This window comes from Rhinolophus hipposideros (assembly GCF_964194185.1).
Source record: "Rhinolophus hipposideros genome assembly, chromosome: 12".
Lineage (NCBI taxonomy): Eukaryota > Metazoa > Chordata > Mammalia > Chiroptera > Rhinolophidae > Rhinolophus > Rhinolophus hipposideros.
This window is the reverse complement of record NC_138058.1, coordinates 3,298,163-3,369,498: the sequence shown is the minus strand read 5'-3', so window position 1 is coordinate 3,369,498 and position 71,336 is coordinate 3,298,163. Positions and strand designations below refer to the sequence as shown.

The following is a 71,336-nucleotide window of genomic DNA, read 5'->3' as shown; positions in this document are numbered from 1 at the left end:
CCTGGTTCTGTGCCTCCCCCAAACCCCATTAAAATACCACGGAGGGGGGCTTCAAGGGTACAGGCCAGGAGGATGGGTGACAGGAGACAGCAGTCACATGCGTAACAGAAATTCAAGTGCCCAGCCTCACACAGGAGTTTTTTAAGCAAAAATTGATGTGAAAGCTGTAAGCAGTTGGACAAGTGGCAGCTAGTCCTAAGTCAGCAGGGAAAGAGAGTGGGCGCGGAGGGTCAAATAAGGAAGATGTCTGGGAGAGGAGAAGGAAGTTATTAGAGACCAGAGAAAAGCACATGTTGATTCCATTTACATTAAACTCTAGGAAACGTAGACTCACTGTAGCGGCAAGAAATGATCAGGGCTGCATGGGATCTCAGGAAGGGGGAGGGGCTTGCAAAGCAGGGGAAGCCAACTTAGGAGGGGATGAGGACACTCACCATTTTGACTGTGGAAGTTCCACAGTCAAAACACAAACTGCACAGTTTACATGAGTGTTTCTTATAATGCCAGTTTCACCTCAATAAGCTGCTTTTTTAAAGTGCTGGCGGCGATGAGGAAATTCTCAGGTGCTGCTAACCCAACAACATGATGACAACTGAACATCTGAATAATGATAAAATGGTGTCATGCAGGGTGTCAGGCGGGGTCTCTGGTCCCGCTCCCCACACAAGAACGCAGGATATGGTGAGGCCAACAAGGAACACCCATAGAGCCATAGATAGGGAGTCATACCAGTATATTCTCGCTGGCGGCTGGGTTGGAGACACAGGAAGCAGGAGCCACACGATCCGCAACCCGCCGTCTACTTCTCTGCCAACCCACCTCACTTGCTAGCTGCAATCCTCCATGCTAACTGCAATCCGCAATCCACACTCCGCCACGCCACGCCATGCCAGAATGCCACACCACCACACCACCGTCTTCTTGCTAGCCCCCATTCCTGCCAGCGTAGCCACGGCAGTTATATTAGGGGCCAATGGCTCACTGGGTACAGCTGACGGCCAACTAGCCACAGCTGATGGCCATCCAATCACAATTGATGGCCATTTACTACCTGAGCCAGCACCTTTCCACGTGAGGCTGAGAGCCTGGAAACTGCTCTCTGGGGCTCTGTCCCCACAAATGGCATTACCAGGAAATCAATGGTTATGTCCACGGGCCACCGTTCCCACGTGGGAGACAGCAAGTTTACTCTGTAAAGTGTAGAATGAAGGTTTTTGGGCTGGGGACACCAGGACATGTGAGGGGAAGAAAGTGTTGAATGAGCTGCTGCATGGTGCCGAGAGTCCCAACCCCACCACCCAGAGGGTGGGAGCGGCCTCATCCTCAGGCAGAGACTGACAGAGCCCCGGGAAATAGCCAACACTGAGAGCAGGGTCCTCCAACCCAGTGCCCCAGCCAGGCCATCGAATACCCGCCACTCACAGCCAACAGGCCTCACCAGTGTTCTCAGACCTTCCAATCAGCTTTGGACTTGCCCACTCTTGCATAAGAAAAGCTGGGATCACTGAACATCTGCACAAAGTTTCTAACCATATGGAAATGGAAATGAAAAGAGCATGGGGAAGAAAGAGACTTTACAAAGAGAAGGAAGCTTAAAAAACAGAAAGACTATTAGGAATACCCTCAGATAATAAGATAGTAGGACTATGAAACAAGGACAAAATACTGTGGAGGAAAGGGGCTGAATATTGAAAGAACAAGCAAATATGATAAGAAATAAAAACTTAATGATTAGAGCCAGGAGATAAAGGTAAGCAAATCTTCCAAGAAGTAAAACAAAAGGATAAAGACTTAAAAAATAGGACAGAAGCAATAAAAACATTAGAGGACAGCTCCAGGAGGCTCAGAAGCTGAAAAGAGAGGATCCACAGAAAAAAACAAGAGGACATGTTGAACTGGAAAGGAAAAGGACCTCGTTTGCTAAACGACTCGGCTCTGGATACCTTTACACCTGCATAGAGTTTAAGACTCATCACTGATTTAAGTCACGTGTAGCTGTATCAGGAAGCCTGGAGGTGAGACGTTCGTGTGTGGGGTGGAGGCCGGGCCGGAAAACAGCCTAAGTCCTCATTTCCCAAAGGGCGAAGATGACTGTTAATGCCTAAAGCTTAAAGTAAGGAGAAATAAAACAAGCATGTCATTACGAAATGGGGATTACATACCACACGGGAGAGATGGGGAAAGACTGGGGTCTGATGTGTTTTTTATAATGAATCTAATAGAACTATTTGACTCTTTACATGCAGAACTTTGATTTCAAACACAAACACACACACACGCAAAATAATAAAACTGTACCATTTTTCAAAACTATATTTTAAAAGACAAAAAACAGTCTCACAGTCTCATTTCAGTAATTAAAACTCACTTCTAGGTTCGTCCATCCAGTCAAGATCAAAACTTCAAACATACATTCAAAATCAAAAGTGTCTCACATGTGACCATCACACCACCCTCACTCTGAAAAGCAGCAATTAAGGAGGAAAGAAACAGCCTGCACGTGTGCGTGTACAGTGTGTGCTGTCCCATGGAGGGCAATTTGGCAATAAAGTACCATAGACTTTGGTGGGGTTTTTTGTGTGTTTTTTAAATAGAAACCTTTATTTACAATGACACCCAAAATGATCAGCAAAACAGTCATAGCTTATCACACAACCATCTCATAAGTTACTCCACGTAGTTTGGATTCTTTGCAGTGTAAAGAATGATTTAGATTTTTTAAAGCAACATTGAATGTAAACTTGATTGAAATTGAATTCATCCTCAATACTGTATGTCAATTCCTGAGAATTTAAATATTGCTCTCAGAATGGACCCTGAACTTCACTTTCAGAAATTCATCCTAAGGAACTATATCCCCAGGATTATATAGATATTTGCCTTTCTTTTCTATTTTTTCTTGTTCTTTGTTTTTATTTAACTCAACATAGCTATTAACAAAAAAGTTTTAAAAATCTCCAACACTTGGCTATTCAGTTAACTTTGGTTGATGACATTTGATTATTTAGTTCTTACTTGTTTCCAACCTGTATTAACATAGCTAGTATAAATCTCTCTCTAAAAGTTTACAACAGGCTTTCAACTTGTATATTATGTCCTAATCAACTAACATGACTCAGTTATTAGTTTTGAATCTAAATATTCTCCACACGGAAGCTTATTAAAACCAATAACCGTTTTAACCATGTTAATTAGTTTTCAACCACAGCGATTTCCCTGCTTCCGCTTCCTCTGGCCATGGAGGATTTCTACCTGGGCTGCAGACAAGGGTAAAGGAGCCGGTGGAGAACTCCTTCAATACCCGACCGTGTTTGGAAAATCAGGCTGCAGGCAGGACGTATGGATCCAAGGGACAGCAGCACTGGCTGGTGGGACAGTCTGTGTGAATCTCAGGATTCTGTGTCATCAAAAGGCCCACAACTCTCTCTGAGTTCCTTTGAGAGGAACTCAAGAAGCATTCTGGGAAGTTCTTCATTTTCTAAGATGACAGACAGCCTGTCGTCATCATTGTTCCAGGACTTTTGGGACCCAGCTCCTCACACTTTAGATGTAATTTCTGGAGTTTTAATACATTTAAGCTTTTTGTGCAAGGTGTGAAATGTGCTGTACCTTTTCTCAACAAAATGTTTTCTTCCTTCCGTGAGCACTTCTACCTTAAACAGCGTGTGTCCCTGTCATGCAGGGTATCATGCGGGGTCTAAGCCCTGCTCCCCACATAAAAACACAGGATACGGCTAGGCCAAAAAAGAAGAGCCACCGAGCCACAGATAGGGGAGTCACACCACTGTAGTCTCACTGGTGGCTGGGCGAGACACACAAAACAAACATACCAGTCTCGCTTGCTAGCTCAGCCATCATCTTCTTGCTAGCCCCCATTTGCTGCTAGCGTAGCCACGGCAGTTATATTAATGGCCAATGGCTCACTGGTTACAGCTGACGGCCAACTAGCCAGCTGATGGCCACTTACTACCTGAGCCAGCACCTTTCCACATGAGGCCGAGAGCTTGAAAACTGCACTCCTGGCTCTGTCCCCACACTCCACCCCTACAGGGTCTCGCCTCACTACAAGTGTCTATGCAACAAGTGTCTTCCGCGAGGGGCCTGTGTGAGGAGCCTGGAGGTGAATGCAATATCCTGGACACAGCCAGGCTCTCTGGGCACAGCCAGGGTTTCTCAGGGCACCACCAGTCCTTCTGGGCACAGCCAGACTTCCTGGGTTTCTTAGGGTACCTGGATACAGCCAGGGCCTCTCAGGGCACTGCCACTCTCTGGGCCTCTCAGGGTACCGTCCTGGAACAACAGTGGCTCACAGTCAAGGTGCTTACATATTCTCGATGGTGGCTGGTTGGGACACAAAAGCAAACATCCACCAGTTCCACTACATGGTGATATATTTCCAAACAAACAGTCAAGTGGTCCATTAAATTGGGGATGGAAGGCAATTCCCCATAGTACATAGTCATTCGCCAGGGCTGTATATTGGCCCCACAAAGTGTGCCTTCTCCACAGGGCTAGGGCTCCAAGTCCTTCCCAATCTGGGGGTGAGGGACTCAGCAAGAACTTCCCAGCCCACAGGGCGGCAATGACCTTCGCTTTCTCTGGCCTCTGCTGGTTGGGGAACCGTCCACGTCTTCCCACCCCTCCACGGGGGTCCAGCTCTCCAGCAGCTCCTCCTGCTGGTCTTCCTAAGACTGAGTGTTCATATGCACAAACTGCTCCATTACCCCTTGGAGAGTTTTGGCCGGCACCGTACCCTGCTCGCTGCGCCATTTGTCACGCAGGTGTCATCCAGGGTCTGTGGTTCCACTCCCCATATAAGAACACAGGACATGGTGAGACCAAAAAGGAATACCCACAAAGCCATAGATAGGGGTGTCATATCACTATATTCTTGCTGGCAGCTGGGTTGGAGACATAGGAAGCAGGAGCCACACTATCCGCAACCTGCCGTCCACTTCTCTCTGCCAACCAAACTCACTTGCTAGCTGCAACCCGCCGTGCTAACTGCAATCTGCCCTTGCTAGCTCAGCCACCATCTTCTTGCTAGCCCCCATTTGCTGCTAGCGTAGCCACGGCAGTTATATTAGTGGCCAGTGGCTCACTGGTTACAGCTGACAACCAACTAGCCACAGTTGATGGACATTTACTACCTGAGCCAGCACCTTTCCACGTGATGCTGGGAGCCTGGAAACTGCTCTCTGGGGCTCTGTCCCCATGGTTCCTGCTTCAGGTAACTACTCCAAGCGAAAGGATGAAACGCAGACCTCTACGGCTGTGCTGGCTGGTAATTTTATGATACCACTCTTTTATGTGTAAGCTTTTAATTCATTGGAATTTAATTTGGTATGAAGAAGAGACTGTAACGTTTCCATTTTTTGTTTTTCCAAGTGGTTATTGGTTCCTATATGCCACTGATAATGAATCAACACTTTCCCCTCTGGTTTTAAACACTGAGAGTTTGTCTGAAGTGTAACCTAGGGCCTTGAAGGCTACATTTGAGGAAATCTTGCACTGAAAGTCAGAAAGTACTGTGCCCTCCCTGAAACCTATGAGATAACTCTGTCACTTCCTTTTTTTTCCCCTTGTTTCTATGAACTCCCTCTTCCCAAACTCTGCAAGGATACTGGTTCACCTCTGTAGAAATCCCCAGGGCCTGCAGACAACGCAGAATTAACTAATGTGGGGAAATCTGGGAAATGCTTATCTACTCAGTTAAGCTTACTTTATATGGTGACTCAAACTGTCTAGAACCTAAACCATCATTTTCTTCCCCAAACCATTTCCTCCTCCAGACTTCTCTATTCCTACTGTCCAGACTCAAGATCTTGATGTCATCCTAGACCCCGCGTTGTGTGTCCTGCATACCCAGGACGCAGCACATTGGGTCTCCCTTCCCCGTGGCCTCTTGGATGCCCCCACTGGGACTACCACTGCTGCCCCCGCCGGACTCTCCTCACCTTTCACCTGGAGGAACAGTGACCTCCCAGCTCCACTCAGTCCCTGTGCTAACCTACTGAGCCCACCACTGTCATACTCTGCACATCACACCACAGAGCTGCTCAAAGGCCTGGGCCTCATGGCTTACAAGTGGAAGTGCAGGCAGCGCCCGCTGCCATTTGTCCCCGCCCCACCCCCTTAGGCCCCACCCCACATGCCTGTCCAATCTTCCTCCTTACTCTGACACAGCTATTATTTCTCTCCTCTCCCACCCCTAGTCTTAACTGGGGTTAGGGATATTTATTCAAGTACCATGTTTCCCCGAAAATAGGACCTAGCCGGACCATCAGCTCTAATGCATCTTTTGAAGCAAAAATTAATATAAGACCCAGTATAATATAATATAATATAACATAACGTAACATAACATAACATAACATAATATAATATAAAATAATTAATATAATATAATATATAGTGTAATAAATATAATATAATTAATATAATATAACACCAGGCCTTATATTAATTTTTGCTACAAAAGACACATTAGAACTGATGGTCCAGCTAGGTCTTATTTTCGGGAAAACACAGTAGTGAGTAACGTATACGACACCTTACTGCCCATTTTTCACTTTTCTCAGTGGACCAGTAGCCCTCACAAAAGCAAAGCTCCCAGGCCCAAGGTCAGGCCTTGCTGTTTTCAAGCACTTCTTTTTTTGCACACCTGAAACTAATAAAAAAATTAAAAGATATAAATGCACTATATGGACCCTGGAAATATTGCACCAAAGATTTTTATCGGACCACTTTCCTCTAAGTCAGGAAAGAGCTGGGAGCAGAATGGGACACTGGTGACTGAACAAGGGAAGAGGTGTGTGGCCCACTGATGCGTCTCCATGTGGGTGGGCCAGGGCCTCAGCTCCCATCACTCCCAGGACAACGCACTCCACATCCCCCCTCCTCCTGGTTTCTGCTTCGCCCGTGCCCTAACCGGCCCCTCCTGGGTACACGCATGCACTCTGACTGGGGTGCCTCACCTCTCACATCTCCCTGGGCCCCTCACTCCGCACTTCCACATCTCTCACTCTGGCCACCGTCTCTCTGAGCTCTCAACTCACGCGTGCAAGTCCTACTGCATGTGTGTCACAGGCTCGCCACACACACATCATCTGCCCCACGGCTGTTCCATTTCTCTCAGAATGTGGCGCTTTGGTATTCCTCTGTCTACTTCCAGGGCGGGCGTGACCCAAACATATCGACCAAGTACGCAGGTACTGACGGTCCACACTCCCATATGACCAGTCACACATCATGCTGATCCTACCTTCTCACAGCTCAAGCACACCCTCTTCTCCCTCCCACTGCCACCACCAAGGCCTTGCCATCCTCAGCTCTCAGCTAACGACTCAACAGCCTTCTTCCCTCATTGGTTCTCTCCCCTTAGAATCCATGAAGCTCATTTAAAAATACAAATCTGATTTGGCCACTCTCCTGCTTCAAACTTCTCAAAACTGACTTCAGGATATACCCATTGACCTTAGCACCATTACACGGCTGCCTGAGACCCGGCCCTCCTACCGCCTCAGCCACATCTCACACCATTTTGCCCCTCACTTGGCCGCTGCCACACTGGCCTTCTCCCAGTTTCTCTGACCCGCCGTGGTCCTTCTAGCTTGCAGCTGAGGCACACGCTGTTCCCACGGCCTGAGGCATGACCTCTTTCCCCACGTCCACCTAGACCTTCATCTGGCTGCATCCTGCCCTTCCTGTCTATATGCCGCTCTCTCAGACTCTCTGTGACCTTCAGCCTAGATTAGGTCCCCCTCCTGGCACGTACCCCACAGCATACCACAACCGTGAGCACCCATGCAACATACAGCTCCCTCTAAGCAGAGGCACCCCGTGACATTCAGAAACCCTGTCCATCTTCATTACCACTCAGCCCTCGGCTCCAAGCATGTCCCTGGGTCAAAGCTGCCATCTCCTGTGAGTCAGTGAGTGGGTGAGTGGGTGAGTGAGTGAGTGAGTGAATGGGTTGATAAAGCTTAACAATTACCCCAGCTCCGGTGCCCACTATGGACAAGCTTGCATTATCCTCAGAAGCCCTTGGCTACATGCAACCTGACTTGTGGCTGCACCTGAATGCCGGCAGCAAGCCCGTGCTTTCCATTCCGGTCCAGGGGTCAGGGCTAGCAGAGGAAGGCCTCTGTCCTGTGCTTGGAGGAGGGGGACAGCTCGAGGAAAGGGCTGAGATGTCTAGGGAGAAGAGAAAATTAACTGAGGCTAAGTGACCACCCACACAGACAGTGTCTCTCACTGACTCCCCCAAAACCCTACGAAGTAAGAATTACTGGCCCAGTTTTACAGATGAGGCAACTAGAGCTCGAAGAGTGGCGTAACCTGCCCATGGTCCCACAGCAGGGCACACAGACACAGAATGTTATGCCTCATGCCTTCGCTCACCCTCTGCCCTCACCTGGAACAGCCGTCCCCACTATCTAAGTCTAACTCCTCAAGACACAGCTGACACGCAGCCCCTAGGAAGGCACCTGCTCCTCGGTGTCAGTGCAGTCACCCTGTCTTCGTCACAGCAGTTCTTCCACTTGCACAGGCCTGCCCCCTGTTTGGAGACCACTGAGGGCAAGTGCAGCTCTGACCACCCTTTCCCCAGGGCTTCAGATGCAATGAATGGCCTGCAGTGTGGCAGGTGTCCAGGGGCTGCTGGATTTAGAACAGCCTGCTCTCCCCAGGGAGCCACGTGCCTTTGAGCAGCGCTGGGGGGACAACACTAAGACACAAAAGAGAAAGTTAAGGTCCTCTGTTTTCCTTGGATGTTCATTTTTTTAATCAATATGCTCCAAAATTTGTCCAGCCTTTCAGACTCAGAGGCCTAAAGTTTCCTGAGGGTAATCAAAGGCCCAGATGGTCCTTCCTATAGACCAAACTTTCTATAAAACAAGCCTGAGTCATCAACACTTAGCAGAGGAGGTAAATTGCCATTTCCTTCTAATTTACAGCAATTGTTCTGTTTCTGTACTAGCAAAGAAATTTCTATTATATTCAACAGGACAAATCATTGAAGTAATGAAAAAGCACTCACCTATTTGTGACTCAGCTACGCATGTGACAGAGAAAGATTCTACAACAGGAGAGTAAGGAGTGACTCCCAGGTGTGCCCTCTGAAAGCAAACATAACATTTCAGGAGCACAGAGGTGTCATGAGGCAGACCAAGGCCACATTCAGGGTAGTCATGAGCTACAGAACGGGCAGGCAGGCTGGGAGAAGCCCAGCAGTCACCCAGGCTACCTCTTCCTTTCACAGATAAGGAAATCCCAGAGGGATGTGGAAACTGTTGTAGACCCCACCACTGCTCAGGGTCACAGTCAGATCCAAGACTCTTGCCTCTCCAACCACATCTGCCACACCTGCCACTCCTCACCCTGTGATAGGAATGCTCTTATCAGGAGCCCATCCTGCCCAGCAGCCAGGAATTCACACCTAAGGAAGAGGAGAGGGGTGCGCTGGGCACAAACCTCTGCTACTGTGCTCATCACCTGCATACATGATAAGTCAGCTTCACACCGCACTGGAAGCGTGGGTTCCATGGTTACGAAGAATGCTTGAAAACCTGTGACGCACCATAATTGCTATATTTCCAATGTAATTGTCATATGATTTTTATCTGGGAGGTTAACTCAACAGTACCAATTTTATCGCTGGCCTCTTTATTTTCATAGCTAATGGATCTTTCTACCTGGAATCAGAATTTGGCCAAAATGAAAGCATCTTATTAGGTTCTTGATTCTCCTTATTGGAAAATTCATTGAACCGATTATGTGAAAAGGGAATTTGAGGTGAAATGCCTGGCACCTTGGAGTCTGTGACAGAGAAGGGAAAGATAGGCACACACAGTAGTAGTCAGAATAGGTCACGTTATGCCACAGAAACAAATAAGCCCTGAAATCTCAGTGATGTAACAGTTAGAGTTAGAGGTGGGTTGTCACTGATGCAGGCTACCGTCCGTAGGTTGTCCTAGTGTCGACCACTGGCAGCCACGCCATCTGGAACATGTGACTTCCAAAGTTGCTGCATCAGAGGACAATGGGGGTGAGGGAGGCACATACTGGGCCTGGATTGCATCAGCCTGGAAGTGGAACACAGCGCCATCGCTTCCTGCCCACAGTGCACTGGCCGGACGGAGCCGCGTGTTGCTAATTAACTGCAAGGGACACCAGGAAGTGAAGACACACATTCATCCAGTAACCCCACCAGTGAGCAGACCTACCACATGCATGTCCTCTGGACCTCAGGACAGCAAGCACTGAAACGCTCCAAGTATGTATTTGCATAAAAACAGATCCATTGGTGCCTGGAAAAAAGAAAGACGGGAAGGAAGTGCCCTGCAGTGGTAACTGTGAATGCCCCTAGGCACTCAAGTGTTTGTGGGTTTTATTTTCTTCTTTATATTTTTATATTTCCCTAGCAATATTAAATAAATATGTTTGAGAATCCAAAAAATGTAATTTTTTGAATTGAGAAACAAGTTCAGACCAGAAATAATTACGACTCCAATGAGGAAAATGACTCAAAAGGAAAGGGAATTTCTTTAAAATGCACTTCTGATTAGATGAGCACAATTAGCCAGCAGAAACAAAAGTGAGAGATGGGCCCAGACATGCCGCTTACATACAGAAAGCTCTCTGGTGAGATCGGATTTTTACAGCATGTCTGTACAAGACGGAGAAGAGGGCACAGGACAGGACAAGGCTGAGTGGCGCAGCCCTATGAACCACTGCCTCAAGAGACGAAAGGGAATTTAACCAAAACACGCAAATTAGGAAACAAATGAGCTAAGGCAGACAGGGGATCCACTCCAGGCCACAGCCCCCGGATCTCTGCTCTCCGAGGCCCAGAGCACGTGCCCAAAGTGCCCCCAAAGTGAATGGGCAAAGGCCTTGGTGGGGTCTACAAGGCCCTGTCCACCTGGCTCTCGCCCTCCTCCAGGCCTCGCCTCCTACCCCTCAGGCCCTCCCTCTCTGGGCGACAGCCTCGTGCCCTATGTTCATTAATCTGACCCCAAGACCTGTGCTCAGCCTGGATCATTCCCTCTTCCTTCCCCAAGGAACCCCCCACTCCCAGTTTCAGAAGAGCTTCTCTGTCAGATGCGCTCCCCACTCTCACCTCGGTGTGTGCTTTGTTGTTTTTTAATTTTTTTAAATAATTTTTTTAGTTTCAATTATAGTTGACATTCAATATTATATTAGTCTCAGGTGTACAGTATAGTGGTGTACAACATTTGTATAACTTATGAAGTGATCGCCCTGAAAAGTCTAGCACCCATCTGACACCATACATACCGTGCTTCCCTGAAAATAAGACCTAACCGGAAAATAAGCCCTAGCATGATTTTTCAGGATGACATCCCCTGCACTTAAGGCCTAATGCATCTTTTGGAGCAAAACTTAATATAAGACTCGGTCTTATTTTGGGGGAAACACAGGAGCTATTACAATATTATTGACTGCATTCCTTGTGCTATACCCTACATCCCCATGACTACTGTGTAACTACCAATTTGTACTTTTTAATCCCTTCCCCTTCTTCACCCAGCCCCCCCAACTCCCCTCCCATCTGGTAAACATCAAATGCTCTTTGTATCTATGAGTTTGTTTCTGTTTTGTTTGTCTGTTTATTTTGTTCTTTATTTCACATATAAGTGAGATCCTATGGCATTTGTCTTTCTCTGTCTGACTTACTTTACTCAGTACAATACCCTCCAGGTCCATCCATGTTGTTGCAAATGGCAAGATGTCATTCTTTTGGGGGGTGAGTACTATTCCGTCGTATATATGTACCACTGTTTCTTTATCTCTCCATATATTGAGGGGCACTTAGGCTGCCTCCACATCTTGGCCGTTGTAAACACTGCTGCAATGAACATGTGGAGGCCCACATCCCTTCGAAGTAGCATTTGGGTTTCTTCAGATAAACACCCAGAAGTGGGATTACTGGGTCCTTCTTTGTCTCTTGTTATGTATAGCCTTTGTTTCAAAGTCTATTTTGTCTGGTGTAACTATTGCTACCCCAGCTTTTCTTTTTTCAAGTCCCTTTTCATGCGATATCTTTTTCCATCCCTTTACTTTCAGTCTGTGTGTGTCTTTCGATCTGAAGTGAGTCTCTTGTAGGCAGCATCTGTAAGGGTCTTGTTTTCTTATCCATTCAGCCACCCTATGTTTTTTGACTGGAGCATTTAATCTATTCACATTGAAAGTAACTGTTATAGATATGTCGTTTTTGCCATTTTTTAATTCATATTTCTTAACTTTTTTCTTCTTCTTAACGAAGTCCCTTTTATGCTTCTTGCAGTACTGGTTTGGTGGTGACGAATCCTTCAGTGCTTCCTTGTCTGGGACCAGCACGTGCTTACCTACTTCACTGTCAGCACCCAGGAGAGTGGGAACCATGGCCAGTTTGGCTCACTGAATGGGCTTTCATGCTCTTTATCTCCTTTTTTACTTATGGCTGAGAAGCCATGGGAGAGATTATTTCTTCACCTTTTTACTGAAGAGCCAATGTCTCTAGGTGGGAGGACATTTTGAACTAGAAATCAAGTACAGTGAGTTTTCATTTTTGCTCCCATTCTCATATGAGCTCTCCATGGGAACTTAGGACCTTTTTACTTCTCTCTGAGCCAGTCTGCTCTTTTATAAAGTAAGAGTTTGATCTAGATGGCATCTGAGCTGCCTCCTTCTCCAACACAGCATCCTCTAGAAGACTAGCAAGACAAAGACTCTGGCGTCTGAATCCCATTTTGGCCACTTGGTCACCTTGTGCCCTTAGGCAGATTGCTTAATCTCCCTCCATCCTGACTTCCTCTTCTGTGAAGTGTGGTAAGAATGCTAGCTCACAGATCTGATTAGAGGATTAAATGACATGACATATTACCCTGTTTCCCCGAAAATAAGACCTAACTAGACCAACAGCTCTAATGTGTCTTTTGGAGCAAAAATTAATATAAGACCCAGTATTATATTATATTATATTATATTATATTATATTATATTATATTATATTATATTATATTATATTATAGTAAAATAATACCGGGTCTTATGTTAACTTTTGCTCCAAAAGATACATTAGAGCTGATTGTCCAGCTAGGTCTTATTTTTGGGGAAACACGGTGTAACACCTGGAACATCCTTCCCACAACTGTCATGGAATTGGTAACTAAGTAGGGCTCAGCTGTCTGCGTGCTTGGGTTTGTACACACTCTATTCCTCTGAAGAGGCTTTCTGCCACCTAAGAAATGACCGCATCCCTGAAGACTCGCAGGTTTGTTTCTCTCCTCATTCCAGCCACCCTGTCAGGTCTGACTACATGCAATGGTCTTAAAGTTGGTTCCAAAAATGCTGACAGATGTTACCTGTCTTCATGATACAATGGCAAGAGTATGACTAAAGTCCTCATTCAGCCACCACTGACCCTGTACTCAATTATGCTGTTCACCTTCACATTTCCTGTATGTCGCAAAAAACATGAGGTTTCACTGGAGGAAGGAAGATGGGGAGGGGAGATATTTCAAACCATTTCTTTTTTTTAATCTCTTTTTTTAAACAAAGAACCCCAGAATCACTGAACGATAAGGTGTTTGAGAAAAAGACCTTCAAGGATGATCTATTCCAGCCCTGTCACTGGGCATTGGTGGTGACAGAGACTTGAGTATCTATCTGTGGAAAGAGAAGTCTGGACTTGGATCAGAACCCCAGGGGGCGAGTGCTGGCTCCGCCCATTTTGTGCCTGCAGGCTCCTCACATAACCACCATCCTCAGCGCTGGACGGGACAGTAAGCACTGTGTCTCATTGGCTAAGTGAAGTGTCAGCGACACAGTGCAGGGGACAGCTCTGAACTGTGAAGCCATTTCCGAGGAAAAGCATCCACAAGGGTCTTTGGACCCAAGACCTCCGTGGTAACAGATTCCACTCACCCACCAGCACACACCTCGTCTCGCACATCCACTCACCTGCCAGAACACACCTCATCTCTCACATCCAATGCTGTGAATCATGAAGAAAAATACTGACGCCTAGTAAAATGCCCACCGCTGAATAAGTGCACAATCATTTCTTCTGAATGATATAGGTAAAAATGACTCAAGAAGGGTTTTCGAGGACTCCTCAGAGTCAAGGGGTGTGTGCATGAAGCCACCCAAAGTCCCTGTCGCAGGACAGCCTCAAACCCCTAGGGGCTCCAGCGGAGAGCCACCTGGTCCATTCCTCTCTCCATTCCCTGGAGAATGGTGGCCTGGTGCTGAGGCTTCCTCACAAGCCCACATTGGTTCACACTCACAGAATAGTAGGCTCCCCCAAACCAAGCAAGGACCCCTCACGCGCATTGCTCTTCCTTTATAAACCATTTCCGGGCGGACGGGTGGCTCAGTTGGTTAGAGCGCGAGCTCTGGACAACAGGGCTGTCTGTTCGATTCCCACATGGGCCAGTGAGCTGCGCCCTCCGCAACTAGAATGAAGTCAATGAGCTGCCTCTCAGCTCCCAGGTGGCCAGATGGCTCAGTTGATTGGAGCGCAGGCTCTCAACCACAAGGTTGCGGGTTCAACAACTCAACTCCAGCAAGGGATGGTGGGCTGCGCCCCCTGCAACTAACAACAGGGACTGGACCTGGAGCTGAGCTGCGCCCTCCACAGCTAAGACTGAAAGGACAACTTGACTTGGAAAAGTCCTGGAAGTACACACTGCTTCCCAATAAAGTCCTGTTCCCCTTCCCTCCCACCCCCCAAGAAACAAAAAAAACAAACCAAAAAAAACACGATTTCCAAGAAGGTTACATGAAGGACAAAGTTAGTTAAGACCCCCAGACTCAGTTGTCTGTCTAGAAAAACATTTCAAACTCTCCTTGAGAAATTCCACCACCACACTGGGGAATTCTCTACAGCAGAGACGTGCCAATGGCCAAGATGGGTGTTGCCTCTGGTGGTGGAACCAACGGTATTTTCCCAGATTACCAAAGAGGTGCTACATCTCCTTTCCAGAAGCTAAACATCCTCACAGTTTCAACAGAGGCCTTCACCTGAAATGTCCTCCCTGTTGAAGTCTCAAACCAATAGTTTCATACGACCTATTTTTCCTTCAGTGAACCGAGGTGTTACACTGATGATAATACAGGTTCCCAAGTGCAGAAGCCATCATTAGCGCTGGTATTATTTTTGTTTACTTGCGTCTCCATCACACCCCTCGTTCACAACGAGCTCTGCAACTGCTCCTCAGTCAGTAATAGTCCTCACAAGAGCTCCGGGAGGCAGCGGGGTGACCAGCGCTAACACTTCTGTGTTGCCTGAAGGGGAAGCACAGACATGAAGAGCTGGCTGCCATCACCGTCCATACAGAGATCGCACTGACACCAAGCTCTGCCCCGATCTGGCCCCACGTCCACGATGCCAGCTCTCTCTGGCCCTTGTCTTTGATGACTGAAACAGCAGATCTGTAACCAGAGGACCTGGGCTGGGCACAGAATCAGAATTGGAGACTTTGTGCCTTGGATAGACTCAATGACCATCTACCCAAATCCACTGTTTTGCTGGACAGGACCAGAGAAAACACTTTACCCAACTCACACAGGCCATTTACTCCCAGTCCGGTGCGTTTGGGCTTTTCATACCATGTTGCCATGCTTCGCCTTTCTCTCCTCCACGCTCTTCCATCTGTTTCCTTTGGTTAAAATTTACATGGCTTCAACTCCAACCAAGAAAACTGAAACATTTACATGCTGAGTCTACCACCTGACCTGGGCTGGCCTCAGAATGCTGAAAAAATCTGATGCAGTGTCCTATTTTGAGTCCCTTTCTTTCCCCCAACATCTGTCCTTGAAGCTAGCCACTGGCTGCGGCGGGGCTCGGCCCACCCTCCCTGAGTCTGCAGCTACCCTCACACACCTGGGGTCTGTCCTGGGGTTCTGGTGGAGGGACACTTAGCTGTAACATGGCCAGAGCAGAGACCTCTCTCCTAAGCTGTCGCTTTGTAGGAAGTGGGTTGACGGGCTGCAGAGGAGCAAAAGGATGAGAACTTGGGTGGCTGACATCACTTTCTTATCCTCTAGCCTGCCCCGAGCAGGAGGTTGTCCCCACACTGATTGACCTATGCTTCTTCAAACAAACCCATCCCTTAGCTGCCAAGTTACCTATCAATTCATACTTAGCTGTGGGGGCAATAAACAAATTAAGCCAAAACTCAAACTACAGCTCCTAAGCTGCTCTCCAACCCTAGTACCCATAGTTCTGATTTTAGCAGTTCTCCTTCCTCTCTCACCATATATTTTTAGAAACTTGTTACATTTCCTGCTCCTCTTCCGTTTTTCTAAGACTGTGTTTATAACTGTTTAGAGCAAAGCAATAAATAAATGAACCAAGTCAGAAACTGCAGGAATGTCTGCAAACAACATTATCAAGTTTATAATCTGTCATTATTTGGCCAGTATAAGGTTGAATGAACGTAAAAGAAATGCAAATCAGGATCCTTCCCTGTAAATTCCCATGACGCACCCTGGCCACACCCACTGCACAGAAGACAAAAGGCCCAGGAGCTGAGGCAGCCACATCTTCCAGCAGAGCCGACTCACCTCCCAGAACCGGAGTCGGCAAAGGTACTGTCCTCATCACATTTTTGGCTTTTAAAATATTTTTTGTTTCTCTCCTTGACTGTTATCTCTCAAACTGCCTTCTCTAAAGCTAAAGCCTCTTCCTTCCTGGTTCGGTGTGTGAGTTAGAATCACAATCGGATTTCAGAAAATGATCCTTCCTCCTGGTGGGAACTGAGGGACGGGAACCGCTTCCACAGGAGGCCGATGGTGCAGCCCAGCCTTCCCTCGGAGGGAAATCCACTTCCAAAAACTGCTGAGAGAAAACTGGAACTTCCCAAGTCTGCCTCTCTCTTGCATCTGAGTGAGGCAAATGCCTCCTTCTTGTGGGGTTTTTGGATTTAGCCAAACTTGACCGAGTGCCTACTGTGTGGGCACTAAGGGATACCAAAATTCTAAAAGAAATGTACAGTCTGCTAGAGGAGGCAGACACCTATGCAAATGGTTCAAGGGAGTGAAAAGAATGGGGAACATGCTGAATGCGGTTCTGCCATACGTTAAGTTGCCCAAGAAGCACAAAGTAGAGGTGGTTCCCCTCATAGGTGTCCGGTTCAGAGGTCATCAAGGCTGACAGCCCCTGGTGTTCTCCTTTGCAGAAGTCAAGATGGCCAAGGTCCCCGACCTCTTTGAAGACCTAAAGAACTGTTACAGGTAGGAAATGGACTGTGATCTGATGAGGGGATCAAGGCACATTAGAACCCCGCTAGGAGTTGCAGTGACCAGCATGGAGCCAGACCGGCAGAGGCTGTAGAGATGGTCCCACCTCCAAAGTCAGAGCAGGCTCAGCAAAGACTTAGGGAAGCCAAGCATCCAGCATGTTTAAACGGATGTGCGCTGACAGGAAGACATCCATTACCAAAAAAGTGTTTTTTAAGGCCTGCTGAGTCCTAGCGAATTTCAGCATCTATTCAGACACAGCCTGGGCTGCGTCACATGCTCTGTCTGGTACAGTAAGGGGTTCTAAAGGCCTCTTAGAGAGAGACCACCTTCAGGAAACTTCTTGCTCTCAATCTGGAGAGGAAAATGTCTCCACAGCAATCTGAGCACTCGGAAGCTCATATACTCTCAAACCTAGTCAGACGTAGGAGGAACGTAAGTGAATAAAGGTGTAAATTATAGAACACTTTCAACAACATGTTCTCATTACCTGCTTTACCTGCTAATATGCGCTAGCACACACTAGGCCATCCAAGTGTTGCCTGGGTGTTTTGCCAGGTGTAAATTACTAAATCCATGTTAGTGAGTACATGAAAGCAATGAGTAATGTAGTCTATTTGGTCAGAATTTAAATAAGGTGCTTCGGCAGAACTTCTTTTCTCTTGAGGAGCAGAAATCCAATTACAACTCCTGTTTGTAAGCCAAACCCTGTTTCTGTTGATAAAGCACAGGTAAAGTTCCAGGCCTGTCCTGAAGGTGACTAATTCCAGGTCAGCGAGGTACAGATTACTCTATGTACATATGTATAGAAGTCCTTCATTTTCAAAGATTGGCAGGAGTATCCGTGTGTGCACACACGTATCCCAAAGCTAATGAGGTTGTTAAAATGCATGGCCTGGTGGCCGTTGTGATCTAACAGAATGACATTCTCATCATCTTGTTTGACAGTGAAAATGAAGAATACAGTTCCGAAATTGACCAGCTCTCTCTGAATCAGGTAAGCACATGGCTGCTTCTTAGGGTGGCTGTTCTGACAGTCATATTTTCTCCATGGGAGGACAGCAGCTATGGCTTCAGTCCCACAGGCCTCTGCTGTGCCGTCTCAAGAGGTCCGGAGACATGCATGTCTTCATTATAAGGGAGGCAGACAGGGCTGATGGCATTTTCCACGCTTGCCGGATTTTCCCAGAATAGAGCACAACTACCCTGAACCCCAAGAACTGGAGTCTCCCTGCTTCATCAGATGCTAGTTTGCCACCCTGAGACAGACCCTTCGGGCCACTTCTCCAGGGGTCTGTCACCTAAAGATATGCTGTGGTCATCCTCTCCGATGCCAGCTCCAGAGATCAGAGACGACCCTCCAATGTAACAGCCCAGGAAGCCGAGGTGGACCAAGCAGGCCACTCACAAGTACTCCCATGTGTCTTTGGTACTGGCTCTAAAAGTCATTCCCAGAGGAGTATTTCTAACATATCTGAGCCCTGTCCAGTAGCAGCCTAACTTCCTGAAGGGAAACTATTGGAGAGTCTCAATGTGAGCCTGTTTCACTGTATCTCATTTTTGAGTCTGCAGATAAATGACAAAGACTGGCCAAGAGACGATATCCTTCCAGGGAAATGCTGGGAGGGAGGAGGAGGGGAAGACTGAAGAAAGGTGGGTTAGCCGAGACCCCATTGGCGATCCTTCTCACTATGCCCATTGAATAAAACTCCCACAAAAGGAGTCTCATCCTATAGCCACAGATAGCCTCTCAGTCTCCACCTCCCTTCCTCACAGAAATCCTTCTACGACACAAGCTATGACACACTTCATGAAGACTGCATGGGTAAATTTACATCTCTGAGTACCAAGGAGACCTCTAAGACTTCCCAGTTCACCTTCAAGGAGAGTGTGGTGGTGGTGGCAGGCAATGGGAAGGTTCTGAAGAAGAGACGGCTAAGTTTCAACAAGGTCCTCACCGATGACGACCTGGAAGCTGTTGCCAATGACCCAGAAGAAGGTAAGGGTCATGTGCCGTAACATCCTTGTTTGCCATTTTTAAGCCAATGGGCACAATAGAGTAGAAGGGCAAATAAAACCTAGAATCAGGGTGACAAGAGGGCAGCCAGGCATTAGTCTGGTAACTGTCAGGAAGGAAAATTAATTTCTGTGCTGCAGTGGGGAGAAAGCAGCCTGGCCTGGGTCTAAGATACTTGCTCACATGCTCATTGCACGGCCATACTGTGAAGGTCATGTGACTTCGAGCCCTTCAGCAGGAAGCAGTTACACACTGTTGGCGGGTGACACTGACAAGCCATGTTGCTTCTCATGCTAACTGTACCTCATTGGGCAAGTTACTGACCTTTCTGTGCTTCGGTTTCCTCTACTGAAAAATGGAGACGATCAGAGCCCCCTACCTGTTGTGAAGATTAAATGTGGGAATTCCCGCAAGCTCCTGGACTAGAATAATGCCTGGCACATAGCAAGTACCCAGTAAGCGGCAGCTATCATTGTTGCTATGACTACCATTGTTGCTACCACGTGTTAATGGTATCAGCACCACCAGTTTACTAATGGCCGCATTATCTTCACAAAAACCGCTGCCACCAAGAGCTTAGCAGTGCCCACACGATGGCCCACTCCTCAGTCTTTCCCGCACGTGTAGCACTGTTAGCCTCATATGTACCCAATCTGTGTCTAGCTTTACTCACTTAGCAGCATATCGGGGTCATTAGAGTGCCAGTTTTCAGTACCATAAGCCATGTGACAGAGACCATCCACACCGATGAACCTTCATTTCTACCACCACGTCGTTCCTTACAATGGCCGCCTAGAAGAAGGAATGCAGAGCCGGGGGGATGCGTGAGGCTGTGGGTGCCTCCAGCATTCAGAGGGGTGGTGGGCACGGAGACCTGCTCCGTCAGGGACACACAGTTCCCCACATGTTCGCTTCTCGTCTCAGAGCGCTTTCCTTTCAACGTAGGTAGGAGCACCAGCAGTCTTCCCAGTTACTTAGACTCCTCCAAACAACCAAAATGACAAAGTCACACAAATAATCTCTTTCGGCGTCCAGGTCTAAAGAGAATGTTCCTACGGGAATGATCCTGGAGCTGGCTCTCCTGCTTCTGGGTGACTTTACCTGTTCCCTCACCTGCGTGGCCCATTCCTAATGTTCTTTCCACAGCTACCACCTGTGCTGTCTACAGCACCTGTCACCGCGTCAGCCCCCAGACATTAATTTGAGCTTGTGCTAATGATTGCAGAAATCATCCAGCCCAGATTGGCAGCTCACAGCTCCCAGAGCAACATGAAGTACAGCTTCCAAAGGGTTGTCAAACAATACTGCATCCTGAATGACACCCTCCATCAAACTATCATTCGAGACACGTCGGGTCCATATCTCATGGCAGCCGCATTACATGACCTGGACCAAGCAGGTAAACGGACAGCCCCATCATCCTCTCCTACTCTTACTTCTCTCTTTCCTTCAAGCTTTCCTCTTTCAAAGAATCAACTTCTCTAGACTCCTGGCCTTGCACAATTCTTCTAGAGCAGGAGGACACGCATCACCCCAGTAAAAACCCCAGGCCAGGGCAGGAGCATCAGCCTAACCTGGAGGCCCACAGAGGTATCGGGCTCTGAGAGCACTGCATGCAGTGCGAAGCTTTCTGAGGTGGTTTCTCCTTTGGTTCTCCCAGATACTCTTTTCCTCCTCAGAAACGTTAAATGACTCACCCCAATTTACCCAGAGCCAAGGAGGAGCCATTACCGTCTATTAAAAAGCCTACCAATCAGACTTACAAATAACACCAAACTAGAAAGAATCATTATCACAATTATATACCACAACTATGACATAGAACAACCAATCAGCTGCAAGTATGTCCTAAAAGAGGAAACGCAGTGTCTGAGAAGTTTTGTCACACAGATCCAGTCCCCATGGTGTACACAGTTTAGCTTGAGGACAAGTCATCACATACAAAATTATTTTCAGACCCCCACAGGGGCCGACCCCAGTAAACAGCAGGGCTCTCTCTGCGTGGACCTCCTTCAGCTAACGTGCCTCACGCTCTATGGCAGCTCCGAATCCTTGTGTTCTATTTCCTACCTAAAATCCTTTCACACAGTTTTATATAATTTGCCATTTTTAATGGAACAAGAACATTCCACTGTATTGTTGTGCTGGTCCCTTGGGTTTGCTCTAAGTAACTCTGTTGCAAATATCTTTACACATAATTTTTCCCTATCAGGTTATTTCTGTAGAGCCTAGCCCAAAAGTGGAATGCCTGGGTCCCTAGGCATAAAATAATCTTACAGCCCTTATTAAGCCTTGTTCTCTACAGAAACTGAGCTACTTGCCACTATCACTAGCAACATGAGTGTACCAGCTTCTATAAACCCCTCCACTCAGGCCATGGCGAACTCATGACCTCACTAATTGCAGGGTCTTATCTCCCTGTGGTAATTACAAGTGACTCCGCAAATATTCAACAGAGAAAATTCTACAGACATTAACCAAGTATTCACCTGCCTAGTAAATGTGGCAGACGTTGTGAAGGATACAAAGATGCACCAAATTGCATTCCTGGTACTTACACCAGTCAGGGACCACACACACACACACACACACACACACATACTCTCGCACACACAGAGCATCTATATAAACGCTTGATTTTACACAAATACAATTAATTTACTTTCTTTTTGGCTTTTCTCTTCACCAGTGAAATTTGACATGGGTGCTTATACATCAAATGACGAGTCTAAATTTCCTGTGACTCTAAGAATCTCAAAAACGCGACTGTTTTTGAGTGCCCAAAATGAAGACGAACCCGTATTGCTAAAGGTCAGTTGTCCTTGGACTCCAGCTTACCTTTATTACACCCCATACATCTGCAAATGACCCCAACAGGCAGACACCCCTATCAAGGTGCACAGTCCTCTTCTCGTCCTACCACAGTCCCCTCCTGCCCACCTGCCCCCCACCCTACTTCTCACCCATGCCCAGGGGCAAGTGTAAGTAGGATCTGTGAGGGAGTAAAACGGAGGTGGCAAGAGCACGTAACAGGTAAATTGCCTCTTCCTTCTTTTCCTCCCACTGACTGACCCTATGCACCTCCACCCAGGGTATCCATTAATTGCATCCATCCTTGATCCTTACTGACGTCTACTATCTGACTGCCATGACAGTAGGCATTAAGACAATGGGCTGCCTCCAAGAAACTCAAACAAGCCAACTGAGATCAGAGTGGATTAATCACGTGCCAATGGGCACAAAGCAAAAAGCTGGAGCCAAGACTCAAACACTGGCCTCTGCTCCAGTGCCTCTCTCGTCTTCCTTGCTGCCAGCATTCTCCCTCATCCCAGCCCCATCACCACTACTTTCCCCTGCAAACATGCTGACACACACATGCCCACTATAGTATTGTGCTATCTCCCAATAGGCAGATGACTTATTCAGCAAATGTACAACTAATCCCCACCCCCACTAGGGTTTATATAGCATGTGTTTCTTTACCTGGGTCAAGTGATACTAAAGGTGTCTGCTGAGTAGGGCAGTAGCTTCATCCAGGAAGTCTCAGCAAGTGTCACTTATTGACAGCTTTCTATTTGTCAAGCATAGTGCCAGCAGCTATGTAGACAGTAGTATGCCAAAAACCCCAGCTTTATAGAACTTACTCTTCTGGGGGACACAGGCGACAGACAAGCCAAACAACCAGCACAAAGTGCAAGGTGCTGTCAGCAAATTAACAGGGTACTGAGATGGACAAAACTCGGGGGTTTGCTCTTTAGAGAGAGGGGCAAGGGTAGAGCTGCTGATGGGAAGGGTGAGTGGGGGTGCATGTTAAACAGAGGGGTCTGAGTGCTCCCAGGCCCTAGACCTTTAGGGGCTGAGAGGCCAGCTTCAAAGATCAGAAGAACACTTCAGGCACAGGGCACCATGATGGGGAGAGAGGATAAGCAGAGGCTAGTGTTGGTGGAGAGTTGCTTTTGGATTTCATCTGAGGCACAATGAAAAGTCATTAAAGGGTCCACACAGGGAAGTGTCCTGGCTTCACTTATAATTTCTAAAACAGAGAACAGATCAGAAGGAAGGCAACAGAGAAAGCAGAGGGTCCAAGTAGGAGGCCATAGTAATAGTCTTGGGGTAGGCAGTGCTGGGGTGGAAGGTGGAAAGAATTAGACAGAATCTGGTTATATGTTGGAGACAAAAAATCTAAAGGAGAAAGAGGGGAAACTCCACGAGATGGAAAAATTAGGAGAGGAATAGCTTTGGGAAATAAAATCCTTGTTGACATTGAAAACCCCAAGGAAATCCCAAAAGAATATCTAGTTGCTTTACATTAAAAAGAATAGAGAAGAAGCATCTCAAGTTGGAATCTGAATTTTAGTTTTCCATGAAAGCATTGTAAGATTCGATTTGTAACCACAAGAAGAGTAGCTCTTAAAGAGATCACAATTGTCAACAATTGTATTGAAAGGATTCAATTGCTAATATACCAGGAAGTTTTGTGTGTGTGTGTGTGTGTGTGTGTGTGTATGTGTTGTTTTAATCTTCAATTGTTGACTTCAATAGGGACATAAGCATCTCTAAGTTACAAATTGTTTTTCCAAAAGTATGATTCGCTAAGGTTTAGCGACCTTAGACACGTTAGTGCTCATATTTGATGGGAAATGCCCTATGCCTTATGCCTGTGCTGGGGACAGGACAAGATCAGTTTCCACCCTACCTGCAGGATACAGGGGGATGCAAGTGTCGCTGGTACTCTTCATGACTAACTTGGATTTCTGTCCAGTTAACTAAGGACACAAACTATTATGAATAGATGGAGCCATGCATCTAATAGGCATGTAATAAGTGCTTGCTGAATGGACACGTGAATGAAGAACCTGTATCATGCTACAGTCATAGCTCTCAAGGGTTATGTTTCTCACGAAGGCCAAAAGCCAAGGGATCAAGCTTCAGTTCCTTTTCTAGCATTTCTTGTTCTCTAACATCTCTGTTCTCCTTTTCCTAGGAGATGCCTGAGACACCCAAAGTCATCAGAGATGAGACCAACCTCCTCTTCTTCTGGGAAAGTCATGGCACTAAGAACTACTTCAAGTCGGTCACCCACCCAATGTTATTTATTGCCACAAAGCAAGAACGCCCAGTGCACATGGCAAGGGGACATCCGTCCATCACTGACTTTGAGATAATCGTCAAACAGCCTTGACTTGAGCCTGCTTACTTGTGAAGTGCTGACAGTCGTATGTACCATGTACACGAAGGGGTCAAATCCTTCACTTAGTCACTTGCTGAGCATGTACTGAATCTTTGTAATTCTAAAAGAATGTTTATTCTCTTTGTAAAGAGGGAGCAAGGTCCAGTGAACCAACACTAACTTATAAGGTTGCTGGTTATTTAAGGAACACCCTGTACTTTGCAAAGTACCAATCATTTTAATTATCCTTCATAAGCATCTTGGGAGGACCAGGGCTACGACTATCAAATGGCCCAACCCACATCACAATGGGTTAACTAAGGCTTCAGAGAACTAACCAGTCCCCACAATAGCAACTGGATTAAGAAGCCAGATCCAGCAGCTTTCCTTCTGCTTTTAATGATGGACCCTTAATCAAGCACCGTTAAGTTTCTGGGACCCCAGTTTGGTCTTCCTCAAAATGGAGGCCATGATATTTGTGCCCTTTCTGCCTCATCAGTATTTTATATCAGTGAGATCACTTTAGTAAAATGTTTCTTGAAGCTGAGCCTCAAGAAGGCAAAGCATAAAATGTTATTATTTATATATACATATGTATTTAAGGTAATTATATTATTATATTTATGGCAATTTCTTGCAATCTCTGAGTGTGACCAGGTATCCTCTTCAACAGTGTTTTCCAGGCTGAGTTTGATGTATTCACACTAAGGCACTTTGGTCAAAGTCGTGCTTTTTCCATTGCCATGAAGCTTTGTTATTCTGGTACCTGGGATCCCTGTAATTATGACAATAAATTCATATTAATGATTCTGTTTGTTGAGCTGATAACTGGCCAAATTCTTTCACTCTTTTGTCTTTAAACTTGATGTGGTATTCTTGTGTCATTCAGTTGCACCTGTTAGCTAAATTGGTATGAAGTTAACTTTGGCGACCAAGGACAACTGTTACCTAAGCTTTCTTCTCTGGAATATAAGCAATGTTCCTCCCAGGTTCTAAAAGTTGACATCAAAACATAGTATTACATTATTATCAACAATGAAGACTGATACATTATCAATCATAATTAAATTAACAAAAGTAAATCTGACACATAATTACTTGTTTCACTGCATAGTCATCAGGACAAATGAAAAAAGTTCACACACATGTAACTGTAATTCATGCTACTCTACAAAACCAGACCAAGATTTTATGGCTTCTCTCTCCTTTTGTTAGCTTGCCAGTTGCATAAATGGCAGTAAGAACAATATTCTTCAGCTCATTTAAAGCTCATTATACGTATGCAGCACGTGTGTTCCAGCATCCACACAAACTCACATGTAAGAGCCACATTAGTAACTCATCGACCCACTGGAAAGCATATCTACAAGATATGTTGAATCGGGAAAAGTTAAAACCAAGGGAATGTGGAATTAGATGTGGGAAATAATGGGTAAGGAGTAATCCTAGATGACTCAGGTTCCTGGTACTGGACAGTGTGTGAGTGGTGGTGTCCATCAGTATTTCTGGTAGAAATATGGAGCTTTCAGTTCCAGGACGAAGTGCAGTGAGTGCCCTCTCAGCCGTGTAATCTGAGTGACTGGCAGGACAGGACACCCAGTGAGGATGTAGAATGGGCAGGTGATAATGTATCTTTAACTCAGGACAAGTTAGAACTAGATGCAGATTGGAAGACAGCACGTGCATAGAAAGTAAAATTGTAAAAGTGACATCAGAAAAAGAAAAGAAGCCTACGACCACTGTTGGTTGTCCACACAATCGCCATCTCCCCTGCCTGGACATTAAGGTCACCATGATGGAGGTCGAGTCTCGGCACTGAGCTTCTCGGACTCCATTTCTTTCATGATGACATCAGTTTCCAAATTGATGAGAGCAAAACCAAATGTCTGCCTTTAAGTCCAAGGTACAGAAGAAAAAGCCAAAGGACATTTCCCTAGCCCTCCTCCCACTAAGTCACCCTCTTGACACTTAAAATGACAAAATTTTTTGGGGGAACAGAAATAGTTGGGATAGCAACTACTGTGGTGATGTAACATGCTTGTGTGTCTACCTACTCCTTGCTGTGTGATAGTTTTAGGACTACACACTTTGTCAAAATTGTCCTCTTGAGTCTTGACCAATGTTAGCTTGTCAATATGAAATGTGCTGGGCAGAATTATGTATAGAACTGAGACCAGCACAGCCTGAGTGGGATCTTGTCCTTTCTATTTTAGACACCACACTTTCGTTAGGAAATGACATGAGCGTTTTGAAAGCAAGTGACACTGCTGATTCATCTAGTGCTTGTAAGCAATTAAGACCTATAGGTTCTCTACCTAAGTTCAAACTTTAAACGTATCCTTGTTGCTCCATACTGATTTATTTATATACATATATATATATATATATATATATATATATATATATATACACACACACACACACACACACACACACACACACACACTGGATTTTCCTTTGTCACACCTATAATTTGGTGAGTATATTTTTATTTTGTTCACAGTACATTGTAGAATATAAAGAATAGGTTACACACATGTTTATGGTGTGATCTTGTTTTCATTTAAAATACCTACAGTTTATATTTAAATGATTATAGAAAGGTATTAGGTTGGTGCAAAAGTAATCGCGGTTTAAAAGGTTAAAAATAATTGCAAAAACCACAATTACTTTTGCACCAACCTAATACAAACATTATTAAAATGTTAACAATCCTTATTTTTAAGTGATTGAGTGATTATAATGGCTCTTCTGAATTTTTAAATGAATGTATAATTGCACAACAAAATACCAATTCACATGAAATTTTTTAGTTTGATTTCTCATTAAGAATCTACACATAAGTGATACCATGCAGTGTTTATCTTCCGCTGACTTATTTCTCTTAGCATAATGCCCTCAAGGTTGACCCATGTTGTCACAAACATTAGGATTTCCTTCTTTCTCATTACTGAGTAATATTCCATCATATATATATTATACACACACACACAACACCCCTACCTCATATTTTCTTTATTTATTCATCCACTAATGAACGCTTAGGTTGTTTCCACAGCTTGACTGTTGTAAATAACGCTGCTGTAAACATGAGAGTGCAGACATCACTTCAATATCCCACATAGTTTTATAATATAGACTGAAATCAGGAAGGATGAGGACTCCAGCTTTGTTCTTCTTCCTTATGATTTCTTTGGCTATTTGGGGTCTTTTGTGGTTCCATACAAATTTTAGGACTGTTTGTTCTACGTCTGTGAAAACTGCCATTGGGATTTTCATGGGTTGCATTCACTCTGTGCATCACCTTGAACTATACATAAAACGGGTAAAATTTAATGAATGTAAATTATGCCTCCATAAAAAAGCTTTCGTTGTGCTTTTATTTTTCATTTGCAAGGGAAAAAAGTATCCCTATTCCGTTTCTTCCTTTGTGTAACCAGAGTGGTCTTTCTTATTAGTACCCTCTCAACCCCGGCCCTAGGGTGTCCGCTTATCTGCAACTGCCGTGTCAGATTCTTTCTTTCTGTGGATACATTGTTTGCTTCCCCCATTCCTTTTCCCATGCTGCACTCTCACTGACTGCCAAGAACACTTGGCCCCCCTTTCTCAGAAGCTTGTATCTTACCTATTTTCCATCAGTGACTGACAGAAAATAAAGGGTCTTCTGCAAACTTATCAATAAGCATAGGCGGAGCCCTAAGGGAGTAAGCTCGGGTCTCTGGAGTGTCTGGGGTTCTCTAACATTAGAGCTTTCCAGAAGTTTACGCGCACAGTCCTCACTTCCAGGGACTGTGATTCAGTCAGTCTGGGACGGGGCCCTGTGCACCTTATGTATTGAAATGGTATTGTTGCCTCATACGGTGATTCGAGTTTTAACTTTTTTGAGGACCTGCCGTAACTGTTTTCAGGGTGCATACTCCTAACGTACAGTTTTGATTTGCCCTCCTCACCTGGGTGCATGCCCAGCTAACAGAGGGCTAGTGGGGGCAGGCCTAGACCTGAGTCCCTAGACTCACCTCTTTCCTTTTATGTACGTCCTAGAACTTGTTCCTTTGAAATTTGCTGGTTTTGCTTTTACCCAGTTTCACAAAAAGGTCTGGAAAATGCTTTTTACCCCTGTGAATTAAGGCTCCTCTTCCTGGGTGCCGAAGAGGTGGTGGGTAGAGAGGGGCAGCTATGTCAGGGTCCCTGTTTGCCAGGTTCCAGTCACCTGGTAGGTACCCACCTGGGCAAGAAGCCACTGCAGCAGCTCTACTCTTTGGCCCCAAATAGAGGTGGGCAGGGAGCCATGCTGGGGTTTCTGGATTTATGCATTTCAACATTTACATTAGTATACAAATACGTTTAAAAAAGAACAACTGACAATTATTTTAGTGAACATTTTGGACTTTTAAGACCATGAGTCCGTGCCTCATGTTTGAATCTAGCTGCTAGGAAGAGCCTTGTTGGTTAATGATTAAGAATGGGGATCGTGCAGTTTGAGAGAAGTGAGGGGAGTTCTGTCTGGATGGAATTGTAGTGATTGAATGGGTTTCAGTTTTAGAATTCACTCTGCCTGGTCTGCCACCCGGTGCTTGAGTTTCGTACGGGTCCCATCGAGGTATGGCATCTTTGCAGGAATACTGTGGTGTCAGGAGCTGCCTTGCCTGTCCTGTTATTATGAAACTGTCTTTAAAACGAGCTCAAATCACCTTTTGCCCATCGTGTCTTTGGAGTGACACAGGCCAGTTCTGCACCCTTTCCTACACTCTTTGGATTTTTGAAGTACCATTTTGTGGGGATACAAAGTGTGGAAAAACGCTAGCCAGGTTTAACAACTGTCAGCTCACCCAGGAAAGTACCCACTGGAGCTCTTCTTGTAGCCTTACTGGCTTCCCGTTGGTCCCCAGCTTGAGTCCTACAAGGCCCTTTGCCTACTCTTCAGCTCTCCCCTTGTTCATTGTAGTTCAGTCGCACTGCTTTCCCCTCATTTCCTTCTCATACCCTCCTCTGCCTGGAAATGCAGCCCTTTTTACTGGTTTATTATTATTACTATGACAGCTTTGCTGAGATACTCACATACCATATAATTCATCCACCTGAAGTGTATAATTTGATTTTGGAACATTTTCATCACTCTTAAAGAAATCCTATACCCATTAGCAGTTACTCCCATTCTTTCCTCTTCCTAGTCTCTGGAAACCACTAACCCACTTCCTGTCTCTATAGGTTTACCTGTTCTGCACATTTCCTATACATGGAATCATACAACAGGTTGTCTGTGTTGGGCTTCTTGCATGCAGCATCATGTTTTCAAGGTTCATCCAAGTTGTAGAATATGAGTACTTCATTACTTTTTGTGACTGGATAAAATTCCATTGTATGGATTCACCACATTTACCAGTTCATCAGATGATAGACATCTGGGTTGTTTCCACTTTTTGGCTGTTACAAACAAAGCTGCTGCGAACATCCATGTACGAGTTCTTGTGTGGACGTGTGTTTTCAGGATTCTTGGACATACCTTCCCAGTGGAATTACTAGGTCATATACTAACTGTCTGTTTAACCTTTGAGAAACTGCCAGATTGTTTTTCCAAAAGCAACTGCACCATTTTACATTCCCACAGGCAGCATATGAGCCTTCCAATTTGCATCCTAACCGATGCTTGTTATTGTCCATCTGTTTTATTATAACCATCGGAGTGGGTGTGAGGTGGCATCTCATTGTGTTTTGATTTGCATCTCCCTGGTGACAGTGGTGCTGAGCACCTTTCCATGTGCTGATTGGCTGTGTGTGAATCTTCTTTGGAGAAATGTCTATTTGGGTCCTCCGCCCGTTTTCTAACTGGGTCATTTGTCTTTTTAGTGTTGAGTATCTCTTAGTTAGCTCTTAATCATCCCTCAATGTCAGGCAGGGCACCTCTTTCTTAAGGAAGCTCTCCTGAGTTGCACGTTGTAATTAGCTTATTTGTTTAATCTTCCTGCTTGACGTGAGCTTTGCAGGAGTGGGGCCATTATTTCTGTTGTGCCTGGCACCAAGCAGGAACTCAGTAACTATCTGCTGAATGGATGAATAGAGCTGTCTCCCTTTGAAGATTTTCAATACGGTCACCACACTATGCGGTACCTATATCTCCATCTTGTCTACCACTATATCATTACAGACTTGGCTGAATGCCACGGTAAACATAAAAATACAGTGTAATATAGAAGCTGGAAAGAAATGATCATGGCTTTGTGGAAGTCACCAAGCATGGGGACTGGCTGGTCAAGAGACTCTACCTGATGGCGCATAGCATCTTTCACCTGGAGTGCAGTCCTCAGCTCTGTGGGTTTAGGAGCTTAATGCAGTTGGTATCCTGATGTGGATTAGTCTCTCAGGGGTGCATTTGCGAAGGGAAAGCGGTAGCAGCTACTTTTAAGTGAGTGAAGGAATGAATGTGCTTAGCTCTTTCTGTATTGTATCTCATTTAACACAACAAACCTTTGATGTCGTTATTATTTTCATTTTACAGGTAAGGAAACTGAGATTGAGAGAAAGTTACAGTTCAACATTATCGCCCAGAGTTATAAAGTAAATGAGGCTTCAGTTGTACTGATTCCAAAGTGTGTTGTCTTTTTCTCTACAGTATTATAAATGCATCAGACACTGAATTAGAAGAGAGAGCCAGGTTTCATTTACAGCAGGGCTGGACTTGCAGGAGACACTGGACACACCCTGTAGCCCATGCATTCTCTTCCTGGAGACACACATGTAGGAAACCAGGTTATAATCCCTGAAATTCCCTTGGTGCATGGATCAGAACAAGAAGAGGTAACTATCTGATTTAAATGTTTAATGACATTAAGCCAAAATATACCCATTGCCACAGTAGAGATACACCTGCCAATGTCACCAAACAGGTAATCCCAGCAAAAATGGAAATGAGGTCTGCGGCATGACTTGCTCAGGCTGAGACCTTGTGATTGCAGCATTTTATTCTTTGTACTCACAAAACATCTGCTGAATGCTTTTTTTCTAAATTATTGCGATACATTCATATCAAGAATGCCTGCCGTGGCAGTCGGTTGACTCATTGGTTAGAGCGCAGTGCTCATAACACCAAGGTCGCCAGTTCGAGTCCCACATGGACCAGTGGAAAGCAACGGCTTGAACTTGGAGCTGAGCTGCCAGTGGGTGGCTGGTTCGCTCCATGGTTAGAGCACGGTGCTCATAACACCAAGGTCACCAGTTTGATTCCCACATAGGCCAGTGAGCTGTGCCCTTCACAACTAGATTGAAAACAACGACTTGACTTGAAGCTGATGGGTCTGGGGGAAAAAAAATAATGCCTGCCTATAATCTCTAGAAGTCTTTCCTTAAAAAAACAAAAATCAAATTGTACACTTCAGGTGGATGAATTATATGGTATGTGAGTATCTCAGCAAAGCTGTCATAGTAATAATAATAAACCAGTAAAAAGGGCTGCATTTCCAGGCAGAGGAGGGTATGAGAAGGAAATGAGGGGAAAGCAGTGCGGCTGAACTACAATGAACAAGGGGAGAGCTGAAGAGTAGGCAAAGGGCCTTGTAGGACTCAAGCTGGGGACCAACGGGAAGCCAGTAAGGCTACAAGAAGAGCTCCAGTGGGTACTTTCCCGGGTGAGCTGACAGTTGTTAAACCTGGCTAGCGTTTTTCCACACTTTGTATCCCAACAAAATGGTACTTCAAAAATCCAGAGTGTAGGAAAGGGTGCAGAACTGGCCTGTGTCACTCCAAAGACACGATGGGCAAAAGGTGATTTGAGCTCGTTCTAAAGACAGTTTCATAATAACAGGACAGGCAAGGCAGCTCCTGACACCACAGTATTCCTGCAAAGATGCCATACCTCGATGGGACCCGTACGAAACTCAAGCACCGGGTGGCAGACCAGGCAGAGTGAATTCTAAAACTGAAACCCATTCAATCACTACAATTCCATCCAGACAGAACTCCCCTCACTTCTCTCAAACTGCACGATCCCCATTCTTAATCATTAACCAACAAGGCTCTTCCTAGCAGCTAGATTCAAACATTAGGCACGGACTCATGGTCTTAAGAGTCCAAAATGTTCACTAAAATAATTGTCAGTTGTTCTTTTTTAAACGTATTTGTATACTAATGTAAATGTTGAAATGCATAAATCCAGAAACCCCAGCATGGCTCCCTGCCCACCTCTATTTGGGGCCAAAGAGTAGAGCTGCTGCAGTGGCTTCTTGCCCAGGTGGGTACCTACCAGGTGACTGGAACCTGGCAAACAGGGACCCTGACAGAGCTGCCCCTCTCTACCCACCACCTCTCCGGCACCCAGGAAGAGGAGCCTGAATTCTCAGGGGTAAAAAGCATGAGATGCCGCCGAATTCTTCACATTTGGGTTTTATCCCGTTCTTCCAGACTCCGGTGAACTTCCGGTGAACTTCGGCGACACACCCTCGCGGCCGGAAGCTCTAGCGTCAACCCGCCGCTCGCCGTCTTTAATGGAGCCTACGCCGCTCTCGTCCAATCAGAAGGCCCCGGCCAGAGTCGCTTCTAAAGTGTCTGTTCCCTTTTGTCCCGCCCTCCCCTGCTTTCTATTGGCGAGTTTCAAACCCCCGGGAGCCAATGAGAGCGAGCGCAGGCGCGGCGCGCGTCCTCAGCTGCGGGCGCGGTCTTGCGGGAGCAACTGTCGGGGAGAAGTAATCATGGTGCGGCAAGGGCTCGCCGCCGCCGCCGGTGAGTGCACGGGGCCTGCGGGGCTACGGCGGCTGTCTCCGCGGAGGCTGCCGTCTGCCCTGCCTGCCTCCATGTTCCCTCCCGGGCGTTTGCGGCCCCGGGGAGATGTCCGGGCGGCGGGAGGGCTGGGGTTCCCGCAGGCACAGGTCCTGCACCAACGCGGCAGGGACGTCACTGTCCCCTCGTTGGTTGGCTGGGGTCGCGCGTCCCGAAGGAGTCAGGCGCCCCCGGGGCCCGACCTCCCAGCCGCGCCGGCGTGTGGACGGTGTCGGTGATGACACCTGTCCGTCGACCTGACACGTCCTGGGCCCTTCACATAACGACCCCTAACGACGGGCACCTCTGTCCCCGAGTTGTGACTCCGCGGCAGCCGCTGTGCTAACGAGCTGGACGTCGTGGAGCGGGGGCCCCGGCCGTCCTCTCAGCCCCCGCCACCCGGCTGCCCCGGCTCCCTGGCGGGCGTGAGCCGGTGGCCGCACCGCAGCTCGGTTAGACGACGCGCAGTATTTGCGCCCCTCCGGTCTTTTTCCCCAGTTTACTTAGTTGGTTAGTTTTAGTTAATTGAGTGGTAGCCTGTTCCTACCATCCAGTCCCCGCCTCCGAACTCCCGCATCCTCCTCCGTTTGACCGGCTCTTCCGGCACTGAGATTTTGTCTCACTCTTGTGTTTACTTTATCTCCACCACTAGATGGAAACTTCTTCGAGACAGAAATCCTGCCTTTCACCCCCTCGCAGGTGCCTTGCTTAGAGAGTCAACATGTACATAGCTGTTTGCCATGAACCCCTAACCTGGCCTATTTTGTCCTTAGTCCCAAAGGAAGCCATGTAAGGGCTTGTGGGCAAAAGCCATCACCCCCGTCAGAAAGAACAAGGCCTGGCGGGCTTCCCAACCCACATGGGCCTGTAACCGAATTTCCGCCTGCAAAGCTGTGTTGTGGCTGAGCACAGTGCCTGTGAGCAAGGGCCCTGGGCTGGATACGCCTGGTGTCACATCCTGGCTTTGCCACAGAGAAGCTGGGTAGCTTCCGGCATGTCATTTACCCTCTTTAAATGTCAGGCTGTAAAATACCTCTTAGGACTGGTGTACAGATTAAAGTAAGTCGTGTGAGTGTGAAGAGCTTACCACGCGGCCTGGCATATATATATATGCACAATGTGGGTGGTGTTGATACTGACCAGGATCATTACAGAAAGTGTCACCTTTCGGAACATAAATGGCTGATGTAAATCCTAAGCTGAAGTCGTTTGTTTGCTTCCTGTTTTGCAGAGGAGCGGCAGAGAAAGCTCCAGGAGTACCTTGCAGCCAAGGGAAAACTGAAATGCCCAGACAGCAAGTGAGTCTGTCACCCGGTGACGTGGGTCGTGCTGCTCTGGGTGCTAATAGCAGCTTAAAACCCTTTCAAACATAGCTGTTTGCTTGCGTCTGCTCTGACTACTTTGGGATCCTATGGGGACTCAGAAAGGGGGTTTCAGGCATGACCAAAAGCTCTGCACAGTGTCTAGTGCGTTGGCAAAGATTTGAACCTTATTGTGACAGCCTCCAAAGGAGAGAGGGGAGGCTGCACAGTGTTTCCTACATGCTGGAAGCTTTTCCCATTCCTGCTTTTTTTCCTGGGACAGTAATTCTCATGAAGGGAATATTTGGTCAGGGACTTGAATGGCCCTGGTTCAGTCCTCCAGCCCAATGCCCTTTGGTCCTCCTCCTCTTAGCACTGATTCTTGAGGTGGATGTCATACAACTGACTGGCTTTTATCTTTTGTCAACATCTTTCCATCTCACTGTGTCATTTATCCCTTTTATTAACACTGGTATGTTTTTTGCCCACTTGGGTCACTAAACTTTTTTTTCAGAGTGAGTTTTCATAAAGTTAGCTTTCACCCTGTATTTTATTTTCTGCTTACTTTGGGTTTTGACTCAACTCTATTTCCTTGATTAAATAAACCTAGTGCATTTATTCAACAAATATTTATGTAGTACCTGTACTGTATCACTCTTGGTTCTGGACACATGATGCTCAACAGCACCGGTGGTCCAGGCCTCCCCAGGCGTACACTGTAGACGGGAGAAGCAGACATCAGTCCTGATCAAAGTCCCCTCTAGTCTGGCAGTTGGTTTTCATCCAAGGAGATTAACTCCTTCTGAATTCTTTGCTTTCTTATCCATTTTAAAGAAGCAGTTAATTGCCTTATTTGGCATTGTATCTCCAGTGCTTGGCTGGCACATTGCAGCATTCCAGGAACGGTATTGGAATGAATAAGGCTGTGCAAACGTGAAGAAAAGACATATAATTCATTAATGTTGTCAGAATGCTATGCTTATGCGTAGGATATCTGAGAGGATCGCAGGCAAGTGTGGCCTCTGAGGAAGGGAGGATAAGGAAGCTTTTATTGAATATAATTTTGAGTTATTTTACCATATTCAGAAATTGTAATGATTTAAAATTCCATTTTAATCATTATACTTCCCAAACCTGTTGACCCTTCTCTACTAAGAATTAATCTTATTTTGTCTTTTGTAGGCCTTATCTCAAAGCCAAGAATAATTGCCCGAATCCTCCGCCTTCTAAATCTGTAAGTAGAAATTAGTCTTTTAAAAAAATTATCCATTTTGGGTGATTAGTAATAAAAATAATAAAGATGTTAGCAACCAAAAAAAACACATGCAAAGATACTTCTCATAAATAGAAGGACATTTTGGTTTGGTAAGAGATAGGTTTTTGGGGGTTTTTTTTGAAAGTACAATATAGTGAAGTTTAGTTTTGTTAACCAAAAATACCCTTAAGTGCACTTTGGTCTCTTTTTAGCTAACATTTGTTGAGTACCTACTGTGTGTCTGCACCTTTCTGACCTGCATTAACTTCCTGAGTCCCTACAGCCTTGTGAGGTAGGTGCTGTTAGTAGCCCCATTTTACAGATGAGGGAAATGAGTCCCCACATAGCTATTAGGTGACAGGTGAGAGCCTGTGGTCTCAGCCACTTGGGGATGCTGCGTGTAGGAATATAAGCCTGTGAGAACTCTTACTACTTTCCACTCAATTGGACTTTGAACCTAAAATTGCTCTACAAATTAAAGTTCATTAATTAAAAAGTAATGGAATGAAGCACTGACACTGGCTACTTGGCTGAATCTCAAAAACATGAGGCTCAGTGACAGAAGCCAGACACAAAGGCCATATATTGTGACTCCATTTATCAGAAATGTCCAGAATAGACAGCTCCATAGCAACAAAGTAGACTGGTGGTTGCCAGGGGCTGTGGGGAGAGGGACATGGCAGTGACTGCTAACAAGTAGGGGTTTCCTTCTGAGGTGATGGCAGTGCTCTGGAATTAGATGCTGACGATGGTTGTACAACCTAAGAATGTGCCAAAACCCACTGGGTTGTACGCTTTATACTTCACAGGATACAAGTCACAGCTCAGTTACTTTAAACGTATGAAAGGAACAACTAAGGAGCAGCACATACTTGGGGACTTTCTTAGCAGACTCCTCACTTATGCAGTGAGCGATCATAGGGACATGAGAGGTGCACGTGACTGCTGGGTTCAAGGAGGAACCCAGCTACAGCTGCGTGGGGCAGCATCCATTTTGCACCCCCATGCCACGCTGGGATGGGCGCCACCTTGCCCCTGGTGCCAGGTGGCTCTGCGTCCACACTCACCAGGTTCATATGGTGACTCTGGCCAGCACTTCTGAATGCGACACAGGTGGCTCTAGGACTCCAGCGTCTCCCTGGGACGCATGCCCCACAGATGTCCTCCAGGTTCCCGTTTCTGAGTGACTGCCAGTGCCGACGCTCCTGCTCTTTTCCACATCAGCCCTAAATCCCCTCACCCCTAGTTCTCAAAGTTCTCTGCAACCTTGTCCCACCTTCCTTATCCAAAACTAAATCACATGACGGAAACACTTACTTGTTAATAACGGCAAGCTAACCCTAAAACCCCTCCTGACTTCACAAATACGACAGACTCTTCTAAGAGGTTAGGTGCTTATGGAGGTCATGCCTCCCATTGTCCTCCCCATTGAGGGGCCACAAGTTCTGGAATGACACTGTGGCTGGGATGAGGACGGTGTTTTTAAACAGTGCAGCAGCGCAGAGGACATGGGGACCTGGGCAGCCCTGACCTGCGTGCACTTTGTGTCCTTCCCGGCCCCGAGGGCCTTCCTACGACATCAGCTTGTCCCATCGAGGCACACTGCTCACACAGCCAGTTCTCCATGTTCGCTGCGTCTCTGTCACCAGAAGATCCTGATATGCTCTGGTAGGGATTCACCATAAAAATCTTACGTTAGTGAGCTTTTTGTAAGCTCAGCCTCCTTAAGTGAAGTGCCAAATAACTATTTTTTTTTTAAAGCAGTGAGCTATTTTTATGAATTGACTTTTTTGATATTTTTGTCTTTTTAGGCTGTTAGACCCAAAAAGAATGTTACTAACCACGCTGCTTTGCCTGTCAAAGCTGCGAGACCTGTCAGCATCCGACTTCAGCCCAGACCTGCCAATATCCCAGGGTCCCAGGAGCCACAGTTGGAGCCACTGAAATGTCTGGGCGAAAGGCTGACTTCAGAACATGTTTCTTCCAACGCAAACGGTGAGCCTTCCAAGAGAAGTCAGCAGCAGCACCAAGCTGGGTCATCCACCGGAGAGCTTTCAGGGAAAACCATGGGGACACTTAACACACAAGAGCTGAAAGCTACAAAGCCCCAGGTGACAGATGCAGGAAGCGCTGCACGTGCAGAATCTCTGGACAAGGCCCGTGGTGGGGGTGAGTCCGTGCGTGGCTGCCCACAGGACGTGAACAAGGAGAACTTGCCCCACGCCTTCCCTCACTCTGAGAGGAAGCTGCAGCCTGGGTTCTGGGTCAGAAGTGCGCCAGAGACTAGGTCGAAACGTCAGGCCAAGAGCAGTGTGGCTTCTAAAGCTTTGGCCAGAAGCTCATTGAACCGTGCTGTTCTGAAAGACAGAGCTAATGAACAGTTTGTTGGAGGAACACGGGCCAGGATTCCCCCCGTGAAGTCACAGCAGCTCTCCAGAGAAGGAGGAAAAGCCCCAAAGGCAGTTCCCTCTCACTGTGTTCAGACCCTTAGTAGGACTCAAGCATCAAGGAAACTAGGGTTCAAGGACACAAGGGATACGAACGTTACTAGGGGTAAATATGAAAAACCTGGTGGGGCGAAGTTACCGTCACACGCTGCTGCTGAACAGAGAGCAGAGCAGAGCAGACCCAGGACAGGCCCCAGCCTGCTGCAGCATCCACATGTTGGGCAAGACCGCAAGCCCCCTCAACCCCCCTCCAGGCCCCGGGCACCACGTGTGCCACACAGGTCCAGCGCCGTCCGCCAAAAGCCTGACCTGGCACCTGGCAGCTTTACCTCAGTCACTGCCAGCGCCCCACGCTCAAGAGCGTGTGCAGCCAGTGCGAATAAGCACAGCAGCTGTCCACAGAAAGCAGGGACCCAGTGGGAAAGGGCTCCCCCCCAGAACCATGGCCTACACAAGCCAGCTCCCAAAGCTCACGCCGGCGGCACAACTGTGCATGGAACGGGAGTCCCAGGTGGGACCCAAACGAGCCCTGGTACTAAGAGAAAGACTGCAGCAGAGGATCGAAGGTACTTTGCTTTAATTCCAAAGTTGTGCTGTTTATGATTAGGTAAGGTGACCATTGGGAATATGGGAAACAGGCCACGGATAATGTCTCCTGGGGCATTTTGAGCCACAAGCCTGAAAAAGGATCTGAAGGCAATCTGTCAGGTGTTAGGGCTTCACTGGGCTGGGGGCTGCATCCACGAGTTGTAAGTTATTCTCTAAGTCCTGCATACCTGAACCAGCCAGTTGGGTAAGAAGCAGGTCTGTAGGCAACCCTACTGGGTGCAGCAAGGGAGGTCGTGCTGGGGTTTGACCTTGACACACACTTGAATTGAGCCCAGGGACTTCGTGTGCTCTCTGCACAGGCCCAGGCATGGCAACATGGAGACCCCAGTGCTTCCCCTGGGCATCTGGGGGGCATGGGAAACAGGTACCCAAGAAGGCAAAGGGCAGTATAAAGTCAGATGGCAGGAGGGGTGGGGCAGGAGTGGGTCTGCACACTGCCTCAGCGTCACGCTCCGCCCTCCGGAGGAGACAGGCAATAACACCTTAACTCAGGGCCACGTGGCCGAGAAGGGAAGGCCGGGGGACTTCTTTAACTAGGGTCAGCAGTGACACCTGGGCTGGGGAATGCCAGTGACAAGGATGAAACTTCTGAGCAAAAAAGAAACTGAGTGAAAGACATGAGCCAGTGGGTGGCGGACCTAGATCAGGTGACAGAGTGGGTTGCAGACGCCATGTGGGTGCTGATCACGTGCAGTCAGAGGGATCTGTGCAGGGGCACACCACGCTCCACCTCCCGTCGCGTGCCCTCAGCACCCACGGTGCCCGGCGCTGGGACAGCAGGGGCTGCCTTCCTAGATCTTGCATTCCAGTGGAGAGGACAGGAAGTAACTAAACAGGATAGAGTAATGACAGATTGTTTCCCGTCAGGAGTGACTGGTGATGCCAGACCGAAGCAGGGTAAACCAGGGTGAAGAGCCCAAAGGACCCAGAGTCCTGGAGGGTAGTGATGAGGGGAAGGGCAGCCAAACTTGGAGGGCAGGCAGGATCCAAGACATGCTGCCATTCACCCTGGAGAACTGAGGTCTCCGAGAGCCAGGAAGGCTCCTGGCAGTGACGCGGCTCACGCTGGCTACTGTGCACAGGGCATGTCCCATGAGGCCTGGAGTGGAAGCAAGGATGTGAGTGTGGAACAGCTGCAGCTCGTCAGGCACCAGGTGGCAGTGACACAGACAGCGATGGGCGCAGTGGTGTCTACGATGCTGTGCCAGACACGGGGGCCAGGAGATGGTGATCAAGGCAACCCTAGTTTTAGGTCCGCACAACTAGGTGGGGACACCTACCCATGCAGGTCGGCTGTTTGGGAACTTGGTTTTGGATGGCACTGAACTTGAAATGCCCGCCAGACATCAAATAGAAGACGTGGCCAGACAGTGGGTTCTACAGCTTGGGGCTCCAGACAGAGATGTGGGCTACAGCGTTCATTTGTGAGTCAGCGTGCAGCCGCAGTTTAGAAGCCCAGGAGCCTGTGTCCGCACTCAGTCTGTGCATTGGTGCCTCCCCCAGCAGCTCAGAAGCAGGCGGAACCGAACAGTGCGGGAGAGCGAGGATTAGAACTTGTCACCATCTTGGAAAAAGAGCTCCGCAGCTTCTGTTCTTGTTTAGGGAAGAGGGGTTGTGTGAGTTCAGCACAGGGCTAAGGAACTGGCCGAAGTGGATCATTGTGGGCACAGGACAGGCTTGGGTCTGGTCAGTGGCAACTGGAAAGCTTAGCGTGAGAGAAACAGGTGCTCAGTTAATGGCCTCAGAGACCGAGAGCAAGTGTAACAGGTCGCATGCAGGGGAAATGAAAGTCCTCAGAGGAAATAGGAATAATCTTGAGGTCATGGATTTGGGGACTGATACTGGCCACCTCTAGTCCTGCTGATCTCTGTGGCCTCTGCCTCCGGTCATGGGGTGGGGGGACCACTGCTGCCATTACTCATCTGAATTGTTTTAATTCCCTTCTGAGTTTGCAGTCGAAGGTGTTCAGTGATAGCGCTCAATGTATGCGTACCATATCTAGGAGCTTGACCAGGTGCCAGCAAGACTTAACACCATGCCTCCCCTTTCACTGCACAACAGGAAACAGCTGGAAGAATGGCAGAAATCCAAGGGGAAAATGTATAAACGGCCTCCTATGGAACTTAAAACAAAAAGAAAAATCATAGAGGAAATGAATATTTCATTCTGGAAGAGCATGGAAAAAGAAGAGGCAGAACAGAAAGCCCAACTTGAACTGTCCAGTAAAATCAGCAGCACTCTGACTGAGTGTCTGCATCTCATCGAAGGGGTGAGTGAGGACGGTGGTCTCCAAGGCTTTGACCCAGAGGCACTTCCTTAAATACAGTGCTGACCTCTGAGCAGACACTTACTCTTTCCAACATAGAAGCATAATGATAGCAGTAATAGTGATGACATGCACCTAAATGACAGCCCTTGTTGTCCCCTGTAACCATAGCGACTTACAAACGAACTTCACAAACTTCACAGACGAAACAGGTACAGACAAGTTGGGAACCTAAGCCAAGTAGTCTGGCTCCAGAGGGACCCAAAGCAACTTCTTCATGGGTCAGGTTCCACAGAAAGCAGTTGGCGTTTGAACATGAGTGAAGTCAGAGCAGCTTGTGTAAAGGTGGATGGTCCTACCTACACTGTAAGTGGCATCTGAGTCGGATCTTGGGCCGTGTTAAAGGAAGACTGTTAACAAGAAATAACCGGTAGGCTCTAGACGGTCCTTGCCCAAAGCAAACCCAGTTCTGCCCCTTGGCTGCTGGTGTCAGACATGGACAAAAAAGGATGCCTTCAGTTTAGGTCTAGTCCAAGCAATATGTCCACAAAATCAGTTAAACATTAACTGTTTCTTCTTTGTAGAATTAAACTTTTTTTTTTCTCTTTCGTTTTCATTGTGTTAAAGAAAATACATCAATACATTCTTATTAAAAACATTTCAAACAATACAGGTAAGTGACTAGCCGTCTCCTGCCCTACATATGCTTGCACACATGCGTGAGCACGTGCACACACAGTCATGCATCCAGGCTTCTCCCTGGAGTGACACTGTTGCTAATTATCCCTCCAGACAGTATTTGTGCATCCAGTGCGGGTACATAGAGAAAGTAAGTGTATCATTTTGTAAGTTGCAATTATTTTGTTTCTGAATTTCATGCTTGTTCTTCGGTTGTCTTTTCTTGTGTTCCTGGTACCAGTATGATGCTTTGTCAAATAAGTTGGGTATTTTCCTTTTTACCCATACTCTGAAAATAGTTTATCCAACATGAGACTTATTTTGCCTTTTGGAGGTTTGGTAAGAACTTGCCCATAAAATCATATGGACTGTGGGGGATACTTCTGTGTATCTTTTCAATTTTTTCCATGATCATTGGTCTACTTCAGTGTTGTGCTTTTTGGGCCAACTTTAGTAATTTCATGCTTTTTATTTAAATCAGACTTGCTAAACATTTCTCATTTAATTTTTTTAAAAGGCCATCTTTGGGGTTGTTTTTTTCCCTCTTACATCAATGTCTGCATCTATTTTTATGTTTTCTTTCTAGCTTTTTTTAATAGAAAGCTTAGATAATTTATATTAGCCTTATTTTCTTAAAAATACATAGATTGCTATAAATTTGCCTCTGAATTTAGCTTTGGTCTTGTCCTTCAGGTTTGATAGGTAATGTTTTTTATTAGAGCCAAGTCAGAAAAACAAGCCATAACAGGTATCTCCATAGGAAGAATGTGGGATTCACAGTAGTTTCGTGTCTTGTATGAGTTCCCTGGAAGCAGCCTCTAGGATGACAATTTGTGCACAAGTAATTTACTAGGAAGAGGCTCCTGGAAAACGGAGGGAAGTGGGATGTGGGACCAGCAAGTATGTGTGCCCAGAAAAGTCCACGGAGGGCAACTGTGGCATAGTCCCACAGGGACCCCTGGGACAGTTGGTCCTGACCAAGGGGCCAGACTGACACATACACAGAGGTGCAGGTACTGGCTGTTGGACCTGACAGCACTTTCTGAGCCTGTGTGCACAGAGATGGTAAAGCAATCGTGAGATGTACGTGGGTTATGCACACAGGGCTGGCAGCAATAACAGTCTGGGGGACTTGACCTCTTTCACACGCACCTGCACAGACCCCGACATACAAGCACACACACATATCACCCTGGCCATACCTGTACCGTCCTTCATGCTTCCATCAGTCGTGTGGAAATTCATTCTGTCACTATTCAGCACTCACACTTTTGTGAATGTTGATTACTCAGGTGGGTCAGGGTGGAGGACACGTAAACATGAAGGACACACTGCTTCCTTCAACATTTTTCTGTCTATTTTGTCTCATGTGACTCTTAAAATTTAATGATCACTGTCAAAACTCATTGAAATGTACCGTTTAAATGGGTATATTTTATTACATGAGAACAAGTACAATTGACATTTTTTTCAAGTTAAAGATAATTACTGATGGGGCTGATTTCTGCATCCCTGCCCAAAGAACATGAGTAACGGTGAGATGGTAATCATTTTCTCTGGGTGTTTTTTGCAGGGTGTACTTTCTAATGAAGTATTTACCATCTTGTCCAGTATTCCTGAGGCTGAGAAATTTGCTAAGTTCTGGATCTGCAAAGCAAAGTTCTTGGCAAGTAAAGGCACCTTTGATGTCATTGGGCTGTACGAAGAGGCCATAAGAAATGGGGCAACAGTGAGTATGAAAATGCTGTCGTGTGCGTCCTGTTTGCAGTGCAGCGGTTATGTCACGTAATGTGAGCTCTGACGCATCAAGTTATGCACAGAATGTGTAGTACAGTGTCCTTTGTGAATGTTTTATGCCGTAGGACGTAGTTACATGTAACTGATAAAATCACTTGTTACATGTAACTAATAAAATCACTTGTCCAGTGACTATCTCCCTTAACACTCACGGAAAGTAATAGTGTAGAAAATTGTAACATGAGTGTCCATACTTCTAAAGTCATACCTCACCATAAAAACCAAAAAATATATTACGCCCAACACATCAATGTCCATAAATAACTCTTAATCCTAAAACCTAGTAAAAGTATCTCTAGATAATTTTTTAAATAGACTGAATCAAATAGTTTTATAGCTCTTTTCATTTAAATGTTGCTATCCATGGCATGTATTCACGATGCTTCAAATCAGAGTTGTACATGCTCATAGTTGAAACAGTCAGATGGTCCGATAGGGTTCCTTCAGCCAGGCCTCTGCTCCCTTCACCTCCCCTTTCCCTTTCCCATTCCTCAGAGCAGATGGATGGGTTTTATGTTTACTCTATAGTTTTAGATAACGTGCTTTATTGCTATTTCTTGATTTTTCGGTTTTAGACATGATTTGTGGGCTTCCAGCTATGCAGGATGAGGATTTAACCTGTTTCGCACACACCTACACAGACTGCCGGCATACACACACACACACATACACACACATACACTCGCATACACAGATACATAGACACGTGCACACACACAGCCATGCAGACACACACACACACGCACAGACACACATGCAGGCAAGTACAGACACACAGACAGTGCATAGACACACAGATACAGACACACAGACACACATGTGCACACACAGATACACACAGAAATCATCTTTAACTAGAGCCTATAAAAATGTAAGATACTTGATGAATGCTTTATATAATTCAGGCTCTTTGCAGTGTGTTCTGTACATTTCTTCCCAGTTCCCTAAGCTTAAAGCATTTTAGATTTTGTGAAAATGTGTGGCTAGCTTTGCTTCTATGCTCTGTTGTTAGTTTGTCCCTTAATTTGATGGAATCCAGGTTGGAAGACCAGCCTCCAGGTATAGCGTTCCCGTGAGAAAGTCCAGCTCACTTACGATGTCCTGCCTCAGGGCCTGGCCTACATACCTCACAAAAGGAAGGCGCCCTCTACTACTTTTCTAGAAATTACTTTTAGGTTACGTTGCCAAATAAAGGATGAAAGAAAGGGAGGACTGGGAGAAAATTGCCCAAAATGCTAATTAAAGGTTGCATTCAGGTGATGGGATTATGGGTGATTTCTAAGTTTGACCTATTGTTCAGTTTTTCTGTAATGAGGTATGTACCATTTATGATACAAACCAAAATGAAATCGGGACAACCCTAAGAATGCACGCCACAGTTTCTGTGTGGCTGTCTTCACATCTTTGGACCAGAGTCTCTATGGGAATACATCTTCAATGGGGTCATATAAGTCAGTAAGAAAATTAACTTGATTTAGAGAAATTTCATTATAGACAACTTTCCAGCAACATATCTCTTCATATAGTTCAACATGCCAGCATTTAACCACCATTTTCTTTGTTCTTTCATTTTTCCCATGAAGCTGTAAATCTGAAACATTCTAAATGTGATTTATAGGTAGACAAGAGCTAACAAAGGAAACAGTTGTATTATAAAGAGAAGTTCATTTGCTGTTACACAGTTTCTTAGATCATTTTTCTCAATAATGTTTTTAATACTGTTTGTGTTTCTTCTTCTTTCCTTCCAGCCAATACAAGAGTTGCGGGACGTTGTTCTTAACATCTTGCAAGACCCAAAGAGAGCCACAGACGGTACTGCCATGTCGTATTTAAATCACTCCCTATAGCCGTAAAGTAAAAGTCACCAGGGGTCACACAGGAAAAAGGGAAATAATTAAGTCCTCAGAAATGCCTGTCACTCTTGGTTCCCAGGATGCGAGATTTCTGTCGTTACAAGTAAATATGCTGCTCCACGCTGAGCAGCCTGGATGAGTATCCTGCCCCCCGAGCCCTGGGGGGGACAGTACCAGCGCCCTTTGGAAGCAGAGGGAGGAATATGGGCCCACATCACATGTTTCATCATAACAAACCCACCACACTTTCACACCCTGGTTCACGGCGCCCCTTTGAGAGCTGCGGTCACAGGACTCTGCTGTTGGCCCACCATTCCTGTGGTTGGTCAGAACCCCCAGAGCACCCTCCCGAGATAGACACTGAGCAGGCACAGCGAGTGGCACTTTATAGTTGCTGATAATGGACAGAAAACAAGCTGCCTTCAGGAGATAAAATGGATTGTTGTGGATTCAGAAGGTTACACGTCTTTTGCCTTTAAGAGTAGATTTCACTTGGGGGCATGGTCGAGTCATGTAGAATGACAGTGGCTACGCATCACTTGTGGGGATGAGGTCCCAGAGCAGACCTGCTCAGTGGCTCTTCCTGGCAATGACGCTGCAGTTCAGATGTTTGTTTATAATGGACGACAGAATTCTGCAAAGGGACGAGAGTGGGCAGGAAGCCACGCCCTGTGCAGCTGGCCCCACTGACCTCTCAGGCTCTCAGCCTCCAGCCGCAGTATCTGCCTGTCTCTGACGAATTTCCTTCTTTCATGTTGGTTATTGTTTTGGGCTGTCATGCAAGTTGTGTTAACACTAGACCTTTCTCAGCCACTGTCCAAGGCAACAGCCATGTGGTTGTCCCTGGGTTAGGAGGGGTCCAGGCCAAGTGAGTTATCCCTAGTAGGCCAAGGAAATGGCCCACGTGCGGTGTCAGGGTGAAAGGCCAGCAGCTGGTCCCTGAGAGATGTCGGGTGCATACGAGACTGGAGCAGAAGCTCAGAGGGACTGAAGGGTGTCAAGGCCCCATCCCCCATGCGAGCAGCAGAGGCTGGCCGGGGCCGGGCCGCGAGCCTGGTCGGATGCAGGGGGCTCTGCTCCAGGGCTCAGGGGCCAACCCCGTTGTAAGTCCCCCTTCAAGTCACTTTCTCTTTGTTTAGTCCCTGGGCCGTGGGGGTCACATGTTTTAGCTGCGTGCTAAGTCACTTAACATCGTGCTCTTCTCTTGACCTTGCTCACAGGAACGACCTCTGGGTCTTCAGCTGCTAAAACTCACAGGACATCGATACAGGAGCTGGCCGGCGAGATGGAGCCTGGCAAGTGTCGTCTTTCTCCAAAAGGGAGGGAGCAGGCCCCAGCAACACCCCAGAAACCCAAGGCAGAACAGGGTGGTCATTCTGGTATCAAATTACAGGTGGCCCCCCTCCCCAGGTAAGAGGATGTGAGCAGCGTCGTGTGCACAGGCCCAGCCATTTCTGCCTCCCGTCTGAGTGCCAGGGTACTGCTATCTGCCTGCGGGGGACCAGCTGGTCTGCCCCGATCTGGCATGAAGGGAGGTGCTGAGGGTGAGGAGCTCTGCAGGGGGTCTGCACGCACGCCTCCCTCCCACAGCCACATGCCCCCTCTGCACTGTCACATGTCCTGCTCTGCACACCCACTTTCCTTTCCCGTAGGCCTGGCCCACGTGTAAGGACACGGAGGGCAGTTGGGTACAGCCTGATTACAGACCACTTTTTAACACGCGTAAGTTTAAGGCAGAATCCGTAGTGATGGAAGGATCTGTGTCAGGCTTCCGGTGTCATTTCCTAAAGTACTAACGTGACGTCATAGGAAACATCCGAACAAGAACCACTGTCGTGTACTTTACCTGGAGGCACAGTGGGCCTCTCCAGCCCCAGGCTCCTGTCAGCCGTGCCATGTCCCCTCCACACTCAGCTCGTGGGGCGCGAGGCGGGCCAGCCGCTGGCCTGGCTCAGCCTGCATGTGCAGACCAGTCACAGCGGGAACGGCCTCTGCAGCCTGTCCTCCAGGCCCGCTTTAATTGGGGTGAGTTAAGAGTTCATAAGGAAGGTGCCCAGGTGGTGAATTGGTTCATCGCCTGGAATACGCTTTTTGAGTAATGTACTGTCAGGCCAGAAAGAACCTTAGTGCTCATTTGCCCAACCTCAGCTGGTTTTAGGCCCACTTTCCTCACAACCTGTCCACGCTTTTGGAAGTCTGTGGAATAGACAAGCACCAGCTGCCGAGTGTTGACTTCATAAAGCCACATTCTACGCTTCGGTCAGTGTCTCCCTCTGCTTACGCCATCCCAGAGCAGATGGCCAGCCCGGCCACCTCAGGACAAGTGTCCATCTTGTGGTGTCTGTCGCTCTTTCTGATGCCGTGACTGGGATGCCAGAGGAGTCAGGGTCCTGACCTCGCCTCTCGCTCTTCCAGGGTGAGCGGGATGGCTGAGGTGCGCGACCTAAAGCTGGTCACCCCCGTCCGGCGCTCGGCGAGGATCGAGCGAGCCGTGTCCCACTACCCGGAGCTGCTGCGGGAGCACGACATGGTGGTGGCGTCTCTTGATGAGCTCCTGGAAATGGAAGACACGGAGTGCTTCGTGTTCCGCAGAAACGAGGCCCTGCCCGTGACCCTGGGGTTCCAGAGCCTTGAGTCGTAACTTTGACACTTCTTAAGAGTGCGTTTCAGCGTCCGTGAGACAAGTCACATCCTCTTCCAGCCGGCCTGGGACTTGGGAACTCCCTCACTGGGCCCCCTCGCAAGGGTGTCCCATAGGAATGCGTCCAGCTTACTTGTTCAAGCAGCAGAAACCTCACGCTGAATGCGGTTTGCCCACAAGCGTGCAGGGCGCTGGGCGTGGCCTTCCCTTCCTGCATCCACCTTAGCGGATGGGCCACGCCAGGCCCTCTGGTCAAGTCCCCTCATTTCACAGATGAGTCTGCACGGCTCTGCCTTTGCTCAGAGATCGCATGTGACGGATGTGTGACCTTTGACTTCCGTCACCGTGTCCCTGTGGTAAGGCGTGACTCACGCCCTTCCTGTCCCAGGTCTCCTCTAAAGAAATGCACCCCTAAATTGGGATGGACGTCTAGCTTCTCATACCCACACCTAACCTTGCAGAAGTGCTTCAAATAGAAGCTGGGAGCGGGGGTTGGGGGTCACCACGTCCACACTTCAGCTCTTCCCTGGACCCTGGGCCAGAGAAGGCCATATGAGCCCATACTCCAGGCTGCTGTCCCAGCTCTCCGGGCAGCTGGCTGCCCTCAGAAAGGAACAATCAGAATCGTTATGTAAATATGTATAGAAACGCTCGTCAACATACTTGACGTTTTACTTTTCTTCATATTTAAATATTCACCAAAAAAGGCAATTAAATTTTGTTTATTCCTGCTTATTCGTTATCTTCTTTGTTAAACAGTGATGATAGCTTGGCCTAGAGAATTTGGGGTTTGTCTGGGGACACACCGATGGCTACCACAGAGGCCTCGGGACCTCCATCTAGGAGCTCCCCCTGACCAGGGGCTGCCCGTCAACCTCTCCGGGATCCAGGCTCTGTCCCTGAGGGAAGCCAGCCAGCTCGGGGTCAGGTATAATAATGAGGCTCCTGACACGGCTGTACGACCATCATGCAAACACACCAACTTCCAATGAGTACATTGTCACCACAACCAAAAGGCAGGCGTCCGCACAGCCAACCCTTCCTCTTAGACTCGTACCTGTGATGCCACCAGATGCCCAGAGATGAAAACTCTGGAAATGGGAGAGAAATGAAACATTCCAGACCAGCGAAAGCGGAAGCAGGCCCCCGTGTTAGGACCATACTCCCGAAAGTCCCCTCACTCAACTGCAGGAGGCACCTGCTCGTCATTGCACCACCAGGTCACCACCCCAGGGCCCGTCTCCCAAACCCTGTTCTCTCCTGACTGCTCAGGATGGGGTTCAGCTGCTGTGACGGAGGTGCACCCCCGTCCGCGGTGCACAAGAGACAGCCCAGGTCTCATGCTGCCACCTGGCTGCCGGCCACCACGCCTTCCAGGGGAGAGGGGAAAGGAAGTGGAAGGCACCCCCCTCCTTTGAGGCCATGTCCCCACTCCTGGAGCTGAGGTGTGACCTTCAGTGTCCTCCACAGCCTTGGGGTTTTAAAAAGCTGCAACAGACAGCCCCCAGCAGGATAGCTCCCACCCTGCCTGGGCCCACGGGAAGGTTCCAGCCCAAAGTTTGACAGTCTTTCCCCACTCCCTCCGATCTTGCAAAGGAGCTGTGCCCCACCCTGTCTGTCCCCTGCAGTGCCACAAGCCCACCTAGGGTAATAAACCAGGTGACATCACTCAGTAAACAGGACACTAGATTGCAGACAACCATGGTGAGCCAAATGACCTGACCCTGTGGAGCCAAGAGTCTAGTGGGGACACAGTCATAAATGTCAAAATGACAATCTGAGGAAGGCTCAGGGGAGAAGGACCAAGGGGACTGAAGCTGGCAAGGAGGTGGGGACGCCCTTGGAGCCTGAGGAAGTGGAGGTTTAAGGAGAAGAGGCAGAAGGAAAGCAGGAAGGCCCTCTGCCCCCTCACCCCCTTCCTCCATGCCCTCAGCATTTGTCCCCAGGCCCCTTCTGTATTCTCTGCCCTAGGGGGGAAGCCTAGGGGTTGATTTTTGCAGATTTGGCTACCGCACATATTTCAGCACCTTTCCAAAAAAACGGCACTAAGGTCTGAGTGGTTTTCCCAATGCAATGCTGTCTGTCCTCTTAGGAATCTGGGGTGTGGACACAGGCGAGAGTCCTGGTCCTTGCCTGGACAGCCTGCCCTGCAGACTTGAGGCCCAAAGCCAGCTCAGGAAGAAGGGAAGGCCTTAGTGGTGCCAGCCCTGGACACTCCTGAGGTGACATGAAAAACGAATGAGCGCTCAGAGCACGGTCTGTTGTCCCTTGTTTATCCACAGAAAATGCAACCAGTGAGCCATGTCACGGTCCTTTGTCATTTCACATGCAGATACACTCATTCTAAGCTTCCATATAATGCCAGGTGACACCACTAACAGACAAGTGACAGGAACACCAGAATAAGGACAGGCCAGGGCTTAATGCCACAGAGCAGCTCCAACCGAAGAAACCATCACGTTTCAAATCACGAGATTGATTTAATACATTTTAATGCATCAAGTTCTAAGATGTCTGGGCTGTCACATTTACTGTCATCCTAGTGACCTGGAATGGGGTCACCTGTGCCAACCAGGCACCACTGTTATCACAAGTGTGCACAGAATACTACTTTTTTAAAGGAATATGTGCAGAAATAAAATTTCACGTGGAATGATGCAGCTCAGGGAATTTGTGACATTTCCAAGGGGCTCAAAGGTGGGGGACACCTCCCAGAGTGAGCCGTGCTGCCACTCCCCCCCTCTCTCGGAGTGGCCCTCCTGGTCCCCACCCTCCTGCCCGCAACCCATCAGGAACAAGCTAGTCGTGGAACCTTCCTGGAGCTCACAGTGACAGCCTGCCAGGGGTGGATAGCCACCAGAATGCCTTCATCCCCAGAGAACCCGAAGCTCTTCTGGTTGGAGGGAAAAGTAGCCCAGTGAACACTGAGGCTGGAACCAACCACTAGAAGGAACCCATGAGAGGGACCCCTAAACCTAGAGCCCCTGGAATGCCCACATAATGACAGGCACCTTCACACAGTGCTGGGAAATGAGAGCCCGGGCCCAGCCAGCCGCTCATGACAGCCATCCCAGCTCAGAGGGGCTCAGGTGGCACAAGGTGCAAAGGTGGAGGCAGGAGCCCCTCGTGCTGTAATGTCCCCAGAGCGGGACAGTCCGTGACACAGGTCAGCCAGGGGGGCTGGAGGTGCCAGGCGCCAGTGCAGTCAGCCGACCGGCTGAGCAGAAGCCCGGGCTCTGGGCTTACAGCCTGCGTTCTCGATCCCATCGGCCCCACCTCAGAAACAAATATTTTAATTTCCCCTTTTCTCTCCTGAATTGACATTCATGGATAATGTCGCGTCCTGCACAACAAGAGCTGTGGGAAGCAAGAAGGGCGGTGCAGGCTTAAGAGAGACAGTAGCCAAGAGAAGAGTGCAAGTAGGGCCAAGGGACTCAAGTCTCAAGGACTGAGCCCCGAAGCGGGCCAACGCATGGCTTTTACTAGTTAACAATTGAGGAGGTAAAGTTTGTTAATCTCAAGGTCTGTGAGTTACGTGCTGTCTTCCCGAAAGTCCCCATTGTGCTCCAGCTTGTACTTTGCATTCACACATGCACAACCCCCGGGGATCTATTGAAGGGAAGGGACCGATATGCTTCCATCGGGCCTCAGTTTGCTGGGACATCCCCTCAAGGAAGCTTTTCCCATCTCTCTCCATTGGGCCTCAGTTTGCTAAGACACTCCCTTGTAAAATCTGGGAAGAGTGTGGGGAACAAATGGCTTGGCAGCTGTAAGGCAACATCTCCCCCTTTTTGTTTTTGTAGCAGGAGAAACACAGACTTGGCAGTTTCCTCATTTATGGCCCATCGGAGGGCTTGTTGTCCACACCTGAGGACTAAACAAAATAGAATAAAAATAATTAACAGAAGTGCAATTGCACCTGCAAATCCTCCACCTAGGGTTTTCACCCAGATGAGTGGATTCAAATGAGAGAGCTCTTCCGCAGTAGCGGAAAGCGTCTCCTCTCCTGGGAGGAGTGAGAGCGTGGCATGAGACATCTGATCCACTTCTTGTTGCAGCTGTAGAATATCCACAGTGAGGTTGGGAGCATGTCCCCGGAGGTGAGCTCGTACCTCCCACCACGGGGTCCTAGTTCGGTTGTAAGAGAAAAGAATCACACAGTAAGTAGAAACATTCCAATCACATTTTAAAGTAATCATGGTATGGAGACTTTCTAATTGATCTCCAAGAGAGACTACAGATGTCTCTAAATCAGCTAATCTAACACTAACTTCCTGATTAATTCTAATTTGTTGATTCCAAGTCTTACTAGCATTTTCATGCCGTTCTTGTACGAATTGCGTTATCTGCACAGCCTAATGTAGAGCTACTCCAGAGACTGCAGCCACAGGAGCTATTGCTGTAATTCCCATAATTGCTGCAATCAAAATTCCAATAAATCTTTTAGTTCTTTGTAAAATCTTATGAAGAAGTTGTAAGACAACATGAACAGTTGGGGAGCCTTCCACACTCGAGGGGCTTGGACGTGTAGCCATAGATGTCTTCTCTTCTGTGGGCTGTCGTTCATGGTACGGTTTAACACACCGACCAGGAATCCACAGAGGTCGTTCTTCAGGACCTGGAGAAATACAAGCAAAACCTCTTCCCCATGTTAATAAAGTTCCTAGATGCCATTGATTAGTTTGAATGTCCTTCCACCAGATAGACACATTTTCAAATGGTTTCGGGCTGTGGAGACTATTGAAATGTCTCTCAGCTGCAGTGCGTCCAAGGTGAGCCTTGGTATCTGAGCCAGATGAACTAAAAAAATTTAAAGTAAACATAGCTCTTGCTAATTGTATTTGTGGGGGGTCTCCTATTTCTCCCCCTTTTTGTTTTTGTAATTGTTTTTTCAACGTGGCATTAGCACGTTCAACAATGGCTGGACCCTGTGGGTTGTAAGGAATACCAGTGGTATGAGTAATGTGCCATTCTCCTGATTTTTTCTTAATAACAAATACAGGAGAATTCCAAGGGCTAGAAGAAGATTCTATATGATCTTCTTCTAATTTACTCTGTATTAATTCTGTTAACGCCTCTAATTTTTCCTTAGAGAGGGGCCACTGTTCTATCCATAGAGACTTATTGTTTACCCATTTAAGGGCTACCAGAGTCCATAGCTGTTCAACAGTGGCCCCTATAAAAAAGGTTTTCATGTTTCTGTCAAATATCCTATTCCCTTTTGTCCTCTTTGGGACAGGAGCTGAACTGGCTGAATAATTCCGTGATTAAATTTTCCTAAACCTTTTCCTGGTTGATATCCCATTTGACTCATAATTTGTTGACTTTGAGAACTATATTGTCCATGTGGTATCCAAATTTCTGCTTTCCATTGTGTAAGCAGATCTCAACCCCACAAATTAACTGGAATGTCCGCAATATAAGGCTGTAAAAATCCCTTTTGTCCCTCTTGCCGGAGGCAGAGAAGAATGCAGACACTTTGATGCAAGCCTGAAGCTTGGCCCACACCCACAATGTAAATGTTTGGCTCTTGCACTTTCCAAGTCTTTGGCCATTCCTGAGAGCTGATTATGGAAACATGTGTTCCGGTGTCTAAAAGACGAGTAAATCTTTTACCCTGTATCTCAATTTGACAAACTGGGAGAATTCCTGATATCTTTTCTACTAGAAAAATCCCTGCCTGTCCTGTGCTTCCAAAACCTCCAGTTCCCCTTTTTTGAGTTCCCCTGTTTCCTGGGAGAGTGTATGGGAGCAGGTGTAACTGTGTAACCCGTTCTCCCTTTTGAGTGGTCCAGGGAACAGACGAGGGCATTATAATTTGAATTTCTCCTTCATAATCAGAATCAATAACACCAGTATGAATGGTGACTCCTTTGGATGTCAAACTAGAGCGACCAAGGAGAAGTCCAACAGTACCTGGGGGAATCGGTCCAAAAAGTCCAGTGGGCACACGTAAAGGAGATTCTCCAGGACGTAATAAAATATTTTGTGCTGCACAGAGATCTACAGTGGCATTCCCTTCCGTAGCAGGACTTAATTGTTGAACTGAAAGTCGGGGGGAGGTACTGCTGATAATTCTGAAAAGCAGCCTGATTCACACGTGTCCCGGTTGTTGTCCGTTGTTGTCCGGGCCTGGGGCTGGCCCCACCTCCCGTTTCCCTGAATTGGGTCCCATTTTTATGAAAAACTGATCAGCATTCAGAAGCCCAATGATTTCCTTTTTGGCATTTAGGGCACAATCCAGGTGATTTAAGTCCCATTAACAGTAGTAGCATTAGGCAAATGGGAACTGTTTCTATTTCTCTTTCTGCATTCTTTTCTAGAATGGCCTGGCTTTCCACAATGATAGCAAGTGCCAGGAAATTTATTCTGACCTATTTTGAATCCAGTCATTGCTTGAGCTCACATAGTAGCTTTAAATTGTTCAGTTCGTACTCCCTGACACAAACGGATGTATCCCATTGTGTCTCCTTTTCCTTTCATGGTCCCTACAGCCTTCTTACAATCCTCCTTAGCATTATCGTATGCCACGATTTGTAAAATTACCTCAGCTGCCTGTAAATTGGTCACCTGTTTGCTAATAGCGTCCTGTAACCTGGCAATAAATTCAGAGTATAGTTCTCGAGGACCTTGTAAGATTTTTTGAAATGACGTCCGTTTCTATTTTTTCCCAGGCCATTAAGCAAATTCTTCTTAATTGGTCAATAGCCTGTTCATTCATCCCTAATTGACCTTTGGTATTTTCCCAATGGCCACTCCCTAACAATTGATCTTTGACAATAGGTATATTGTGAGCCTGATTATGCCTAGCTTGGGTTTCAGCACCATCAATCCACCAAGTCTTAAATTGCAAAAACTGGGATGAGGAAAGACAAGTCTTGGCCAGGATGTTCCAATCTGTGGGAATCAATCGACTGCATCAGCTGCACTCCGTATAAGACCCATGGTGTAAGGAGAAGTAGGGCCGTATTGAGTTTCAGCCTGTTTGAGCTCCTTTAGGAGTTTAAATGAAAAGGGCTCATGTAAAATTTCCTGAACAATGTTAGGATTGTTTGGATTCGCACAGGAGTAATGCGCTCATGAATGACACAGGAAATGCTAATGCATCTAAGTCCCCTTCAGTAAGAGCCCCGAGGACGACCGGCTTCCCTTCTCAACCAGGGACAGAGGTGCGTGAGGTGCCCCGCCTGAAGGATGGGCAGGTGAGCGCGTGTGGCGGAAAGAAAAAAATTAGCGTTTTTTTGCCAGCTGCAAGGGTGGCTCTGACTTATGTGCTTTAAAAGCAGGCGTAATGGCAAATCAAGCAAAGGAGCTGAGGGGACAGTCCTCCAACGGTGGAATCACGGTGGGAGTTTCTAGAGACCCTGTCTCCTTTCCCTCAGATTCCTGTACTTCTTCTCCTTCATCTTCCTCATCAGTTTGTAAAGTTTCTAAAACTGACTGGATTGATTCCCATGTAGCCCAGATGGTTACTGTTACAGAGTGAGTCCCCAAGATATGACCATGGAGCCGAATTGGACAAATTAACAAGGCCTTTATTACAGATTCAAATCTGGGCTCAAGCCTCCACTGACACAGCAGTGAGCAAGAGCCCCGAGCACTGTTTCCCGTCCCTTTTTATGTGTCTTGGAGACAAAAAGGGGTGCTGTTTTCTTTCTCTTTTAAGGGGATGTTCTCAGGGGTAGATTTCCTTAAGGGGATGTTCCCAGGGGTAAGTTTTCCTTAAGGGGATGTTCTGCTTATCTTTGCTGCAGCAACAGGATATCCAGTTTTGGGGTAAGCTTAACTGGGTGCATGTTTTTAACGGAAGATATGTGCGGGTGGCCGAAAATTTCCCACAGCACTTTTGCTCTGACCTGCTTATCTTCCATTGTTAGGTAGCTTGCCTAAGCTGAATTGAGGCACAGGGTTGTTTTTTTTTTTTTTTTCTTTTCTTGACCTCCTTGTCACAGTTACTGGGAGAGAAACTCCTTTATGATATAATCCACAGAGTTCTGTACCAAATTTTTCCCATGTTTTTAAATCTAACATCCCTAAATTCGTGAACCAAGGATAATAAGTTTCAATTACTTTGAGAAGGTCCTCTAATTTCTGATCTGATACTCGAGCTCTCCCAGCCTTAAGAAGGTGTTTAAGCAAACAAATATAAGGCCTATATTGGCTATTAACATTTCCCATTATGTATAGAGAAAAGGATAGAGAGGAAGAAGACTTTCACTCTGAGTGGATTCAGATGCCCGTCTGGCTGCGTCCTTCTCAGGACTTTCAGGCCTGTCTTGGCTATGGTGCGCCTGTATAAACCCCAGGCCTGGTTAACATCACCAGGCACTAAGGCACTGTTTATGACTGGACCATGGAACTGCAGATTAGGGCTCAAGCAAGCTCCGTAGCCGAAGCCGTGGAACTATAATCACACAGTCACACATTCACTCTATTGCACATACAAAGAGACAAATTCCCCTTTTACCTTGGTTAAATTCTCCGGGAGTCACCCTACTTTCTTCCAGTAGTTGTCGCAACCTCTCCCGGGTCCCCACGCCGTGAAACCTCTTTGAATTCCAACTTGGAGTCGACCTTCCTTCTCGAGCCCCACAAATGAGCCCCAGAATCAGGCCCCACATTGGGCACCAGATGTCTCGTCCTGCATGACAAGAGTTGTGGGAAGCAAGAAGGGCGGTGCAGGGTTAAGAGAGACAGTAGCTGAGAGAAGAGTACAAGTGAGGCCAAGGGACTCAAGCCTCAAGGACTGAGCCCCAACGCGGGCCAACGCATGGCTTTTACTAGTTAACAATTGAGGAGGTAAAGTTTGTTAATCTCAAGGTCTGTGAGTTCCGTGCTGTCTTCCCGAAAGTGCCCATTATGCTCCAGCTTGTACTTTGCATTCACACATGCACAATCCCAGGGGATCCATTGAAGGGAAGGGACCGATATGCTTCCATTGGGCCTCAGTTTGTTGAGACATCCCCTCAAGGAAGCTTTTCCCATCTCTCTCCATCGGGCCTCAGTTTGCTGAGGCACTCCCTTGTGAAATCCTGGGAAGAGTGTGGGGAACAAACGGCTTGGCAGCTGTAAGGCAACATATAATTATTGTCTCTATAACTTAAAATATCAATATAGTTTCCTGTAACACCAGTGAAACAGAAAGGAAAGCAATTTATACTGAAATAATATGCATTCTGCGTAAATTCCTAGGAGTGATTCCACTTGAAGACAAAGAAGCTCCTGAAAATCTCCCAAATGCCCCCCCACTGGGCACCCCCATGCCAGCGTACAGCAGCCCCCAGTGGCCACAGCCCATTGGCCCCTCCTGGCTCTGCTGTGCAGAGAACTGAGCTACCAGCTCTGGCTGCAGCACAGGAGGCAGGAGGCAGGGTCCACATGGGCCCATCCTTGCTCCCCGTCCGCCCTGGGGGCCCTCTGTGGGGACAGGTGGAGATGGAGAAGCTCCAGGAGTAAGGCCTCCAGGGCTCCTCACCGAGGCGCCTCCCACTGCAGCCTTGGTGTAGTGATGCCTCAGAAGTGCAGCCAGGCGCCCAGAGAAGGGGGTGCTACAGATGGAGGCGGCATGACTGGGTAAAGGTGGGTCTGGAGCCAGCTCCCCTTGGCCCCGCGTGCTTCCCTACCTGCCTCGCTCTACTTCAGCAGTGACGTCTGACAGCTCCAGGCCCAGCTCTGCCCTCGGGAATTCTCCAGCCCTGCTTAGCTGAAAGTCCAGGTAGATGAGGCTGCCCGGGGACAGCTGAGTCCCCCGCTTGGGGCAGTGTGGTGCAGGGGACAGAGCAAGTCCCAGGTCAACAGCACTGGGTCCAAACCCTGGCTGTAGTCCTCTGGCAGCACCACAGTGAGTCACACAGGCCCTCCTGGTGGTAAATGAGGCTAAGGGGCCCACTGCGAGGTTGCCCTGAGCACTGAGTGACGCCCAGGGCCCAGGCAGGAAGCACAGGTGACTCTCACGCCTGCCTTCCTGCAGGTGTCTGGGCAGCTGAGGTCCTCAACCTCAGACGCCGCATCTCGTAAGATGGGCACAGCCACACTCAGCTGGGGGAAGGGAGCTGCCAGCTCAGGGGCTCTCTGCACTGGCCACCTCCTGCTCCTAACCCAGGGTGTGTCCAGGTCGCTACGGGAAGACCAGCTGCAGCAGTCACCCTTCGGTGTGTGGGCTGAGGGTAGAGTGACCATGGCCTTCCTCCTCGTGGGTACCACGCTTCCTACTATGGAAGTGAGGAAATGCCGGTCGGTAAAGCAGGGGTGAAGCTGCCCCAGCTGAGGTGTCCTATCTGTATAACCCACCCCCCTCCAGGCATTTCACACTGCCCACAGTTACCTGCAGGGAGGGCTGGGGACCTGACTCAGCGAGTTGAGTGGGAGTGCAGGCAGTTGAGGCAGGTGGCTATGGAGGTGGCGTGGTGGTAGGCTGCTGGAGAAAAGTGTCCGGTGGAAACCCCAATGGAGCAGACTGCCCATGGTGCTGTGGCATAGGTCCCGCTCGGTGACGCTGGCAGAGGGCAGCACAAAGAATTGGGAGCCCATCCCACCGGGACCTGCGTCTCCCACAGGTGCCCACCTGATGGGGCCGGGGCTTGTCCCCTGGGCCTGTCACTGGAGACATTGCGGCTTCGCCCACCATGGGGGCGGGGGGAGCTCTGTCCTCTAAGCCTGAAGTTCAGCACCATGCTCTGCCGAGCCACCCCTACTTTCCTACAGTTACCTACCTAGCCTGGGGGGCGGCCACCGTCAGGTACCTTCTGCCTTCCCCATAGAGGGCGTGCACAGGCCCACACCCAGCCCACTCCCACCCCCAGCAGCCTGTCTGTTACCAGGTCCTGCTTTTAGAGTCTGGACACCTGTCCCACATTGACTCCCAGAGTCCCATGTCCCACAAGCATACTTTTGCCCTCAGCCTCAGTTTCCTCTCTATAAGATAAAGGTGACAGGCTTGCCCACCGGTGTTGTCACACAACAGCCTAGCAGATTGTCCCCCCGTGTCTTTCCTTAAGGAAAGAAGAGTCTGTGAGACTATGCTTCTCTGGGACTGTCTATTTCTCTCTATTTAGTCTCCAAAAGAGGGTTTGCGGCCAATGACGAGTAAGATTGCCCCATGGGGGGGACAACTCAAGCCAGGCAGAAGCCCGTGGAGACCCCGATGAGCTGCCTTAGAAAGATCTGGGAAGGGGCCTTGTCTCCCCTTCCACCTGCCTGGGAAAGGCGGCTGCTGGCTCTGACTTTTCCCTCTCACCTAATTGGGAAAAAAGTCTTGAGAGTGATAAGATTAAGCTCTCTCTGCTCAGCTCTGTGAAACAATTTCAACATGTGATATATGTCCCTTAAAGGAGTTGTATACCTCACCTCAAGGACTTTCTGCTTCGGCTGTTTGGAGACCAACATAATTGGTTGGGTTGTTTCCATAACGTAATGAGTCCCACAGACCGTGCCAGAAAAACACTACTATTCCCTTGTATACTGATCAATAAAAAGCTCCAGTCGGCTCAAATCTGGGCTCCAGTCTTTCAGAACTGTGAGACCCGTGGCCTTCTGAGATTTAAACTACTTTAAGTCTCTATATGTTTCTTTCTTAAAAACTTAACCCAAAGCCGCCCCTTCTCACACCCTCACTGCCTGTGTTGTGCTGGACGCGACACCCTGGGGCTGTGGGAGGGTCACATGGCACACAGCACTTTATACACTTCACTGCTGGCTCTAGCTGGCCTGGGACTCCACGTGGCCTGAGTCCCCTTGCAGCAGCCGGGACTGTCCCAGCTGTAGCGGGCTGTCTTCCTGCCATCATCACCCAGGAACGTCAGCTCAGGCCCCTTGTCTGCCTGACCCCCGACGCGGATCAGAGCTGCCTGTCCCTCAAACAAGGACCCAGCCAGGTAGCCAGATGCTTCTGAAAGCAGTAATGGTGGCGACTGAGGGACAGGGCCATGTGACCCTGGACAGCACACTGCTGGCATCTGCAGCGCAGGCCAGCAGAGGGCGCTGCCTGACAAGGACACGCAGAGCTCTGTGGAGGGTGGTCGGGAGTCAGGTGATGAGGGCCGAAGGCACACCTCCCCACCCGCCCTGTACCCCTCCCTGGGCACCCGCTCTTATCCCAGGCTCCCTCTTGGTGGAGCTGACGACTTGCAGCCCACGGTGGCTCCCATCCCTGTGACCCTGGGGGACAGGAAGGGGCCAGGCCTCCCTGGGCCCTTGGGGGTCGGGGCACCTAGCAGAGCCCTAAGCTGGGAGTGTGAGAAGTGGGCACCCCGAGGCCATGCTGAGTGGCTTAGAGAGGGCCTAGAGGCACAGTGTGAGTGGTCTCAAGGGGGTGAGAGGGGCCCCAAAGTCCAGGTCACAGGAGAAGCCCAGCCTGAAACAGCTGGCTTGGGATGCCCCTGTCCAGGACATCGCTGCCAGCCCACCCAGGGGCCACCACCCTCATCCGTCTCTGGTCCCCGTGGGCCACAGCCTCTCGCAGGATAGCTCTGCCAGGTGCCAGCACCACCTCTCCAGCTCCTTCCTCTGCTCTGAAAATGGAGGGGACAGTGGGGTGAGTGACAGCCCGGCCGAGATGAGACGTGTGGTAAGGGCAGTGAAGTCACCAAGGGCCTGTGCATGCAGCTGTGTGCACGACACCCTGGGCCTTTCCTCACATTAGTGACACTCTGCCCAGAGCGGAAGGGAAGAGGGAGGGACAACACAGGCCGTGGGCAGGTGCGGAGGCCGCTCAGGGCTCAGGTCACAGGGCAGGGACTCTAACCCGGATGGTTGGGGCTCAGAGCAACTCCTGACCCCGAGGGCAAGTCAGGTCCCTCCGGGTGGGGTGTCCCCGGGCAGGTGGGGACGTCAGGTGAGAAAGGGCCCCGCAGGTCACAGAAGTACCTCGGGCTCTGGAGTCTCAGGGTTGTGTGACACTGGGCAGAATGCTTAACCTCTCTGGGTCTGTTTCCGCACGTGTAACATAGATCTGCTCTTGTAACCAAACTGACAGTGTTGTCACCTCCATGGGATGTGCTGCTAACCTCCATGGGATGGGGCAATGTGACAGCTGGCAGCCTCTGCACTGGTGCCAGGCCCCTGCCCGTCCCCCACCCCCAGGCTAGCTCACCTTCCAGTGAGCCCCCAGCTTAACACCTGCCGTTCACAGAGGGTGGAGTGGAGCAGGCCCAGCCAATGGCGGGGTTGTCTCTGTCACCCCTCACATTCTCCCTCCACCTTCAGCAAGAGACATTATTCCAGGCGCCCACAGCTGGCCCGCAGCTGCCTTACAATGTGGGACCTGCGGCCCGGAGCTGGAGGGGCCTCCATCCCCCTGTGCTTGGAGAAAGCCTCCTGATGCCACAAGAAACTTCCGCTGGAGGCTGGTACAGGGGCTGAGGTGGGGACCAGAGCCAGGCTCCAAGACGGTTTTTAACGGGCGAGTGTTAGATGAGGTCTTTAAGGAAATGTAGGATTTTTATTTTTAGAGGAGAAGGAATTTCAAGCAGCAGCAATGAGCCCAGTGCTGAGAGTGGGAAGGACAGTGGATTGTGACCCAGAGGGCCCCTGCCCTCTGACGTGGCTGCGCTGCCAAAGGGCACGTCCTTTGGGCGTGGACACAGACCAGAGGGTGGACTCCACTTGCTGGAAGGATCTGAGTCAGGGCCATCGGGCACAAAGGGCCAAGTCCAGTTCTGCCCCACCCAGGGCAACGGACGGCCCCTCCGTGGGTGGGGGACGGAGAAGGGACAGACTTGGGGTGAAAGGTGAGGAAATTTCCAAGAACCTATCTTTCTTTCCATCAAAATATTGGAAGTTGCTGGAGCCTGTGGTGTGTGAATGCAGGTATAGTATAGGCGTGCGTGTGCACGTGTGTGTGCGTGCGAGGGTGGGAGTGTGACAGTGCTGAGACCCAGGTCTGACCCCCGAGCTCAGGCTGGAGCCGTTGGGAGCTCACAGCCCCTGGGAGGCTGGGAAAGGAGTAAGGTGGATATGCAGCCCATAGCCTGTCCTGACCATCCTGCAAGAGCCCAGCCTGGGACTGCGGGTGGGGTGCTGGGGCCAAGGCTCCCCCACATGACTTCATGTAAGGCTCCTTGGGGGTCCTCTTTCAGGTAAAATTGGCCCCTGAGGGGGTGAGGCCTCATTTCCCTCAAACAGAAAAGCAGGGCTCCTACTCAGCAACTGTGCAGCCCTGAGAGACGTGGGTCCCGGGGAAGAGTCTGAGGATCGCAGGGCACGGAGGTGCCAGGAGCTTGGGGACAGTTCTGTGAAGGCTGCATCAGGCGCTCCGGGTGGGCACAGGGCAGCAGCTGCCGGAGCCCTGAGGCAGGTCTTGGCAGTGGAGAGGCACTTGGAGAGGTCTTGGCACTTGGAGCGGCAGTAGGGACAGCCACAGCCGCTCAGCTCCCCCCAGGCCTGGCCCGGGGAGGGCGGGGACCCCCTGCTGCAACCCTGAGTCAGGGTCCAGCCAAGCTGAGGATCGCAGGCAGCAGGAGGCTGTGAGAGACTCAGAAATGGTGTGTTTCCATCTCGCCTCCTGCACTTAAATCAGTTTCATCAGACATCTTGCATTCTGTAAGCGTCGCCTCATGCCAAGCCTGTGCTAGAAGCTGGGTTACAGTTTTGAGGACGTGTTATCCGTCCTTATATCCCCCGTAGTCCAAGGAGACAGACCACTCGCATTTGCAGGGAACAATGAGAAGACAAACGTAAGCGCTTGAGAACCCAGGGAGTTAGGGAAGGCTTCCTGAAGGAGGAAGTCTTAAAGGGTGAATCAGAGTCAGCCAGGCTGAGAGGCAGTGGGCGAGAGTGGGGGAGTCTCCAGCATGCGGCTGGGAGTTCAGGGAGGGCCATGCTGACTGCCAGACATCCTCTCGGAGGTGACAGTCACACGTGAAGGGTTGTGAGAGTGACCTGCTCCCGTGTGCACAGAGGGTTGGTCTCCGCAGCCCAGGGTGGAGTGGGGTGGCCAGGAGGCAGAGGCCAGTTCAGTGACTCGGGCAAGGGATGCTGGGTGCCTATAGCAGCCCTCGGTGGGGGCGAGGGTTGGGGATATACAGGAAATAAAGCATGTCGCTTGCACACTGAGCAGTGAAGGGTGAGGGACGGGGGCTGGCTGTCTGCGTGGAGCCACCACTGCTGGGTGGGGCAGAGGAAGACCCGATTTGACTCGGGACACAGGCAGTGACACGGAGGAGACGTCAGGCGAGGCTGGATGTCACAGTGCTGAGGTGGTGGCCTGAGCTTGGATATCAAGGTGTGACAGAGCTCGGGAAGCTATACTGGACTCAAGTTCCATCCTGATCCCAGAACAGGACAATCGTAAGGACAAGAGTGAATGAACCCAGAGCAGCCGCCGCCGTGGGGGCAGCAGGGAAGGTGTGAAGGGCGGGATGATGTCACTGCTCTGGGCCTGAGTGAGGAGATGCTGATGTAGGAAGTCCAGCTCTTACTAGAATTTTCCATCACAGACCTAGGGCTTTGGGGATATTTAGACGCCAGACACCAGGAGAGCTGTATTTCACCAAAAACGGGCCTTTGTAGGGACTGGAGTGTGCTCACCCTTTTCCTACTATAGGAAAACCCCTGGCCAGCCGGGAACGAGGACAGAGAGCCAACCAGTGGCCCCGCCTGTGCTTGTTGTGCAGACGGGAACCAGCAAAGCCAGGCCCTATCCCCTCATGGTGACCCTGGGCTCCTCAACCAGGTGGTCACACGTTCATTCACTCTCCTGGGGACACCACAGGTAGACTAATGCCACATGGGGCCTGAGGCCTAGAAAGAGGCCCCGCAAAGGCCACAGCCGGCCAGCCTCCAAACGCCCTTTCAGGTGCATAACAGGCCCTAGAAGCTGAATTCCAATGGGTGCGACCTTTCACCTGCTGGGGACGCACCAAGGCTGGCGGCAGTGTCCTAGGCAGAGCTTCTCAGACTTAACGCCCATGAAGTCACTCGGAGCAGCTGGTTAAAATATAGCTGAGTCTGAAGGTCTAGGACTCTGCATCCCGACCTGCCCAAAGCGTCACGACTGTGGTACCTCAGCATGCGTGAGTCACCTGGGAAGCAGTTCTGACTAGTGAGAGCCCGCGGGGGACTCAAGCCGGGGAGGGCCATGGCCAGTGCAAATGGCAGTCCCCTGGCAGGTTCACGGGCACTGGTCCCGGCACAGGCATTTTCGCTCCCTGGGTGTCTCGCGCCCAGCAAATGGTCAGGACCTGAGCTGTAAGAAGACATTTGACAAATCAAGCTGCCATTAGATCTGGCGGGTGCACAGTGGGCTAGGTCCCATCCCAGGCCCTGGGGCGCTCGCCCTTCGTGGAAGCACCCGGTGTGTATTGAGAGCAGACTGTGTACTCAATGCCATCTCTCACTGGACTGTCCCCTCTGGCCCAGGACAGAGATTCAGCGATTAGTTTCATCCTCACCTCTTCCTAGGTGAGGAAATGCAGGGGCTGCTGCAGACCCACGATCACTCGCCGGAGGCCCTTCCTCTCACCGTCCCACCACGAACGATACACCAGTGAGGCAGCAGGGGCGAAAGTCATTTTTAAAGACGCTAGAGAGGCATGAGGGTGCTGGTCCCTTCGGGACGTGCTGGCACCATCCTCACCCTCAGACTGAGCTAAATGCAGGCAGGCACAGCACCTGCGATGCTCAGGGCCCTGTGGGGCGGCCCTTGGTCCGGGCAGCACAAGCTGAGCCCTGCACAGGTTCTAGGTTGGCAGGAGAGTGACCTAATTAAACACACAGGCTTATTCTTAGACAAGCAGCCCCAATTAAGGCCCCTGGGCAGCCACGGCGCAAAGGCACAGACCTGGAGGTGACCCGAGTAATTCTCATTTTTAAGGAGCAGTTACTTACTTCCAATTACAAAACTAGTACATGTTCACCATGGAACGTCTGGAAAATATAGAACATGCAGAAAAGAAAATGCTGCCCAGAGAGAAGAACTATTTTTGCCTATTTCTTCACAGTGTTTTCTTTATACATATTTTGCATGTTTGACACTGAGGCGAAATGCTTAATCACATAATGTAAGTATAAAGATACAAAATTATAAACAGTACGATCCCAAATTTGTTATTTAAATTAGAATTATCACACAGATATAGTTCTATATCCTGTTTATCTAATGCAGTGTTAAAACACTACAGTCTCCCCCATGTTATTACATATTCGGCTACTTGATTTTTAACAGCCACATAGTATCCATCATAAAATGTACATTGATCAATTATGATGGAGCATTTACATTGTTTCTAATTTTTCAAATTTCTGGACCCTGAAGCTCCCTGTACACCTCTGATGAGTTTCTTGAACTAGATTTCTAGAAGTAAATAAGTTCTCTTGTTGCACTTGCCAAATGGCTTTCGGAACAGCCAAAACAATCGGCAGTGCCACCAGCAAATGTGGGATGCCATACACGGCATGTTTGGATTCCTGTAACAACCGGAACTTCCGGCTCAAACACAGAGACCAGATTCGTAGGCAGCAACCCCTTAGAGCTACCTGTGGCTTTGTGCCTGCACACGTCAGCTTCCCTGAGGTCAGCTCCTGTGACAACAACCCTGGAATTTTAGGGCTTACAGCAAGCAAGATTTATCCCACATTAATCATAAGCTATGGGTCAACTATGCCTTATTCCCAACATCTTCTGGTTCTGAGACCAGGCTGAAGGCACAGCCCGTCTCCAATCTCGTGGCCCAGGACAAGGACACACAGAAGAGCCCACCTGGCAGTTCACACTCTGATGTGATCTCACTCCCACTCACGCCCACTAGCCCGTGAGGGGAAGGAGTCCACGCCTCTCATGGGGACGCACGTGGGTCACATGGGTACAGAGCTCTCACAGAGTGGGCAGGAGGTAACTAGGGACGAGAACACAACCAACCACAGCCATGAGCCCTCAGGAACAACGCCCAGTTTCTGTCCCACACCCGCGTCCTGACTCGGATGTCAGGACAGTCTTGTGGGAACTCCGTGCCCTTGAAGCTGAGGAAGGAGGTCTCCTAGGTTTGCTTCTGTGCAAACACGAGAAAAAGTACATATGTTTACACATGTGTATTTGGTATTTACAACCAGCTCCAGTAACAACAGCAGAGATGTATTGTTACATTTTTAAAAGGCAAAAGAATAGCCTCGTGTAAAACAGGCTACCATTTATGTTAAAAGGGGAGAACATACATATACATACTGCATGTAACTTATGCTTATATGTGCATAAAATACTTCCAAAAAACCTCTGAGAACCTGGTAACCATGGCTCTTTTAGGAAAGTGAACTGTGGCACTGATAGTGGGTTGAGGCTTGCTTTTCACTATGTTCTTTTTAACAATTTGAAATTTTTTTCTGGTGTTGCCTTTTCCAAAAAAATTTTTTTAATTAAAACATTTTAAAATTGTCCTTCCTCAGTCCTTTGTCACCTGTCTCTCTCTTCTCTCTCTCTCTCTCTCTCTCCCTCCCTCTCTCTCTCTCTCTGCCTGTTCTTCCTCCTGCCTCCATCGCTCCCACACTGGGACATGCCCTGATTCCCACACAGGGAGCCTTAGAAAGCAGACTTTCCAGACAGCACTGGAAAACCCAGAACAAATAGCTACAGTGACAAAGCAAAAAATGTTCATTCTCCAACAGGCCTGGCTGTAGCCTCCCAGATAAGCCCCTTCCAGGGAGGTGGGAGCTAAAGATAGGGCTGACTTCTCTTGCATGAGTCAGGAGTCTGCTCCTGTGAAGAAGGTGGAGAGACGGAAGGGACAGTGACAGCAGCACACAAGCAAAGGACCTGTTGTGCCCTCGAGATGGGGCCGCCAGACGACGAGGCTGCCTTGCCCAGGTCTGCTCCAGACCCTCAGGAAAGCCCCATGCTCTGTGTGCCTGTGTGAGCAGTTCCCTCTGTAGACACCTAATGGGCTGGCACTCACCATCTGGATGCAGGGAGAGCGATGGCTGAGGGGGGGGGGGGACCGCAGCTGAGGTCAAAGATAACAGGAGAGCACTGTCCCCAGGGAAGTGAGGGGGACCGAGGACGTCTTCAGATTTCGAGATGGCATGGAAACTGGAGCACAAACAAGCCTGTGTGTAGATGACCCAGGTCACGTGAGCAAAGGTTCTGAGTGCAAACTGTCCCTGTGTGAATGGCGGTGGTTAGGGTGCTCACAGCACAAACAGCAATAGCAGTGGCTTGTAACCCAAAGAGTAAAGTCAATGCCCACGAGATCCTACTGACGAAAAGAAGGGCAAACAGCTGTTCCTTACAGGAGAGTTCCAATTACGTGTGGGAGTGCCGAGGAAAAGAGAAAACCCACAGCGTTAGGTAAAAAGCCCTGTGCTTAGCTTCATGCCCTGCTTCACTACCTTGAAATTCCCGATTGTTGAACAAGGGGCCCTGTGTTTTCATTTGCTCTGGGCTCCACAAATTATATAGCTGGTGGTCCTGGCTGTCGGCAAGATCCACAGATGGGTGGTTAAATCAGTGGGCGAAAGTGTAAGGGAAAACGGGATATTCGCATAGCCTGAAGCTTGGTAAGCTAAATGCGTGTTAGTCAAGAGGGGGAAACAGTACCTTTACATGGAGACACGACCTTAACCAAATGGTCAGAGATAGTACCACGTGCCCACGTGATGGGCTTAGACGGCACATCAGTTCTATTATTCTTCCCCAAATGCATAACCTCAGTCTTACCATGAGAAAACACAGGACATACATTGAGGGACTACCTATAAAACACCTGAGCACGACTTAAAAACTGTCAAGGTCATGAAAGACAAGAAAAGACTAAGGCAGTGTCACCGATGGGAGAAATGAAGATGTGATAACTAATGCAAACTAGGGTCCCCAACTGGATCCTGGAACACAAAGAAGGAGAGCTGAGAACGCAGGGGCCCTGGGTAAAACCCACAGGCCGCTCAACGGCACTGAGTGACATTAACTTGCTTTCAGTGGCTGTGTTTTCACAGCTGGGAGAAGACCATAAGGGAGCTCTATGCTATCTTTGTAACTCCTTTAAGTCTGAAATTATTTCAAAATTTGAAAAAAATCGTAAAGCAATGACAATAAAAAAGCAATGAGGAAACACAGCACATGCAAAGCCAAAAGACACGACACACTTCAGGGAGGGAGGCTTGCAGCTCAGCTCAGACACAAATCTCCCCAATATGTAAAGCGCTTCTAGAATGTCAATAACCCAGTAAGAAAAAAATGAAGAATTCAAAAAAAGGAATGCAAGTGGCTCTTAAATGTATCAAAAGATCATCAAACTCACTCATAAGTGCAAATTAGAACTCCAGATTCCAATTTTCACAAAATCCCACTAGTTGGTTAACACATGCTATTGGCGAGGCTGTGGACAAAGGAATGGCACACATTCTGTGATCATGCAGATTGGCACAACCCCTTCGGGAAGGCAAGTTGGCACCATCTATCAAAAGCTAGGTAAATCCTTTGATCCAGCAGCTCCCTTTACACTTGAGATTGACTTGGACACATTCAAAGTCAGGAACCATCCTTATGGGAAACAGACAAGTGACATGATGAAAAGCAGACTCAACAAAGCAGGAACCATGAGGGCTGCAGTCAGTCCACATTCCATCTCCCCGTGAGGCCTCCGCCCTGTGCGGTCAGGCCTGGGCCACTGGCCAACCTCCCTGTGGGTGGGGACAGAGGCCACGGGCCTGGCCCTTTGCCTCAATACACCCAGTCCTCACCCAGTCCCTATACATCCCTGCTCACGGCTCCCAAAGGGCCTGGTGTTAACATGTGACTTCAGGAGGCAGGAAGGGCATGGCGGAGGTCAGGAGGGAGGCTGAGCGAGTACCAGCTGCAGCCAGCGCCTGGCCGCTGCAGGCGGGTCTCCGTGGGAATGAGGCGAGCCCTGGGCTGAAGGCACATTCGTGTCCTAACCAGGGGGTTGGTTTGAGGCCATGGGGCTTTTGACGAGAAGGTCCTCAGCAACCCCCAGGTGAATACCAGCTGCAGCCGGATTAAGAGAAAATTAATAAAAGTGATTAATCATAATGACAGCCTCGAGGTGCCTGCGGCCTTCAGGCTTGCTGGGTGCTTTCCCTTAAACTTAATTCCATCTTCATGGCAACTCTCAAGGCAGGAAACATTATCCAGGCTCAAGGTCATGCTGTGAAATTTTGTATCAATTCAGAAAAGCACATCAAAGATCGAATGCATCAACAAGTCACATTTAACAACGTCTAACAGGTCAGGCAACCATTGATGTTATTAGTCACCTAACGTGTATTTTCATCTTTGTGATGTTTGCGGGACATCGGAAAGGTCTCCATGGTGAGTGGCATGGCCAGGCTGACGTGGCCTTTCCATCTCACCCCCTCACCCCCTCAGCAGCTTAATCTCTTCCCGGGGGACTCAGGCCTTTCTGTGTCCTGCCTGCATTTTTGTCTATAACTAGGAGCCTTGTGGATGGTAGGGAGTTGCCGGCATTGTAGTGAAGTCTTCAGGAGAAAAATCACGTAAAATCATGGATCACATCAAATAATGTCAATGGCCCTACCCAGGGGACATAGGCCAGCAGACCACACACAGGGGAACAGGCCTGGGGCCATCCCCCTGAAGGCTGACACTGCACCTGAGAACAGAGGAAGGTCTCCAGCAGGGGATAACATGCACCCAGAAGCCTCCAAGGGACGCTGGGGACACTGCAGCACCATGGCAGAGGCCATCTTCACGTGACGTGACGTACGGTGACCCATCACCTATAACGTTAGTATCAGCATTGCTGTACTTGTGGGTGCCTTCTCCTCTTTCTACTGGGCATTTGAAGCCCCTCTGGAGGGACTAAGCCCATGGAAACCTGAAATGCTGCACATAGACGACGCATGGATCCTGGAAGACTGGCAGCTGGGGCCTCGACCTCCCCAGGCATCTGCTGTCTGGGTGGCTTATTAGGGACACCGCCCAGGACCCCCGGCCCAGGCCGCCCTACGACTGACAGATAACGTGACCGAGCTCCAGCCCTCGGGGCCCCTCCCTGCTCTGAACCCCTGCACCGTCTGCTGTCACTGCACAGGCCTGACCAGTGTCTCCCTGCTTGCCCGGGAGCTCCCAGGAGTCCGACGGTGCCTTGGCTGTGGAGGTGAGCGGGCACAATGGGGGCACCAGCTAAGGACATAGTACAGGACCCCTCGGCCTCTCTTTTCCACTCGTAAAAGGGGGGAAATGGCCCTTCTTTCCTTCCTTGCGGGGCTGAAGGCTGCACTGTCCAGTATGGAGACCACTGGCCACATGTACTATCGTGACCTGGGGGTGGACGGTCCAAATCAAGGCGCGCTGGGAAACATACGCCAGATAGCAAAGACGTAATGCCCCAAAACAAGTGTGAAATCCTGCAGGAAGTTTTGTGCACATTACATGCTGAACCATAGTTTTGATTTTGGGGTTAGATCAAATACATTATTCAAGTTAATTTTTCACCTGTGTCTTCTTACTTTCTAAAACGTGGCTAGCAGGAAAGTCGCAGCCACACATGGGCTTGCACTGTATTTCTCCATGGCAGCGCTGGTTTAGAAAACAGGAAGACGTGTGGAGGGCTGTGCGGTGACCGCGGTTGCAGCCTGTCGCTTCTGTCCCTCCCCCTTCTCTCCCCGTATGAAAGCTCACCAGGGCCCTGTCAAACCAAGATGTCTTAGAGTTTTTCAGCTGAACGGATCAGGTGCTCCGAAGCTCCCACACCCAAAGGGATAACGAAGCGAGACTGGAGCAGCGAGTGCCGGCCCTTGGTCAGCCAGCAAGATAATCCTGGCTCCAGCAGCTCGTGGCTTCTCTGTCCCAGCAGACACTTCCAAATGTCTTCTTGGAATTAGCTTTTCTTTGATGCAACTGCCAGTGTCTGTGTCCCTCACAGATTTTACATCTAGGAGGGCTGGTGCCCGCTCCACACAAAGGCCCTGGGGTCAGCAGAGCTCTGCTAAGACACGCGGGGCAGGAGAGCGCCAAGCCCAGGGCCATCCGGCCATCCCTCTGCCTGGACTTAGCTCGCTGGCTCTTCACGTGCACTGACGTGGGGACAAAGGCCCAGCAAAAGAACAGACACATCAGTCTTGCAGGTAAGTCGTGTGCAGAAACCTGGGGCTTCCACCTCCAGCTGTGACAGACGACAAGAAGGAGCAGGTGTGGGCTCAGTCCTCACAGGGTTCGTCCGCCCGACAGCAGCAGGGGGCTCAGTGCACCCTACCATGTGTCACAGACGGGTCACACAGAGAGTTCTCATGTGTCACATGGGCCTGCTCAGCTCCCAGGACTTCACGTCTGTTCTTGAAGTATGTGGAAAACAGCACCAAACTATTCTCTGTGTGGTTCAACTGCGTACCAACTTCTAATCC

At 48.6% G+C, this 71,336-nt stretch overlaps 2 protein-coding genes across 2 annotated transcripts; both read left to right on the top strand.

Annotated features, from left to right (window-relative positions):
- The first annotated feature begins 16,514 nt into the window (after positions 1-16,514).
- IL1A (interleukin 1 alpha) lies at positions 16,515-25,258 on the top strand. The gene is made up of 7 exons (XM_081068324.1): positions 16,515-16,596; positions 17,187-17,241; positions 18,196-18,244; positions 19,024-19,246; positions 20,490-20,663; positions 21,954-22,075; positions 24,249-25,258. Exons 2-7 carry the CDS (start codon positions 17,195-17,197, stop codon positions 24,444-24,446), a joined length of 813 nt encoding a protein of 270 aa, XP_080924450.1. The 5' UTR covers positions 16,515-16,596; positions 17,187-17,194; the 3' UTR covers positions 24,447-25,258.
- Positions 25,259-33,034: 7,776 nt separating this feature from the next.
- Positions 33,035-48,763, top strand: CKAP2L (cytoskeleton associated protein 2 like). Its single transcript, XM_081068582.1, has 9 exons — positions 33,035-33,146; positions 34,414-34,480; positions 35,666-35,717; positions 37,550-38,751; positions 40,856-41,063; positions 43,312-43,467; positions 45,284-45,347; positions 46,609-46,798; positions 47,804-48,763. Exons 1-9 carry the CDS (start codon positions 33,116-33,118, stop codon positions 48,027-48,029), a joined length of 2,196 nt encoding a protein of 731 aa, XP_080924708.1. The 5' UTR covers positions 33,035-33,115; the 3' UTR covers positions 48,030-48,763.
- Positions 48,764-71,336: the final 22,573 nt, after the last annotated feature.

Coding starts and splice junctions, on each gene's coding strand:
- IL1A (XM_081068324.1), top strand. CDS start 17,195: ATGGCCAAGGTCCCCGACCTCTTTGAAGACCTAAAGAACTGTTACAG. Junction 17,242..18,195: donor GACCTAAAGAACTGTTACAG/GTAGGAAATGGA, acceptor CTTGTTTGACAG/TGAAAATGAAGAATACAGTT. Junction 20,664..21,953: donor ACATGACCTGGACCAAGCAG/GTAAACGGACAG, acceptor TCTCTTCACCAG/TGAAATTTGACATGGGTGCT.
- CKAP2L (XM_081068582.1), top strand. CDS start 33,116: ATGGTGCGGCAAGGGCTCGCCGCCGCCGCCG. Junction 35,718..37,549: donor ATCCTCCGCCTTCTAAATCT/GTAAGTAGAAAT, acceptor TTGTCTTTTTAG/GCTGTTAGACCCAAAAAGAA. Junction 41,064..43,311: donor GTCTGCATCTCATCGAAGGG/GTGAGTGAGGAC, acceptor TGTTTTTTGCAG/GGTGTACTTTCTAATGAAGT.